Raw genomic sequence first — 72,089 nt, 5'->3', positions numbered from 1 at the left:
ACCAAGATCTAAGTTCTAGGATGTTCAATGCAACTGGGGTGTCATTACTTCTTTACCTTCCAGGGGAAAGAACTAGGAAATATATTTCTAAAGATATCTGATTTCATATTGATATTTCCAATTACTATTTAATATAACAGAGATTTTACTTAACTTTTTGATCTGTCTTTTTACACTGACAATTCTGACTCCTAATAACAACAACGTAAATACTTGCTTTATCCTATACCAAAACCAAAACCAAACCCACTGCCATCAAGTCGATTCCTACTTGTTGTGACCTTATAGGACAGAGTAGAATTGCCCCATAAGGTTTCCAAGCCTGTAAATCTTTACAGAAGCAGACTGCTACATCTTTCTCCTATGGAGCGGCTGTTAGGTTTGAACCACTGACATTCTGGTTAACAGCCGAGCGCTTTACCCACTGCACCACTAGGGCTCCTTTCTTTATCCTATAGTGCATATAAAACAGTTTCAAAATAACAGTAGTGATATTATTACAAAAATAAACCCACTAATTGGAGTTTATCATTACTTTTTAGATCTGTTTATCCTAGCATATATTCTACTTGATTTGTAGATACCGCTGTGTTCAAAAATCACTTGAAATAAATCTTTTCTCTGTGTTATGCTATCCATTTGACAGATAGTGAGTTTTATTTCTTTTTCTTTCTGTTTTTGATCTACTTGCTTTTCTCAAATTTTATTGTAAAAAATTTCAAACATACAAAAATATTGAAACACTTATACAGTGAACATAGATACCGTGATTAACATTTAACTCTGTTTGTGTAATCACCTAAACACTCATTTAGCCATCCATTTACCCATTCATCAATCCAGCATATTTTCTGATACATTTCAAAGTAACTTATAGACATTGGTATACTCCATCTGTAAACATTTAGCATGCATATCGTTAACTATAGTTCAATATTTGTTTATGGTATTTTAGTTCTTTTTAAAAGATAATTTGTGTAAAACAAAATGCACAAATCTTAAGTCTACCATTTCATGAGTTTCGACAAATACATACATCTGTGTAATCCAAACCTCTATCAAGATATATAACATCCTCACTTCAGAAAGTTCCCTCATACCTCTTTTCCAGTTAATATTCATTCCCAGTCCCATAGGCAAACTTTTTTTTAACATAGATAAGTTTTTTCTATTGTAAAACTTCATATAAATGGAATCGTACAGTATGTTCTCTTTTGTTTGACTTCTTTCACTCAGCATAATGTTTTTGAGATTCATCCAGTTGTTGCATGCAATAGCTTATTCCTTTTTCATTGTTGAGTAGTATTCCATCGTATAAATATAACAGTTTGTTTATCCATTCACCTGTTCATGGACACTCAAGCTGTTTCCAGTTTTTGGTTATTAGGACTAAAGCTGTTAGGAACATCCTTGGGGACGTATATTTTCATTCCTTTTGGGTAATTCAATAGGGGTGAAATTGCTAGATCAGACAATACACGTATATTAATTTTATAAGAAACAGCTAGATCTTTTTTTGCAATAGTTATAACATTTTAAATTCCCACCAACTATGTATGAGAGTTCCAATTGCTCTACATTCTTGTCAACATTTGGTATTGTCAGTCTTCTGATTTTAGCCATTCTGGTAAGTGTGTAGTGGATTTTTTTGTTTAGTTTTATTTTTTGAATATGTAAAACATTATACTCCTTCCCTGATAAAAATACTATTTATGAGGCCTTAGTATCAATGAATCACAGCCATTAAAGACTGTACATGATTTTGGATGTTATCTAACCCCACTTGCTTCACAGGTGAAGAAAATGATGCTCAGTGACTTGTGCAAGCATATACAGAGCAGGCTTTAGAATATGAGCCATCAGAACCCCAGCCTAGTGCTCTTTCTACTCTACAAAGCGCCCTGCCATTTGATTACGTACTTTTTTCCTCTTAATGATGGTATTTTCTTCTTGCAAAAGGTCCCTTATTTCAGACTAAAACAATAAGATGGCCGGCCGAGGACAAATGCCATCATTTTGAATAAAGTCTTAATCTTTTTTGTTCTCTTGACGCCTAACGATAATTCAGTAAGTAGGATTCATTCATCAGTTAAGAAAGACTTTGATGAAGCTGGTAAAGGCTGATAACTGCATAGGATGAAGGCTGGTAATTCTTTCTTGCTACATGTCTAAAACATCGCTTTCTGAGCGTGTTAGAACCATTTACGAATAAATTTCTAATGATAAATACTTTTCCTATCAACTTTTGAGGAAATTCTTCTAGAAAGGAAATAACTTCTCTGATAGGCATGTATACGCCCAGCATTCGATTTGAAGATTCCTTTCAAATGCACATAATTGAAAAGAGGAAACAATACAGGTGGAAGAATTTTTAACCAACTTATCTTGGAGGCCTTTACCAAAAGGTTTCTTTTTTTTAAAAAAAATACAGAGCAATAACTCATACACTCAATCAACATCTGAAAATATTTGTTTGTGGGTGGGAAATTTTCATTAGCAATAGTTCCCTACCATTTTTCAAAGTCCTTGAATATGTGTTTACAAGTTGCAGTTCTTTTGTGCTTTATAACTTCACTCCACCTCACTCCTATCAACATCCTAGTAAATGATCTCCAGGGAGACCTGAATATACATGGTCGGATCTGTCCAAAAGAAATTCCTTTCACATCTTCTATTTTTAAAAAAACCAATCCATAAAAACCTATATTGTTAGGAAATTTACTGGTAGGCATCTATTAATTTCTTGAGGCTGAGAGTTTAAGGGATGGCTCCTTGAGATAGATAGGAATGTATTATCCTGCTTGCATCCTGCCCCTAGAAGTAGCAGAATGTCACAAAATTCCCTGAGAATCTCAGATCTGTTGAATCCGGAGCTGCTTTTTGAGGTGAGGTGGAAAGCGATTCTTCTGAATCTGTCTCCTGAGCTCAGGAATGTGGAGACTCAGTGGACACTCTCAATCCTTTGTCTTAGGGTACAGGGCTCAAGGCATCAGCTGTATGATCCACTGCAGGTGGTGAACCTCATCCTGGTCTCTGCAAAGGCTTAGACACACCTTGCTCTGTATACCAGCAGTACTAGTGGAGCAAATCTTCTACAAGGTTGTTATTGTTAGGTGCCGTCGAGTCAGTTCCGACTCACAGTAACCCTATGTATAACAGAACAAAACACTGCTCTGTCCTGCGCCAGCCTCACAATCATTGTTATGCTTGAGCCCATTGCTGCAGACGCTGTGTCAATCTATCTCACTGAGGGTCTTCCTCTTTTTTGCTGACCCTCTACTTTACCAAGCATGATGGGACTGATCCTTCCTGATAACATGTCCAAAGTATGTGAGACCTAGTTTCACCATCTTTGCTTCTAAAGAGCATTCTGGTCGTATTTCTTCGAGGACAGATTTGTTCATTCTTTTGGCAGTCCATGGTATATTCAAGGTAAAGAGAAGGAAATTTTTCAGAGACGTGTCCATAGACACTTGACCACAAGTCCTCCCAAGGTGGACTGGGAAATTTTCAGACATGGCATAGGTCTGTAATGACCTATGAACATAAGGGAACTTTATGAATTACAAATGCATGGGGGCATCTTCTACCTACCAGGTGACTGACCAGGCTCGGGCACCCACTAATCCACTGCTGCTGAGTCGATTCTAACTCATGGCAACCCCATATGTTACAGGTTGTAATCTTTACAGAAGCAGATCACCAGGCCTTTCTTCTGTGGCACTGCTGGTTAGGTTAGTAGACAAGTGCAAGCCTTTTGCACCACCCAGGGACCTTAGGGAGGCAGATAAGAAGCCAGAATATGTTCTGTTCACAGGGACAAATTACCCAGCAAGCAAGATAAGCACGGGCTCACTTGTGCATCCTTACTAATCTGTGGTGACCAATTTCACATGGCTTTCACCACATCTTGAGGTGATCTGTCCCTGTCAGGAGTTGTAAATTTGAAAAGAAGCTTTGATTCTGTAGCAAGGTGCTGTGGGGTTGGGAGAGAGACAGATGCCAACCATACCTAGAAGAAGAATCTTTGATGTGGTGAAAAAATGTGAAATTGTTCACTACAGATGATCTGGTGAGCAAGGCAAGCAAGGTAAGCAGGGTGTACCCTGCTTACTTTGCCTGTTGGATAATCTGACCCTGCAGGCTGTTCGTGGTGAAGAGATTTACTGGAGGCTTTTTGTTATAAAGCAAAGACAAGGAGACCTAGAAGAGAGAAGGAGATAGAGGAAAACTTAACAAGGGAAGCTGAGGTATAGACACAAAGGAGAAGAGGCAGTAGGGAATGATTCAGGAGGGAGTCTGAGAGAAAAGATATTAAACACAGAAGAACTAAACAAATGGAAGAAAGCTATGGTGAGATAAGGGGAAAAGTAAGCAAAGAAGACCTCAAAGGCTGAGTGGCCAACATCATTTCCTTCTCAGGTGAGGGGAAGGGGGAAGATAATAAATGAAAGAAAAATAGAAAAATACGAAGAGTTGGCAGAAAAAAAGAAAGATTGAGCAGAAATGTTTAGCAGAAATATGAAATTTAAAAATTCATGGGGCAAGAATAAAATAACCCTTGTCTTTCAAAGAACACACATTTATAGGAACTCACAGGGCTCAAATTTCAAAGATTGACAAAACCAAGCAATAGAAAGAAGCTCTAGAAAAGAAGCAAGAATGTGGTAAGAGAAAAGTCTAATTTAATCATTTAAAGATGCTAAGGACATAAGCAGGGGAAAAGGTCAAAAAAAGATTTGTGTTACGATGCAGGAAAAAATATAGAAGAAAGAAGATAAAAACGATTAGATTTTCTAAGATTAAGTTCTCCTTCAAGGAGCCCGGGTGACGCAGTGGTTAAGTGCTCGGCAGCTAACCGAAAGTTTGACAATTGGAACCTACCAGCTACTCCACAGGAGAAAGAAAAATCTGCTTCCGTGAAGATTACAGCCTTGGAAACCCAATGGTTCCATTCTACTCTGAGTCGGAATCCACTAGACGGTGGTGGCTTTATTTTTAAGTTTTCCTTGCATCTTACTCTACTAAAAATAGAAGAAAAAAGGGGACAGTAAAGGTTAAAAAAACCCACAAAAACCACCCATTAATGATGGAAGAAGGAGCGCCGGTGGTGCAGCGGTTAAAGACCTCAGCTGCTAACCAAGAGTCAGCGGTTCAAACCCACCAGAGGAAGATATGGCAGTCTGCTTCCATAAAGATTTACAGCCTTGGGAACCCTATGGGGCAGTTCTACTCTGTCCTATAGGGTCACTATAAGTTGGAATTGACCTGATGGCATTGGGTTTGATATGTTTTGAATGACTGAAGTTATTAAACTGGGGAAAACCAACCATTGCAGGAAGGAATGGGGAACCTGGTAAAAACTGGGAGGCTGATGGGAAAATCCAAGTAGACAAATAGTGAAGTCATAAATTTCCCTTCCCTCACCTCCTCCGGATATATCCTCAGTTAACTGGAAAGGCGAGTTCCGCTGGTACCAGAGAGCAGTTCAAAAGTGAATACAGGAAACCTTCTGTTCAAGGGCTTTTCATGATTTAACTCAGCCTACCACATCTTGACCTAGTTGAAAATTGGGTCAAGACTATTTTTTAAAACGGATGCCTAGAAACCACCCTCCTTTCAACAAATTCATATTTTGCACTATTTTCTAGATTCAGTTTCTCTTCTATACTTTTGGAAGTGTTAACAAAAACTGAGCCCTGGTGGTGCCGTAGTTAAGAGCTCAACTGCTAACCAACAGGTCAGCAGTTCGAATCCACCAGCCGCTCCTTGGAAACCCTACAGGGCGGTTCTACTCTGTCCTATAGGGTCACTGTTGAGTCAGAATCGACTCGACAGCAATAGATTTGGTTTTGGTTTTGGTAATAAAAACTGCTTGAGCGGTTCAAGATGCTGGGCTTTGAATCCATAGAGAACAAAAAAGGAATCAGGCATTTCACAGGAAAGTAAGCAGAGTTTCTTGCAGACCTTCTCATTGCATGACCCTATGTGTTAATGTAAATGACCTTCAGCTAATTTCAGTAGCGATATTTCTCCTTCTTGGAGTAATTATTGAGGTGAGATGAACTATGTTTTGCCTAAGAGATTTGTAAGTGGGATTGAAAGAAGAAGGTGTGGCTGGAGTTGGGGAGATGAGGAGTGAGTAGTAAATGAGGCTGCAGAAATAGACTAAGGGCTATAGTACAGCAGAATACCAGAATAACAGTATAACAGTAGTATAGTAACATAGCTGTGTAGCAGTATACCAGAATAACAGTATAGCAGTATGTTGGTGTTAAGTGCTATTGAGTTGTCTCTGTTTCAGCCACCCTATGTATAACAGAACAAAACACTGCCTGGTCCTGAGCCATCCTCAAACAGTAGCTTTGTTTGAACCCATTGTTGCAGCCACTGTGCCAATCCATCTCGTTGAGGGTCTCCCTCTTTTTCGCTGACCCTCCACTTTACCAAGCATGATGTCCTGCACCAGGCATTGGTCCCTCCTGACAACATGTCCAAAGTAAGCAAGACTAAGGCTTGCCATCCTCGCTTCTAAGGAGCATTCTGGTAGTACTTTCTCCAAGACAGACGTAGTAGTATAGTAGCGTAGAGTAGTATGCTAGTATAAAAAAACAGCAACCAGTTGCCATTGAGTTGATTCTGACTTATGGTGACCCCATGTGGGTCAGAATAGAACGGTGCTGATTAAAAATGACTGATGTTTTGGAAATAGATCGCCAGACATTTCTTCTGGGTTACGTCTGGATGGACTTGGACCTTCAACCATTTGGTTAGCAGTTGAGTGTATTAACTGTTTGCACCATTCAGGGACTCCTCTTTGTTATCTGCACACTGTCTCCTCTTCCTCCTCTTCATCTTTCTCCCTCTTCCCAATTCTTTCTCTGGTCTTCCTGTTTCCACCTCTCATCTTTTTCTCCACTAGCTGTCCAATCATCATCCATCCATCCATCCATCCTTCTCTCCTTCCTTCCTTCCTTCCATCCTTCCATCCATCCATCCATCCAGCCAGCCAGCCAGCCAGCCATCCATTCATCCTTCTGTCCTTCCTTCCTTCCTTCCATCCTTCCTTCCATCTGTCCATCCATCCATCCATCCATCATCCATCCATCCATCCATCCATCCATCCATCCATCCAGCATCCTCTTGACTGCTTTCTTTTCATTACTCCAAAGGAGCACTTCTCAGATTTACTAGTTTCCACTTTCCAAAAGTACGTTCATCATGCTGTGTCGCTAGCAATGGATCCGTTTGAGAAAGGAACTTCTCTTTTAAAAATGCAACCTCTCGTTCAGTTGTCAGATCTCAGCGCACGTGAAACATCTGAGGTGCTTGTTAAAATGCCAAGATGTTGGAGATTCACATTCAGTAGGTGTTGGGTGGGGCTCAGGTTTTGAGATATTATTTAAGTCTTTTAAAAAGTTCTTTGCCGAGATCACTTGTCTCCGATTCTGGGATTTCACCAACTGGTTTTAAAAAAGGGGTGAAGGATGCATAGCGAAGGGAGGCTGACTAATATAGAATTGCTAGTTCTTTATTTTTCAAAGCAAAGACATTAAAAGCAAACAAACAAGTAAACACGACATCATTTTCTTAAGGAAAGGGCTCTTTAACACCATAAAATGTGGGAAGAGCAATTTCAGAAGAGTGGAAAGCTCAAATGAACAAGGTACAAGAAATAAAAACAAGACAAAAAACCCATTGCCGTTGAGTCCATTCCAACTCATAGTGACCCCTGTGTTACAGTGTAGAACTTCTCTGTAGCGTTTTCTTGGCTATAATCTTTATGGAAGTAGGTTGCCAGGCATTTCTTCCACCATACTGCTGGGTGGGTCTGAATCTCCAATCTTTAGGTGAGCAGTCGAGTGTAAACTGTTTGCATCACCCAGAGACCTGTGTTTACAAGAATTAATCTTGTGGTGATAAATAAAAAAATTTATTTTAAAGATGATATATTAAAGAATTCAGATAAATAAAAAGAATATAACAGTTGGTTTTACTTTTTAGAGTGTCTGTCTTTTTCTTTATACAAGCTTGCCAATTTGCACATCTATATTTGGTGCTGTGTAAAGCGAAGTGACAATATCCGACTTCTTCTTGGATTTTATTTTTATCGGTTATTGTTGAAAATCTGTTCTCACATTCATCTGTTGACAGAAATAGAAATAACTTTCTTAAGGCTATTTCACTCAATCCAAGACATTCTAGATAAAGAAGTGACTTTAGGGTTCCAGCCATTTCTCACCTTTCCTCACCCTTAGTGAAGAAAAAAGCTCTGGTTGGTCATTTGTCCCCCCCCAGGGCTGGCCCCAGGAGCTTAGCCTGTGGCATTGGGGTCCAGAGGAGAGAAGCCAGGTGGCAATCATGTTATCATCAACAGGCACTACAGCATAGACTGCTGTTTGGGAGCCAAGATTTTTTTCACCACATTTGGAAACGGGATGAAAATTTGCAGGCCAGTGGTTCTCCAGAGCACATTAAAATCACCCAAAGAGCTTTAGAAATGCAGTTACCTGGTCCACTCAGACTATGGGATCAGGGTTACTGGGAGTGAAGCGTTGGCAAGAGTACTTTTTTAACTACACAAGTGATCTGATGCCCAGCCTGGATGAAACCATCACTACACATCGGTTGTTCTCACCTCTCACTGCCCTCTAAAATACCTGCATCCCACCCCAGATTTCTTACATCAGGATATCTGGTGTTGGGGGGCTGAGCATCAGGGTATTTTAAAAGCTTCCCAGATGATGCTAGTGTGCAGACAGAAATGAGAATAACAGGAAGAAAATGCCGGTACTCACATAATTTTAGATACTGTTTCAGGAGTCCAATATTAAGGAACACTGCACGGGGAATTTTGAAGCTAATAGTCAGCCCTCCTTAATGTGAATGTGTAAATCCATGTAAATCAAGTGGACTTTCTTAGGAGGCTGAGGGAGTGTAACTTTGTAATAGAAGTTAGCTCTTCTTGAGAACTTATTGAGTACCCAGCCCTGTTCAAAGAAGAAACGTAGAGAAAGAAGGAGAGAAAAATACAGGGATAGCGAACAAAGGGAGAGAAAAAACAGAAAGAGAGAGAGACAGACACACAGACAGAGAGAGAGAGATATAGACAGACAGAAAAAGAGAGACAGAGAAAGTAACAGAGAGAGTGATAAACCCTAAGATATAGATGGGATACTCAGAATTCTAGGTTCTGGGAGTAAATGATCAAGAGTGTAGGAGTGAAGCTATTTATTTCTCTGTCTTCTCTAGGTGCCAAATGCTTTATAGGTATTAATATATTTAACTCTCACACATACACAGGTGGCTGGCACTATTATACTAATCCTCATGGTACAGGAGAAGAAACAGAGATTAAATCAGCTGCCTGGATGTGCGCAGCTAAGTCTTGCTCAGCCTAGCTTCGGCACTTGTCCTGTCACCAGAAAGCTAGGCAGGAGGAAGAAAAGTTTGGCTGGGCCAAGGGTTTGGAGGGGAATTGTTAGCGAGAGCAGTTAACTTAGAGGCTTGCCAACACACTGGCAATAACACTGAGTCTGAGGGAGCTCGACAAGGGCAGAGCATGTAGAGAATGAGCCCTTGGGACCAGACATGGTGGGAAGGAGAGGTGGTGATTGAAGGGAGTTTAGAGGCGGCCAAAGACCAACTTCTCCATCTTACCGCCACCATTTCCCAGAGCTTTGTACCTGAAAAGGGGAGGGAAACCTTTGCTGTTTTTTTTAGAGTAAGGCATGTGACCGTGCTCTGGAAACATGCTTCTCAGCGGTGAGCTGCCTGAGAAAAGTGAATCGAATTGAAGCTGTAGTATTAGACTTGCAATCTCTAGCAGGAGGGAGGTAATGGTACCTCTGCCTTTGTGTTGCTTAGACCACACCAAGGGGATGAGCCATATTTTAAAGCAGAAGAAGGAAACTCTCTTCAGAGGGAGGAGTCATTATGATGAAGAGACTGGGGACTGTGGGCTAAGGAACCGGGAAATGTTCAGAGGTGAGTGGAAGGGTGTGTACAGCAGCATCCAATGGACGGTGCTGTAGAAGAAGATGCAGACTGGCTGAGTATAGTACCAAGGGCTAAACTGTTGGTAGTGACTTGGCGAGGACTTGTCCTATTAGAAGAAAGCTGTCTCCAACTGCCTTGAAGAGTGTATTCTTTATTACTCAAAAGAACCAAGATAGGTGAACAAGCACTATGGTGAGGGGGCGCCTTTCCAGCTTTGATGGTCTGTGCTTCTCTGACGGCTCCTCAGTCTCATTCAATTATTGAACAAAGGTTTATTGGCTCAGTGCCAGGCCCGAGAATGACAGTGGTGAACACTCAGAATCGGCAAGCAGAGAAGACAGAGAAAGAAACTCTCTCACACTTAAGCTCATTTGCTCCCAGGACCTAGAATCTGGGTTCAAATTATTTAGCACCGAGTTTCCCATTTCTTTCTTAAGGCTAACCCCTTTCTCTCGCTTTCTTTCTTTCCTTCTCTTTGTTCATTCTCTCTATATTTTCTCTCCCTCTTTCTCAGCTTTTAGAGTCTCCTTTTCCCTCCAGTTAAATTGTCTCAGTTTTTTTTTTTTGTTTGTTTCTTTTGTCTCCTAGTGTCCTCTTTCCCCACTTCTTGCTATGCTTTAATATCTGGGTGGAATTAATACATTTATTAAACAATAATTAAATACTATACTTATATGGCTATATACCCAAATATCTGTTTATTTTTATTTTTTGTATTCCCTGGTCATATTAGAAAACTCAGATGAATATAGTCTTCATATATGTAATTATAACACACAGCTTTCATCGGGCCCATGATAGATTTTAATAAAACAAAAAAATAGGTCTCTTCTTTCCGCCAAACCAATTCTCAAAGGTGAACTTCCTCCATCCACTTTGGAGATGGAAAGTCCTGAGAAGTATATACCAGAAAATACAACACACATTGTATATTTTGTTATGGGACAATGACTAACTTTCTTGTTCTCTCTTGAGTTATCAGATACCAAGCCTTGCTAGAACAATAGTCTCAGCAGGATAGCCAACCCTGACACTAACTTCACTTCACTGTTTGAAAAGCGGTGGTTTCCACTGTAAAGAAACACAGTTTGAATTTTTATTATTTTCATGTCTGGAAGTTAAAGTCATGGGTGAATTCTGAGAATAAACATTTCAAATACTTCTGCTTTGCATGAAAGCGAACATGTAACAACATGTTTTAAGAACTATAACTTGGAAAGTAAACTTAAAAAAAATCACTCTAGGCAATTACTAGGTATTAGACAGCACCGCTTCCTCCAGGAGAGAAATAAATCAAGATGGTAGAAGAAGCAGGGGGTGGCACAAAACATGGTTCTACCGCCTGTAAACTATAGGCAGATACTTAAATAACGTATTTGCTTAAACGTGATGTAGCCTGTAAGGTTTAATGTGATATTGGCTCTGCATTCTAAAGAGGACTTGTGCCCAGATAACCTTCTACCTCTAAAAAGATACCAGACCCTAGCTGGGGTGAGATTTCCCCTGGCTGCATGCCTGTTAGATAATATTGCCAATGGTTTCCTTTCTTATCGTTCCTGCAATGTTGCACATTTTGCAACACAATGTTGCATCTCTGGGAAAGGTATGATCAGCTGTCTAATTGCCAAACAGATCCGCCAATTGTTAAGGGAAAGGGAACCAACATTTGAGGATTTGTGCCAGGTACTCTTCTAGGTGGTTTACACACACTATTGCATTTATTTCTTGTAATAATTCTTCCAGGTAGGAGACAATCATGTCACGCATGAGATACGGAGGTTCAGCTTTGAGAAGGTCAGTAAATTGCCCAGATTGTCGGAGGATTAGTTAGCATAGCAGGTATACAAATTCCCATCTTTCTGACTCTAATGTCCACGAACTTCCCATTACAGCTAAGAACGCAGCCTGTTCAGTCTGGGTTTAAACACTTCTGTCTCTATTCCTTTACCCAGTTTAAGGAGGGCTTCACGGCAATGCCATGTGGGAAACCTGAGCTCAAGGGAGTCTGGGGAATGTAGTCTTTAGTTTCTCAGCCTCCCCCTTGCAGTAAGGCCAGGTACAAGGGGTTGGAATGGACTTAATGGAGCCAAATATCTAGTTTCTGCCACAGACTACACGTTTGACTACTCAACACCATGCATACCCTCTTGCCACACTTAAACCTTCAAACCACAACAACGGCAACAGCAACAAAAAACGCTCTCACTTATTGTGATGAAACCATCCCTCATGCAAATGAGAATACATTCAACTTCTCCCCCAAAGGAGAGACCATAAAATGTCATCAGATGTGGCATTCATCTCTGGGTGTTGATTTTTTTTTTTTTCCTTCCTCAGTTGACTGGTCATAGAGAATGCTCCACATGGTCACGAGTGTGGGCTGTGGAAGTCAGTTAGCGGAGGGGGACACCGTGGGTATGAGCCTTGTTCAGACAGTGACTTGTACTTTTAGTTGAGTAGTATCCAAGCTACTATCCTCTCGGGAAGTCCTGGGGGTGGGGGCAGTGGTTAAGCACTGGACTGCTAACCAAAAGGTCAGCAGCTGGAATCTACCAGCCGCTCCTTGGAAACCCTATGGGGCAGTTCTACTTTGTCCTATAGGGTCACTATGAGTCAGAAACAACTCAATGGCAGTGAATCCTGCAGAGACGGTTTGGTGAAGAGTTACTACAAACTTGGGTGGGTGAAGTCGTATTAAAAACAGTTCTTTACTCAAAATGAAAGGGCTACATTCTTAAAGGGCAAGATAGAAGTAAATAGAGGTTTAGTTTTAGCTTTTTTTTTTTTTAATTAGACTAAAATGTATGCAAACAAGTTGACCAAATAAAACCAAACCCATTGAAGTCGAGTTGATTCCAGCTCATGGCGACTCCATCTGTTACAGAGTAAAACTGTGCTCCATAAGGTTTTATTGGCTGTAATATTTTTTATAATTTTTTTTGCTGTTAAGAATATACACAGCAGAACATACACCAATTCAATAATTTCTTCACGTATGGTTCAGTGAAATAGATTCTTTGAGTTGTGCATCCATTCTCACCCTCCTATTCCAAGTTGTTCCTCCCCCATTAACATAAACTTACTACCTGTTAAGTTTCTTATCTTATCTTTTGAGTTGCTGTTGACACTTTGATCCCGTATAGATAGATCTTAAAAGAGCACAATGCTCAAGGCAGACATTCTTTACGAGTTAAGCTAAACTATTGTTTAGTTTTAAGAAGACTTCGGGGGATATTTTTGGTTTAAGATTTAAAGATTATCTTAGGGCAGTAATTTCAGGGGTTCATCCAGACTCCACGGCTCTGGAAAGGCTGGATTCCATTAGACTTTGAAATTCTGTTCTGCATTTTCCCCCTTTTGATAAGAATTCTTCTCTAGAACCTTTGATCAAAATGTTCAGCAATGGCTTATTGGCCGCAATCTTTATGGAAGAAGATTGCCAGGACTTTTTTCCATGCCACCACTGGATGGGTTCAAACAACCAACCTTTAGGCTAGTAGTCAAGCACAGACTGTTTGTGCCACCCAGGCACCTTTGACTAAATAAAAGGGCTATGAAAAAAAAATCTCTAAACAGAAGGAAGAGGAGATTAAAGCTATCTTATGTATTCAGAGCCTCAGTTTCTCATCATACAGTTGGAATTTATTGTTTTTACTTCATAGAGTTTTTGAGACAATAAAATGAGGTAATTATTGATATAATATACTTATCCTAGTACCTGGCAAAAGGTAAGCATTACAATTAATGTGAATTATTATTGTTGTTACTATTACTAGCATTTGTATGTGTCATCAGCAAGACAATTCGAAGTGTAGACTTTGATTTTTTATAGCTATTATCAACTACAATCATTATATACCTAAAAGCTTATGAGGTTTTTTTTTTCCCTCCTCTCTCTCAAATATATTAGGTTATGGCTAGGAATACACCATTAACATGTCAGCAAAGTTAAATGCAATAGAAAACAACAAATGTATCTAGTGCAACAATTTTGGGTAGTCTTTCAAAGCAAAAGTGGGACACTTTCAAATTACAAAAACCTCCACAAATAAATGCAAAATTATAAAAAGAAAAAAAAATCAAAAGTCTATCTTATATGCCGTTTAGGTACATCCAAGGTATTGTCTTCAAAGATAGGTGGTAGGCAATCAGAGGACAGAGTTACTCTGTTTAGTACTTTGACTCTAGGCTGACCGAGGCTTCTGGTCTTCCAAGGGAAACAGGTATTATTGCTCATATACAATGCACGTACACTGCTGCCCCCTACTGCCAATGAAGTATTTTGCAGCTAAATAATGCAACTGCATTTTCGAAATTCATCAAAGCAATATTTTATTTTGGATAGTTAGATATATTATCCATGCCAATATGTATTCCAGAGTTAAGTAATTCAGTTATAGTAGTAGATTTTTACAATATGGTTATATTTAAAGAAAAAAACATTTTAGGTACCTCGAAATTTAAATGAGTATACAGTGGGAACTGAAACTTCTTGAGAAGTTATTCCATCTAAGCACTGTATATATTTATGTCATTGAATCTACGTAGGAACCTTATGAGGTGGTGGTGGTGGTTGTTAGGTGCCATGGAGTCGGTTCCAGCCCACAGCGACCTTATGAGGTAGGCACTATTATCATCCCTAGTTTAAGTTGAGGAAGCTAAGGTTCTAGACAGGGCAACTCTAGACAATGGCAAAACTGACATTCAAACTCCAAACTCCTCTGACTCAACTTTGTGTTCTTTCTAAACCCTGATGCCTCCTTAGGGAGGACATACCGATCAGCAGCATCGAAAGTTTGGTTCTTGCCAAGTTTAACTTGATCATGTATCACACCATCTACCCTCCTTCTTCAAGGAGCTCTGTGGTGCAACGGTTAAATGCTAGCTCGGATGCTCACCAAAAGGTTGGCGGTTTGGACCCACCCAGCAGCTCCACAGGAGAAGGACCTAGTGATCTGCTCTCCTAAAGATTACAACCAAGAAAACCCTACGGGGCAATTCTACTCTGTCACATGGGGCCTCTAGGAGTCAAAATAGACTCGCCTAGGCAACTAACAACAACGACATCCTCCTTCTTCAGCAGTGGAGAAGCAGCTTGCAAGCTGACTCCAATAGAATATGAGTCAAATAAAGAAGTTTAGAGGGGTAAAGGATTTTTTTTTTTTAAAATTGTGGTAAGTATATATGTAACAAAATATTTGCCAATTCAACATTCTCCACATGTACAATTCAGTGAGATTGTGTTTATCATGTTGTTCAACCATCACTGTTACCCATTTCCAAAATTTTCCATCACCCTTAACAGAATCTCAGTGCCCCTTAAGCAATGGGTCCCCTTTTTCCCTTCTCTCCTGTTATGTTGCTTTTAGGTGCTATTGAGTGGGTTCTGACTCATTGCGACCCTATGTATAATAAAACGAAACACTGCCGGGTCCTGTGCCATCCTCACAATCATTGCTATGTTCATGCTCATTGTTGCAGCCATTGTGTCAGTCCATCTCACTGAGGGTCTTCCTCTTCTTCACTGTCCCTCTACTTTACCAAGCGTGATGTCCTTCTCCAGGGACTGGCCCCTCCTAATACATGTCCAAAGTACGTAAGACGAAGTCTCCCATGGCAATCCTTGCTTCTAAGGAGCATTCTGGCTGTACTTCTTCCAAAACAGATTTGTTCATTCTGCTGGCAGTTCATGGAATATTCAATATTCTTCACCAACACCATAATTCAAAGACGTCAGTTCTTCTTCAGTCTTCCTTATTCATTGTCCAGCTTTCAAATGCATGTGAGGCAATTGAAAATATCAGGGCTTGGGTCAGGCGCACCTTAGTCCTCAAAGGGACATCTTTGCTTTTCAACACTTTAAAGAGGTTTTTTTGCAACAGATCTGCCCAGTGCAATACATCGTTTGATTTCTTGGGCATTGACTGAGAATCCAAATAAAATGAAATCCTTGACAACTCCAACATTTTCTTCATTTATCATGATGTTGCTTATTGGTCCAGTTGTGAAGACTTTTGTTTTCTTTATATTGAGGTGTAATCCATTCTGAAGGCTGTTGTCTTTGATCTTCATCGGTGTTTCAAGTCCTCTTCACATTCAGCAAGCAAGGTTGTGCAATCTGATTGTCACAGGTTGTTAATGAGTTTTCCTCCAATCCTAATACCCTGTTCTTCTTCATAGAGTCCAGTTTCTCAGATTATTTGCTCAGCCTACACATTGAAGAAATATGGTGAAAGGATACAACCCTGACGCACACATTTCCTGATTTTAAACCACACAGCATTCCCTTATTCTGTTCCAACAACTGCCTCTTGGTCTATGTACAGGTTCCTTGTGAACACAGTTAAGTGTTCTTGGTCTCTATACACTTGCCTATTCTAGAGATTTCATCTAAGGGGTACAGGCTTCTCTGTATGCAATCAAAGAAGGCTTGTGATGACCTTTGCACTTGGGTGGGATGTTGTAGTCGCTGTATGCGGTCTACAGTCTGAGCAGCGTGCAAACCCCTGTCAGAGAGGACGGATGGGGCCGAAGCTGGTCTGTTCTCACCTTAGGTCTCCCAGCTGTGAGAAAGCCCCCAGGAAGCTTGGAGGGCCTCGAGGTGAGAAGGGGTACTTTTGTAATTCTCCTACTAGAGGTGACACATTTTTATAATCTGTCCCAAGGCATGGCTGGCCCCATGTAAAGGTTTGCTGTGTGTGTTTACCTGCCTGTACTTAATTCACAAGTCTTACAAGGGCCTTTTTCTCAGACAAGGCAGAGGGCATCAAAGAACTGATTCCAAACCACCACAAGTACCACTACAAAAACCAGTTGCCGTCAAGTTGACTCCAACTCATGGTGACCTCATGTGTGTCAGGGTAGAACTGTGCTCCATAAGGTTTTCAATGACATGGCTGATTTTTCAAAAGTAGATCACCAGGCCTTTCTTCTGAGGCACCTCTGGTGGACTTGAACTTCCAGACTTTCACTTAGCAGCCAAGTACGTTAACTTTTGCCACCCAGGGACTCTACCAGTAGCACTACCATTGCCACATTTAGAAAATGACCCTTTTAGCTGGGGAAAGAGAGGAAAATGGAAGCAATTCATCATAGTTAGACATGAGACGGTGGGAGAGAACTCTGTGGAGTTTTGAGATACAAGAAGAGGGAAGAATGATGCCAAGCTTCTCTGGGCTGAAGCTCTCAGACATCTCAGAGATCGGTGGAAATTGAATGGAAATGGCAGCATTATGCCAACTGGGAAGACCCCTTTAGTATCCCTAGTCAGGCTGGTGAGTTTAGATATCTGAAAGTTCCCAATGGGGCATGAGAGTTAACTGAAGGAGGGAGAGGTAGAGGAGAAGTAGGGGTTTGTGATCCTTAAGGTTATGTGTTCACTTGGCTGGGCCATGATTCTCAGTGGTTTGGCAGTTGTGATGAAGTTTGGCAGTTGTACAATGATGTAATCACATTCACGATGAGAGCTAATATAAGACAGGGTTCCATGGCCTGATGAGAAGACTCGGCAGATGTGGGATGCATGACACTGCCAGGCTGGGCCGATCCAGAGCACAGCTATGTCTTGGCAAACTGCGTCAAGGTGTTGAGGGGCACCTCCACAAGCAGGGGGAGCAGTTATAATTGCAAGTAGGAGGTAAAGATGGACCAAGGATATCCAAGATTGAGAATTTAATACCTTTTTCTCCATCAATCTACAATAAGTCGCTCTTGCATAAGATCCCTCCGGAGTTTAGAATAAACCCTTTTGGTGGAAGAAAAAGCAACCAACCAACCCTGAAGGTAATGGAATTTTAAACGTGAAATGACTGAGAAATCATGAGGTTCACATGAGTTTATCTGAAAGGGGTGAGATGCAGTCTTCTGAATGGGGGCCTGAGGCAGGCATTGCAGGGGATGGAAATTTCAGTCTGTGATGTGAAATCAACAGCCCCCACCCCTGCCCTGCCCTCCCCCGCTACACAGTTGCACTAAAATGAATTGAGGGCTGCGAGAAGGTTGTTCCAGCTTGACAAGGCTTTAGAACAGATGAAGTTGGAGGCTTTCAGGTGGAAGGAATGCCAAGAATAGAGGTCCCGAGCCATGAATCAGCAAGTTGTGGTATGCTAGCACTGAATGAAATAAAAAAAAATCATTTGCTGATGAGTCACTGAGGGTCAGAGGGTGCTTTGGGAGTCTTGCAGTCTTTCTCTCCAGGAGGGAACTGTGCCTCTTTTTTATCCACTGCTTTCAGTGAGAGCCTCAAAGACTAGTGATACAGCTCCATCATTGATGCCACGATCCTTGCTAGGAGGGGCTGGGTTGAACCGGAACTCACCAAACCCAACTATAGCTGGAATCTCTACTCCTTCCCCATCTGCTTCACCTCAGTGCTGAACCTGGGTGCCCCAAGCTAACTTCTTCCCTTCCTCCCTCCCTTCTTTTCTCTTTTCCTTGTTCCTTTTCTCCCTCCATATCTCCCTCTTTCTCTTGTGGAGATCTCCTCCTCTCTTCCCCTCCAGTTATAAGTTGCTGTTAAGTAGACTGATTCATGGAGACCTCTTGTGTATCACAGGAGCACAGTGCTCCTTAGGGCTTTCAATGGCTGATTCTTCAGAAATAGATTGCCAGGCCTTTCTTCCAAGGTACTTCTGGGTGAAATTGAATCTCCAGCTTTTGGGATAGCAACTAAGTGCTTGCATCATCCAGGGTCTCCTCTCTTGCCCTCGGGGGCCTCCTTATCTCTTCCTCGTTATGAGGTTCATTTAAGCTCTCTCAATGCATTTGAGCATGTGAAACCCAATTAGGTCGAGAATTCAAGTTTCTTCTACATCTTTTATGGGTTCCATCCACATCTGAGGATGGGACTGAGCAACCAGTTGACTGTCGCTGACCCTCAGGGGAGATGGTCCAGAATACACAAAGGGTCTGCTTGTGAAGGGAGGGGGCTCAAGTTCACTCACTCAGCTATGGCTAAGCCAGTGTAACCTACCACACTGTTACTGTTAGGTGCTCTGGAGTGGATGTTGACTCACAGCAACCCCATGTGACAGAGCAGAACTGCCCCATAGGGCTTTCAATGGCTGTTTTTTGGAAGTACATTGTTAGGCCTTTCTTTCCAGGCATCTCTGGGAGGAATCAAACCTCCAACCTTTTGCTTAGCAGCATTAACCGTTTGCACCACTAAGGGACTTTGTGTAGGCTATGACATTGAGGTTTCTTTTCATTTATGGGGTCAGGGACAGGGCAGGGGGAGGGGACAGGAATGGTAACTGGAAACGGGTTTTTTCCGCCCACCTCTCTTCTGTGGAGGCACAGTGGGCTAGAGTGCAGGTGGTCCAGGCAGTGACCGCAGGGGGTCCCCTTATGAGGTCAGCCTTAGTGAGGACACAAGCGGCCCCGCCCTGCCCACCCAAGGCACCGTGGGTGGAAGCAGCCTTAGAGGAGTGAGCACTCCTCTCTCGGTGCCCTGGGGTCTCTGGCCACCCCCGCGACCCCTGCTAGCCCACGGAGCCGGCAGCTGCTGCGCCAGCACAGCGCACTCACTGCCCGCGTCCTGGAGCCCCCGCGCGTCCCCGGCCGTCCGCGCCCCCGGCTGCGCGTCCTGACCTCCAGCTCCGCACCCCGCGCCACGGGCACGCGCGGCCCCCGCGCATGCGCACCCGCACCCTGCCGCTGTTGGGCAGTTTCCATGGCTACGAAGCCGCTGGGCGAGGTGTCCGAGAGCGAGAAAATGAAGCTGAAGAGTCTCCTGCTTCGTTATTACCCGCCAGGTACGCAGTCCCCTCCGCCTCCACCTCAGGCCCTGGACGCTGCGCCTGCGGGCGTAGGGGAGCGCGGGGACCCCGTGGTGCGACGGAGACCCCAAGTGGGTTGACACACGTGGTACTTGGGCACCTCCCTTCTTCGGATGCTGGACTCTGAGCCCCAAAACTTTTAAAATGATTCTTTCAGGAGGCTTTAAACTTTTACATTGCTGAGTGGTAATGCGTTCTGGTTACTTAGGAGTGAGAGGGGTGGCGAGGGAGTGGTGGTGATTGATGATGTCCTGGAGATTAGTTTCTGGAAGGGACGACGGCGCCAAGGTCCGCCATTGCTTTTTATTTAAAACACACTAGAAAGACCAAGTCACGGTGTGTCGAGTATGAGAAGAAATATACATATGCAACAAAGCCTATGACATTAGTGATTGCGTTCCAGACTGTACTGTACAGTTTTTAAAACCCCATGGCACGAAGCACAAAATATTGTATGCAGTAGGTCCTCAATAGATGCGCCCGTGGATTGTGCTCCGTGCCAAAGTTCCGTCATCCTTGATTCCAGTAAGTTAACAACTTACGACATAAACTCAGAGTGCTATAGTTTTAGTAGGATATCTTTGCCTAGTCCTCTGTTTTATAGATGAGAACAGTTTGGAGAATAAGTGTGCTCTTCTGGTGTCTTAGTCATCTAGTGCTGCTATAAGAGAAATACCACAGGTGGATGGCTTTAACAAAGAGAAATTCATTTCTTCACAGTAAAGTAGGCTAAAATTCCAAATTGAGAGCATCAGCTCCAGGGGAAGGCTTTCTTTCTCTGTCAGCCTTCTCATCAGCCTTCTCCCAGACTAGGAGCTTCTCTGTGCTGGGACTGGGATCCAAAGGACTTCCTCTGCTCTCGGCACTGATTTCTTGGTGGCATGAGGTCCCCAATCTCTGTTTGATTCCCTTTTATCTCTTGTGGTACAGGCCACACCCTAGGGAAACTCCCTTTACATTGGATCAGGCATGTGACCTTAGTAAGGGTGTTACAATCCCATCCGAATCCTCTTTAATATAAAACTATATTCACAAGATGGAGGACAACCACACAATACTGGGAATCATGCTCTAGCCAAATTGATACAAACATTGTTTGGCGGACATAATTCAATCCCTGACAACTGGCCACCTAGCTGGCTAGTAATAGAAATAGTAATAGAACTCTTGGCTTCTAATTCAGATCTCACATTAAAAATAAGAGGAATATAAAACAAAGAGTCTACAAAACTTGCCACCTAGGAGTAGATAACCAAATACGCTTGCCCAATGAAGAGTTTGGACACAAAGTATCCTAACATTGCAAAGGAAGATGAGATCATTTTGGACGAGTTTGATTTAAGATAACTTTATGAGCGGGGTGGGACTTGAAGAATTTAATGTTGTATGTCTCACAGTTCCTAGCAATGCATCCAGCTGCTTAGCCAACATCTCCACCAAGAAGTCTGGCAGACACAGAGATCATGATTCCTTTCTCCACTCCCATCCTAATCCTGTTCTTTCTCAGATTCTGTCCTGTTAGTAGATGGCATCACTGTCCGTCCAATTTTTCTGGTGGACATCTCCGTCATCCTTGATTTCTCTCTCATGATCATTCACCACCCCTCTGCCCTCTCCTCTATCCAATCCATCAAATTCTCTGGGCTCTACTTCCAAAGTATACTGTGAATCCACCAAATTTTCTCCATTTCCAAGGCACTTGTTTCTACGTCCAACTTTCCCTTTGGATTCCACCACCCTAGTCCAAAATTCCATCACAGATATCACTGTCTCTTTCTGGGCTACTTCAGTGGCTTCTCAGCTGGATTCCCTGTTTTCCTCATCATCCTACCATCTGTGTGTCACTAACATCCAGCAGGATCTGGATTAAACACCTCCAGTAGTTTCCCATCATCTTAGAATAAAATCCACACTCTGGAGGGTTTGACACAGCCTACTCTGCTACTTCTAGAACCTCATTCGTCTACTCTCATTACACCTCAGATTTCTATTCTTTCAAGACTTAGTTGCAGTTGCTATAGAGTTGATTGCTACTCATGGCAATCCCATGTGTGTCAGAAAAGAACTGTGTTCCACAGAGTTTTCAATGGCTGACTTTTTAGAAGTAGTTCACCTGACCTTTCTTCCGAGTTGCCTCTGGGTGGACTCGAACCTCCAAGCTTTTGTTTAGCAGCGAGGGCATTAACCATTTGCACCACCCAGGGACTCCTTCACGACTTAAGAGAGGGCTTTTACTCATTGTTTTCTTTCCAGCTCTAGCTTCCCCTAGACCTTGGAAAGTTTGGCTCCTGTTCTTTGTTTGGTCTCAGTCAATGTCACCTATCAGATGTTCCTTTACCACCTATCTTAGTCATCTAGTGCTGCTATAATAGAAATACCACAAGGGGATGGCTTTAACAAACAGAAGTTTATTTTTTCATAGTCTAGGGGGCTAGAAGTCCTAATTCAGGGTGCCAGCTCCAGGGGAAGGCTTTCTTTCTCTGTCAGCTCTGGAGGAAGGTCCTTGTCATTAATCTTCCCCTGGTCCAGAAGCTTCTCAGCCTAGGTACCCTGAGTCCAGAGGATGCGCTCTGCTCCTGGCACTACTTTCTTGGTGGTATGAGGTCCCCTGTCTCTCTGCTTGCTTTCTCTTTTATAGCTCAAAAGAGATTGACACAAAATACAACCTATTCCTGTAGATTTCATCCTGCCTCATTAACATAACTGCCTCTAAATCTCTAAATCCTGCCTCATTAACATCATAGAGGTAGGATTTACAACACATAGGAATGTCACATCAGATGACAAAGTGATGGACAACCACACAATACTGGGAATCATGGCCTAGCCAAATGGACACACATTTTGGGAGGACACAATTCAATCTGTAACACCACCCATTCTAAAGTAGCCCCTGCCCCTCACTGATTTTACTGTATGCCATTTTGTTTTATTGTTTGTATTATACTTACCATCATTGGAAACTGTATTTGTTGTCTGCATTTTAAATGCCTGCCTCTTTCCCATAGGATGTAAGCAACTCGGAACTGTAACTATATCTCTCATGTTCACAGCTGCATCCTTAGCTCCTAGAAGAGATCCTGGGACATAAGAGGCTGTCAGTGTTTGTGGGGGTGAATTCATGAATAAATGAGTGTGTATGATTAAGGAAGTCAGTCCAGGCATAGAGATTATTGTGAATATACATTTAACACCTCAAGGGATGCTGCTTCTACCTCCCCCAGGAGTGGGCTTGGACAGCAGCTTTCTCCAGTGTGAAGTTCACGTTTGTAGTAAGACACTCATTTTCTCCCTAAAAGAATTCCAATTCAAGACTCTGTATATGAGAAGTGGTATATGGTAAACTTAAAATGACGATTAATAGCCTGCTCTCCGTAATTTTATTTATGCTGTAATTGGACTTAGACCAGTGCTAGTTCCTATGAGTATTCAGCTGGATAAATGAATGTCTTACCTTTATCCCTTTGTTGTGGAGTATGGGTTAAGAACGTGGGCTCTGGGGTCAGAATAACTGTACTTTCACCACGTGAACATTTTACAACATGGGCAACTTATTTTGACTTGTCAAATTGTCGGCCAGATGGTCATAGTAATATTACCCACCTCAGAGATCTAAGGAGCACTGGTGGTGCAATGGTTAAGTGCTCAGCTGCTAGCTGAAAGGTGGGCAGTTTGAACCCACAGGAGAAAAGACCTGGTAATCTGTTCCTGTAAAGATTGCAGTCCAGGATACCCTTCGGGGCAGTTCTACTCTGTCCTATAGGATTGCGACGAGTCAAAATCGACTTGACAGCACACCACTACAACAACAGAGGTCTATGGATCCCTTCCAGCTACTATCTCATTTGTCTCATTCTCTTCAAACCTGGTTGAAAGAGTGTTATCCCCAATTTCTCTCCTCCCTTTCCTCTTGAACCCATCCTGATTAGTCCACAGAAGCTGCCCTTTTCAAGATCCCAATGACCTCCATACCCCTAAATCTGTTGGCCATGTCTCGGTCCTGGTCTCTCCTGACTGACAGCAGCCTTCAACCCATTCCAACACCCCGTCTTTCTTTGGCTTCCAGGGCACACACTCTGTTTTGACTCCTGGTCACATTATCACAGTCTATCTTGTTGGTTCCTCCTCTTTCTGATCTCTTAATGTTGGAGTGCCCCAGGGCTCTGTCCTTAGATTTTTCTCTTTTCTATTTACATTCATTTGCTAGACCATCTCTCCATCCTTGAGGCTTTAAATACTGTCCAGTGAAGCAAAGATATATGTTTCTAGCTCAGACGTCCCCCCGGGAACTTTAGCCCCAAGGACCTAACTGCCTGCGCCCCATCTCCCTCTGGATGTCCAAGCACATCTCACATGGGGTCCCCCAGTCTCTCCCATCTCAGTTAACGGCAGCGCCAATTTCCATTAACTCATGCCAAAACCTTAGACTTACCTTGTCTCCTTCCTCTCTTATTTTTCACATTCTGCATCTGGTCCAATAACAATTCCTGTCAGTTCTACCTTCAAAATAAATACAGAATTCGATAACTTCTCCTCACCCCAACTGCTATCAGTCTCTCTCTTTTGCTGAGATTATTGCTAGAGCTTTCGCCCGTGCCGCATGTCATTCTGTTTTCAACCCAGCAGCGGGGGTAACTCTGTTAGAAGGTAATTCTGGTTGTGTCACCTCTCTGCTCAAGCACTCCCATGCCTTTCTGTCTCACTTAAAGTAAAAGGCCCAGAATCTCCAAGACCCTATAGGATCTCTCTGAGTTTGCCAGTTTCTACTTTCCCCTCCAGCAACACTACTCCCTGTACTATTCCTTGGACAGGCCAGGTGTACCCTCACGTGGGGTCTCTGAAGTTGCCATTCTCTTTGTCTGGAACAATCTTCCCCTGGACATACGCATGGCTAGTGCCTTCAAAAATTTTAGATTTTTTCCTCAGAAGTTAGTAAAGTGAAGCCTTATCTGACAACTCTTCCAAGAATTTCCACTCCATCCCCAAGATATTTTGTAGCCCGCTTTCCTGCTTTGTCTTTTCTTCTAGTACCATCTCAATCCAACATACCACTATTTTACTTACTTATCTTGCTTATTCTCCCCCACTAGAATAAACACTTCATGAGGGTAGAGACTTGTCGTTTTGCTTACTACTATATCTCTAGCACCCAAAACAGTGCTGGTATATAAATAGGGACAGAGTAGAACTTCCCCCTAGGGTTTCCAAGGAGAAACTGGTGTATTTAAACTACTGACCTTTTGGTTAGCAGCCAAACGCTTAACCACTGCACCACCAGGGCTCCTGGTGAGTAAATAGAAGAGTTCATTGAGATGATGTGTTTTAAGTAGAATGCCTGGAACCATTCCTGAAATGTGAATGGGTCCGATAGATGGCCTCTAGATCTGCTCCAGCTCTAGGAATTGTTATCATTAGTTGCTGTCAAGGCAATTCCAACTCATGGAGACCCCATGTGTGCAGAGCTGAACTGCCCCGTAGGGTTTTCAAGGCTGTGAACTTTTGGGAGCAGATCACCAGGTCTGTCTTCTGAGGCGCCTCTAGGTGGGTCTGAACTGCCAACCTTTAGGATAGTAGTTGAGCACTTAACCCTTTGTGCCACCCAGGGACTCCCAGGATTCTAACTGTTGTTGTTGTTAGGTGCTGGCAAGCTGGTTCCAACTTATAGCAACACTGTGTTCAATAGAACGAAACACTGCCTGGTCCTGCGCCATCTTCACAATTGTTGCTATGTTTGAGCACGTTGTTGCAGCCACTGTGTCAGTCCATCTTGTTGAGGGTCTTCCTCTTTTTCTGTGATCCACTACTTTACCAAGCATGATGTCCTTCTCCGGGGACTGATCCCTCCTGATAACCTGTCTGAAGTGCTTAAGATGAAGTCTCGCCATCCTTCCTTCTAAGAAGCCTTCTGACTGTACTACTTCCAAGAAAGATTTGTTCATTCTTTGGGCAATCCATGGTATATTCAATATTCTTCACCAACACCGTAATTCAAATACATCAATTCTTCTTTGGTCTTCCTCATTCATTGTCCAGCTTTCACATGCATATGAGGTGATTGAAAATACCATGGCTTGGGTCAGGTGCGCCTTAGTCCACAAAGTGATGTTTTTGCTTTTTAACAGTTTGAGGAGATCTTTTGCAGCATTCCAAACACCAGTAATTATCAATGCATCTTGATTGCATGTTTGATCAGTTTCAGACTGCAAAGTTGGTAAAAATCTTCAATGTCCTCATGTTTGACATTAGTGGTTGGTGTGTAAATTTGAATAATAGTCATATTAACTGGTCTTCTTTGTAGCTGTATGGATATTATATCCTATCACTGATAGTGTTATACTTCAGGATAGATCGTGAAATGTTCTTTTTGACAATGAATGCGATGCCATTCCTCTTTGATTTGCTCTTCCCAGCATAGTAGACCATATGATTGTCTAGTTCAGAATGGCCAATACCAGTCCATTTCAGCTCACTAACACCTATGATATCGATCTTCAAGTGTTCCATTTCATCTTTGACAACTTCCAATTTTCCTAGATTCAATTACTTCATACATTCTATGTTCCAATTACTAATGGATGTTTGCAGCTGTTTCTTCTCATTTTGAGTTGTGCCACATCAGCAAATGAAGGTCCTGAAAGCTTGAATCCATCCACATCTTTAAGGTTGACTCTACTTCTGAGGAGGCAGCTCTTCCTCAGTTATATTTTGAGTGCTTTCCACCCTGAGGGGCTCATCTTCTGGCACTATATCAGAAATGCTCTGCTGCTTTTCATGGTTTTCACTGGTCAATTTTTTCAGAAGTAGACCGCCAGGTCCTTCTTCCTGTTCTGTCTTAGTCTAGAAGCTTTGCTGAAACCTGTCCACCATAGGTCACCCTGCTGGTATTTGAAATAGCTGTGGTATAGCTTCCAGCATTACAGCAAGGCGCAAGCCACTGCAGAATGACAAACTGACAGACGAGTGGCGGAGGATTTTAACAGCAACCTTCAATTCAAGTAGTTAGGCTTTAGACTTACGTTGTTGTTTTGTTAAGTGTTGTTGAGTTGGTTCCAACTCATAGGGACCCTATGTATAGCAGAATGAAACATTGCTTGGTCCTGTGCCATGCTCACAATAGTAGGTATTGTTGCAGTCACTGTGTCAGTCCATCTCTTTGAGGGTGTTTCTTTTTATTGTTGACCCTCTACTTTACCAAGCATGATGTCCTTCTCCAGGGATTGGTCCTTCCTGATAACATGTCCAAAGTAAGCAAGACGAAGTCTTGCCATCCTCTCATTTAAGGAACATTCTGGCTGTACTTCTTCCAAGATAGATTTGTTTGTTCTTCTGGCAGTCCGTTGTATGTTTAATATTCATAATTATTCAACACCATAATTCAAATAAATCAATTCTTCTTCTGTCTTCCTTTTTCATACTTTTGACTCTTGCTTTCATAAATGATTCTCTTTTAATGAGGTCATATTATTTACCATGTTAGAAATGTAATTCCTGACTTCCAATCTTTGGTGTGCCATATTGTATGCAGTTTTCGAAGGTTCTACTGAATAACAGGTGAGTGTTTGCAATACCATTGTCAATTAGGGGAAAAAAAGGCCCTTACCACTGAATTGTTCCCATGTTACCTTTATCCCTTCTGCGTAGAAAGCAGTTTGCTTCTCCTCCTAATCCTGTGGTTTAAGTCTTCCTCCTTTCCTCTGAAAGTTGGCTCCCATGCTAACATATAAGGTCAGGAGCATTCTGTTGTTGGCATCCATTGAATTATCCCTCTCCCTATCTAAATTCCTGACGACTCAGTGTACATAGCAGTAATCTCACTAACCAAGCCTGGGGCATTCCCTTTTTACCTTGGTCACATTCATTAACTCACACACTTTTCACTTAGTGTATTTCATACACTCTCTTCACTTGCATAATCCACTTTAATTAATATTTATTTTGGTTCCTTCTCATGGCCAAAGAACAAGGGGACTTCACACAATAAATGAAAGCCAGGACTGTCATTACTGAGTCAGTTGAAAAGCACATATGCAACACCCACTCTGAACTCTGTGAAGATTTTACACTTCATTATCTAGATCCATTTGTACAGCAACCCAGCTAACTTTTAATAGTCAGCATACTTTCAACATTTTTCATTTTCTTAGTAACAAGATAGTAGTGAGTTAAGAAAGCAGACTTTTGTTAATTTGTTTGCTGCATTTCCTTAGCATAATATTAGATTATGCTGTGTGGGCTGTCAAATATTAATTTTTTTCAGTCTTTCTAATGATTCCTGCTTTTCAGCTGACTCGGTTATGATAGTCTTGGCTTTTATTTAACATGTGAAGTCCCTGTGTTCTTTGGCCATGAGAAGGAACTAAAATAAATATTAATTAAACTGGTTAATATTCTGAACCCTTTAAGCACTTCTGTTGATGGAATATGATATGAGTAGAGAACACTAATGTCTTTTAAAGCAAAGCATTTAATACATTGCAGAATTTTGGGGGTAGAGGCTGCTTACCTAAGTGTTTTTGGGAATTATACCTGTTGCATAAGCGTTCGTGACCAAGGAAGGATCAAGAAAATTAAGATACTAAACAAAGTAATCATTGAAAGAAAGCGTGTATTTCCGGCAGCATCTTTATCTCTTTTCTATTTGTATTCTTCACAGTACAAGTCACAGCCTCTTCCCTGTATTGGAGCTCTGTAGTCATTAGATGGACGGACAGATTGTGTTGGTGTTCCATCACCATTAAGCAATCAAATGTATATGTGTCAGATTTTGTACTTCATTTTCTAGATCCATTTGTACAGCAATCCAACTGACTTTTAATAGTCGATTTAAAGACTTTTAACATTTTTCAATTTATTAGTAACAAGATATTAGTGAGTAGAGAAAGCAGATTTTTATTAATCTGTTTGCCACATTTCCTTAGAGTAATGTAGATTATGCTGTGTGGGCTCTCAAACGCTACTTTTTCAACCTTTCTCTGATTAGTATTATATTACTCTAAATTATTATTATATTACTGATTGTTATTATTATATTACTGTTTATTATTATATTACTCTGATTATTATTACATTACTTATTCATTGTTTGGAGTTCCTGGGTGGCACAAACAGTTAAGTGTTTGGCTACTAACTGAAAAGTTGGCAGTTTGAACCCACCCAGAGGTGCCTTAGAAGAAAGGCCTGGCAATCTGCTTCTGAAACATCACAGCCTTTACAATCCTAAGGAGCTTAGTACTACTCTGCAACACATGGGGTCACCATGAGTCAGGATTAACTTGGTGGCAATTTTTATTTTTATTATATTTATTTTTTTGTATCAATATACTCAAATGTTTGCTGTCTACTTACCTCACTATTAAATAGTGTGTATTTTTGTTGTTGTTAGGTGCTGTCAAGTCGGTTCTGACTCATAGCAATTCTGTGTACAACAGAATGAAACACTGCCCAGTCCTGCACCATCTGCACAATTGCTGCTATTCTTGAGCCCATTGTTGCAGCCACTGTGTCAATCCATCTTGTTGAGGGTCTTTCTCTTTTTTGATGACCCTCTACTTTACCAAGCATGATGTCCTTCTCCAGGGACTGGCCCCTCCTAATAACATGTCCAAAGTATGTGAGACTTAAGTCCTGCCATCCTTTCTTCTAAGGAGCATTCTGGCTGTACTGCTTCCAGGACAGATTTGTTCGTTTTTCTGGCAGTCCATGGTATATTCAGTATTCTTCGCCAACACCATAATTCAGAGGTGTCAATTCTTTGGTCTTCATTATTCATTGTTCAGTTTTCAAATGCTTATGAGGTGATCAAAAATACCATAGTGTCTTAGTCATCTACTGCTGTTATAATAAAAATACCACAAGTGGATTGCTTTAACAAAGAGATGTTTATTCTCTCACAATCCAGTAGGCTACAAGTCCAAAAAATTCAGGGCATTAGCTCCAGTAGAAGGCTTCTCTCTGTTGGCTCTGGAGGAAGGTCCTTGTGATGCATCAGTCTTCCCCTGGTCTAGAAGCATCTCAGTGCAGGAACCTCAGGTCCAAAGGACATACTCTGCTCTTGGCACTGCTTTCTTGGTGGTGTGAGGTTCCCATGTGTCTCTGCTCGCTACTCCCTTTTATATCTCAAAAGAGATTGGCTTAAGACACTATCCAGTCTTGTATACCTCATCAGTATAATTGCCACTAATCCATCTTATTAGATAATAGTGATTGAGTTTACAACACATAAGGAAATCACATCAGATTACAAAATGGTACACAATTATATATTACTGGGAATCATGACCCAGCCAAGTTGATGGGTATTTTTGGGAGACACAATTCAGTCCATGACACATGACTTAGGTCAGGTACAGCTTAGTCCTCAAAGTGACATCTTTGCTTTTTAACACTTTAAAGAGGTCTTTTGCAGCAGATTTGCCCAGTGCTATACATTATTTGATTTCTTGATTGCTACTTTTATGGGCATTGCTTGTGAATCAAAGTGAAATGAAATCCTTGACAATGTCAATCTTTTCTCCTTTTATCATAATGTTGCTTATTGGTCCAGTTGTGAGGATTTTTGTTTTCTTTATGCTGAGTTGTAATCCATACTGAAAGTCTTTGATCTTCATCAGTAATATTTCAAGTCCTCTTCACTTTCAGCAAGCAAGGTTGTGTCATCTGCATATTGCAGATTGTTAATAAATCTTCCTCCAATCTTGATGCTGCATTCTTCTTCATATAGTCCAGCTTCTTGGATTAGTTGTTCAGCATATAGATTGAATACTATGGACAAAGGATACAACCCTTTCCTGACTTTAAACCACACAGTATCCCCTTGTTCTTTTCCAATGACTGCCTCTTGATCTATGTACAGGTTCCTCATGAGCACAATTAAGTGTTCTGGAATTCCCCTTTTTCACAATGTTATCTGTAATTTGTTTTATGATCCATACAGTTGAATACCTTTGCATAGTCAATAAAACACAAGTAAACATCTTTCTGGTATTCTCTGCTTTCAGCCAAGATCCATCTGACATCAGCAACGATATCCCTTGTTCCTCGTCCTCTTCTGAATCTGGCTTGAATTTCTGGAAGTTTACTGTTGATGTACTGCTGCAACCATTTTTGAATTACCTTCAGCAAAATTTTACTTGCATGTGATATTAATGATATTTTTGATAATTTCCACATTCTGTTGGATCGTCTTTCTTTGGAATGGGCACAAATATGAATCTCTTCCAGTCATATGGCCAGGCAGCCGTCTTCCAAATTTCTTGGCATAGATGAATGAACTCTTCCAACGTTGCATCCATTTGTTGAAACATCTCAATTGGTATTCTGTCAATTCCTGGAGCCTTGTTTTTCACCAGTGACTTCAGAGCAGCTTGGAGTCTTTCCTCAATTACCATCAGTTGTTGATCATATGCTACCTCCCGAAATGGTTGAATGTCTTTCAGTTCTTTTTGGTACGGTGACTGTGTATTTTTTCCATCTTTTGATGCTTCCTATGTAGTTCAATATTTTGACCATATCCTTCAATATTGGAACTCGAGGCTTGAAGTTTTTCTTCAGTTCTTTCAGTTGAGAAATGCTGAGCATGTTCTTCCCTTTTGTTTTTCTAACTCCAGGTCTTTGCACGTGTCATTATAGTACTTTACTTTGTCTTCTCGAACTGCCCTTTGAAATCTGCTGTTTTGCTCTTTTATGGTATCATTTCTTCCATTTGCTTTAGCTATTCAATGTTCAAGAGCAAGTTTCAGAGTCTTCTGACATCCGTTTTGGTCTTTTCTTTCTTTCCTGTCTTTTTAATGACCTTTTGCTTTCTTTATGTATGATGTCCTTGATGTCATTCCATAACTTGTCATTAGTGTTCAGTGCATCAAATCTATTCTTGAGATGGTCTCTAAATTCAGATGGGATATACTCAAGGTCATATTTTGGCTCTTGTGTACTTGTTTTAATTTTCTTCAGCTTCAACTTTAACTTGCATATGAGCAATTGATGGTCTGTTTCGCAGTCGGCCCTTGGCTTTGTTCTGACTGATGATATTGAGTTTCTCCATTGTCACTTTCCATAGATGTAGTTGATTTGATTCCTGTGTATTCCATCTGGTGAGGTCCACGTGTATAAAACCCGTTGCCATCGAGTCTATTCTGACTCATAGCAACCCTATAGGAAAGAGTAGAAATGTCTCATAGGGTTTCCAAGGAATGGCTGATGGATTCAAACTGCTGACCTTTTGGTTAGCAGCCAAACTCTTAACCACTGTGCCGCCAAGGCTCATGTATAGTCACCGTTTATGTTGTTGAAAAAAGGTATTTGCAATGAAGTCGTTAGTCTTGCCACATTCTATCATGCGATCTCCAATGTCGTTTCTATCATAGAGGTCATGGATAATGCACAAAATTAATGCAAAAAGTCTATAATTGCAGAAGAGTAAAAGAAACAGTCCTTGATGATGATAATGTATTGCATTGATACAGACTTTGTATGTTCCAGAGTACTGTATCTTACCTGAGTTATCAAATAAACTTGTGGGGATCTTCACCTTTGAGAGTTTATATTCTAATAATGATGATCTTTATAATATTTTTCCTTTTTCCTCTTTTCTTATTTTCTATTACTTTTCTAATTATAAAAGTAATACTTATAACCAAACTTTTGAAAAATACATCAAGGTATAAAGAATAAAATAAAAATCACTAGTAATTCCTTCACTTCTCTATCTTTTTAGTTTCTATTCTTTTTCTACTCATTTTGCACCCAGATACATTAAAATAAAATTGCCTATCACCCTGTTTAGTATCTTAGAAACTGCTGTTTTATTACTCATGTCAACTTTCACCTTAATTAAAAATTGAAATTTTGATTATAAAGGCAATACATGCTTGTTATAAGAATATGTAATATTTAATGCATAAAGTAAAAGTTTCACCTGTCCTGACTCCCCTTCCCCCTGAAAATATCTGTCCATGACAAAGCCACTTTATATTTTGGGCCAGTCTCTTTTACGCATATGTATCAACATACGTATGTAATATCATTTTTTAATTGTGTTTTTGGTGAAGTTTACACAAGAAATTAGGTTCTCATTTAACGACTTCTATACGTCTTGTTCAGTGACATTGGTTACATATTTCACAATATATCAGCATTCTCATTATTTCCTTTCTGGTTGTTCTGTTTCCATTAATCTAGCCTCCATTTCCCTCCTTACCTTCTTATCTTTGGTCTAGGGTAAATATTTACCATTTGGTTTCATTTATATGATTATTTTGAGGAGCACAGTACTCATGGGTGATATTAATTCTTTTAAGGGTCTGTCTTAGGCTGGGTTCTCTAGAGAAGCAAAACAGGTGAAGTGTATAAATACATACATACGTACATACATATATATGTATGTATATATAAGCAAACCCATTGACATCGAGTTGATTCCGACTCATAGCGACCCTATAGGACAGAGTAGAACTGCCCCATAGAATTTCCAAAGAGTGCCTGGTGGATTCAAACTGCTGACCTTTTGGTTAGCAGCCATAGCTCTATACCACCAGGGTTTCCATATATATGTGTGTGTGTATATATATATGTAGAGAAAGAGAGAGAGATTTATATCAAGGAAATGGCTCACATGATTGTAGAGGCTGGAATGTCCCAAGTTTGTGGGACAGGCTGGAGGCTTCTCCTGACTCATATAGCTGCAAGGGCTGGTGAACCCAAGATCAGCAGGTAAGATGCTAGCTCAAGTTCCAAGAACTGGAAGTCTGATGAACAGGAGCCAGCTGCAGGATCCAGAGTGAGCAAAAGCCTGTGAGCCTTGCCAGAAAGTCCACCTATGTTGGATGCAGGCCACACCCCCAAGGAAACTCCCTTTCAACTGATTGGCTACTCACAGCAGATTCCATCATGGAGGTGATCAGATTATATCAGATGTCATCACGGAGATGTTTACACCATTATACGACTGCCAAGCTACATCGTAACTGCCAAGCCACTGAGAATCATGGCCCAGCCATGATTGACACACAACCTTAACGATAATAGGGCCAGTCTGTCAGCTGGCTGAAAGGTGACCTCTGGGAATGGTTTGAGTTCCAAGCTTAAAGAGTATCTCAGGATGATAGTCTTGGAGGTTCATCTAGTCTCTACCAGTCCAGTAAGTCTGGCCTTTTTTTTAGGAATTTGAGTTTAATAACATTATTTTTTTCTTGCCTTTTTTAAACTGAAAAATAACCTTCTAGGGCATCTTTCCCTATCTAATGTGTGTACTGCATACTTTTGAATGACCAACTATTGACTAGGAAGTACCATAATTTATTGTATCAGTTCATTGTTTATAGAGATTTAGATTTTTCTAAATTTCCTATTATGACCAATGCAGGAATGAACAACCTTGAATATTACATCTTTGTGCAATTCTTTTTGTATAAATTCTTACACTTGAAATTGCTGAACCATTTAACACTTATTCATTCAAGAAATAAAGGGCATCACACCAAAAATATGACACTTAAAATTTTGTTAGACAGCATTCCATGACCCTCTTGTGAAAGGGACCACCTAACATGTCCACCAACAGTATACAAGAATGCCTGTGTCTTCAACCTTGTAATGTTGAATATTATCAGTCTTTGGAATCTTTGCCAATCCAATGGGTTAAAAAATAGATCTGTTTATTTTATTTTGCATTTCTTCATATTAATGAAGTTGTGAACCTTTTATTTTGGTGTGATTATTGATCACTGTCTCACTTTGTAAATTGACTGTTCATGCCTTTTTTCTTTTTAAAAAATATTTTTAAAGTTTTTTATACTGAGTTCTTTAAGACACACACATATATATGCACAAAGCTTTGTATTTTTTTCCTCCTGATTATTTGTCTTTAACTTTGTAGTATCTTTTATTGTGTATAAGTTTAAAATTTATATCGCACAAATCAGTCAGTTTTTTCTTTTGTAGTTTTTGTGCCTTACATCTTGCTTAAAAACCAATTGCAGACACTAAGATATAAATATATTCTACTATTTTGAATATTTAATATTTTATTTTTAATATTAAAATCTCTAATCAAACTGCAATGTATTTTTGTATGGCATGTGTGATAAAAATCTAATTTTATTATATTTTCCAAAATCTAACTGATTGTTCCATCATTATTTATTGAATGAGCCATTGTTTCTCAATTAATTTGAAATATTGCCTTCACTTTATTTTTAAATTTGTATGTATAGATGATTTTACTGTAATTTTTTTTGTCAGAACCACTCTTTATTGCTCTATAGTTTTTTTCTGATATATGGTAGAGTAAAATTGTACGTTAAAAAAATCATATTCTTATTACATTAACTCCATAGATTAATTTGATACCCTTACAACATTGCTTTTTCTCATCCAGAAATTTATCCATTTCTCTTAACTTTTTGTATATCCTATAGTACAACTAGGTCTTGCATCTTTCTTGTTGATTTTATTTTTAGGTATTCAATGGTTTCTTCTGCGTTTGTAAATGTGTGATCTTTCTTTTAACTACATCTTCACTTGACAATTTATCTATTTCTTATCTACTGCCAATCTTAGCATTTTTTCTATACTATTCATCTTTATAAGCCACCTTTAATCCTTTTTAGAACATGCCATCATGTGGCATCTAAATTTTTAAAAAGATTCTAACAACGCTGTAATATCTGTATTTTGTTGAAAAGTTTAATGTGACAAGAGCAGCCTTTTTTCACTCTTAAGGAAAAAAGAATAGTGTTTGCAGTGGTTGGTTCTTCACAGAGTCTTTTGTTGAGGTTTAATGTAGTATCAAAGAAGACTATCCATATGAGAGTGCTTTTAAAATCCTTGTCAGATAATTTCAACATCTGATTCATTACAGTTTTGGCTTCTGTTGATTGTCTTTTCCTGGTTCTTGGTATGATGGGTGATTTTTTGTTGTATCTGGGGCATTTTAGCAGACTCTTGATCCTACCTAAATCCTCTGTTTTATTAGGCCATCACTCTGTTTCCATTTAGCGCATAGGTTCTGTCTGCTTTTGTGGGCTTTAGTTCCAAATGACAGTTTCGTTTTCTGAGCCCTTGCACTATTACTCTGGTCTGTTTTGTTCTTCTTCTGCTGCTAGGGCTTCCACTGGTGGATTGGACTGCCTGCAAGGGCCCCATTTGTGGAGGGGAATTAGGGCTCCTCATCAGGTCTTTGTTGGGCTTCCCTTTTCCTGATCCTTTGGCCAGAAAAAAGCATGCTTTTTTTCTTTTAATGCCTTTTGCTGGTTCCAGGTCGCAAGTCCCTTTTGTCCCCAGTTCAAGGGTATATGGGAGATCAAAAGAAAACTCGGGAAACTCACCGTACTGTCGTTTCTTAAGTCTTGACGTCTCTAGCCAGTCCATCTTCTATCCAACTTTCAGAATCCGTTTATTGTTGTCTGTTGAACAATTTTAAAGTTATTTAGTTTTATTTAGAGAGGAGGACCAGGGAATAGTTAGTCTACATCATCTTGTTTCAAAACCAGACTTCACTGTATATTTTTCACAGTGAAAAATTTTAAAATTGAAAAATATAAATGAAAAAATATCAGAGTAGATTAACTTTTAGCATGGGCTGTCATCATAATTGTTTAATAGCATATGTTTGTTCATTTTTATAGGAATTATGTTGGAATATGAAAAAAGTGGAGAATTAAAGACCAGATCCATAGACTTACTTGATCTCAGTCCTAGGTAAGTTAGCTATATAATGTAAAGGCAACAAGTATTTCATCTCCAAAATTTTTATTGAAAAACTCTGACGTGAATGATGTGTGAATGTGCTGAATAAACTTAATAGAAAATTATTGCTAAAAAAATATTCTTTTGTTTTGTATTATTTCCTGTTTCACTTTCAGTGTGTTCTACATGAGTGTCTTGCTGAATAAGAGGAAAAAGGGATGATCAGTTTGCCCTTTTTCTCTTTATTAAACAACCTATACTGACTATAGAAGGAGCCCTGGTAGCACAGTGGGTAAATTGCTCGGCTGCTAACTGAAAGGTTGGCGATTTGAACCCACCAGCTGCTCCGTGGGAAAAAGATGTGGTAGTCTGCTTCTGTAAAGATTTAAAGACTTGGAAACCCCATAGGGTCGCTATGAGTCAGAATTGACTCAAAGGCAGTGGGTTTTGGGGGTACTGGCTACAGAATTTTTTTTTTTGAACAAACTTTCTTATAGAATAGTTTTAGATTTACAGAAAACTTGTAATTACCGAGAGTTCCCATATATCTCACACCAATTTCTCCTGTTATTAACATCTACATTAATATGGTACATTAGCCACAACTGATGAACCAGTATTGATTGATACATTATTATGAACTAAAGCCCATACTTTGTTCAAGTTCTCTTAGCTTTTCCCTAATGCCCGTTTCTGTCTCAGGATCCCACCCAGGACACCACGTTGCATTTAGTCATCATGGCCCCTTAGGCTCTTCTTGGCTGTGATGGTTTCTCAGACTTTCCTTGTTTTTGATGGCCTTGACAGTTTCCAGGATTACTGGTTACTGGGTTTTAAGAATGTTACTGAGTCTATTATTTTCCGAGTAAATAAAAATGTTATAGGGTTGACTGCATATGTACCTCCTCCTTAGGGGTCAAGGGGCAGAAGTGGGTGGAGCCTAATCTGTGTCTTTGAAGGTTGGTGCACTCTCAGGGGAAATCCCTTTGTGAGGTGGTAATGCCCAGAATTCAGTCCCTTTAGGAAATCTTGGAGCTCTGGTGGTGTAGTGGTTAAGAGTTTAGCTGCTAACCAAAACAAAAGGTTGGCAGTTTGAATCTACCAGCCACTCCTTGGAAACCCCATGGGGCAATTCTGTTCTGCCCTATAGGGTTGCTATTAGTTGGAATCAACTCGATGGCAACAAGTTTGGTTTTTTTCTTTGATTGGGAAATCTTATGTGAAAGTCCACTTCAGGAGACAGAGACAGATTCATGATCAGACCTGTAGGAGTCCAAGTCCAGATATTTATTTTCCCCCAGATTTTCAATGGGTAAAAATAAAAACAGAACAAAAATACCACAATATGTGCTTTAGAGGTGTGGCCTGGGGATACAGCTGTTTTTGCAGTATGACTGTCCTTTTAGTTTGTATGATTGTAGGGGAGAGGAGAAGAGTCTGTCAGGCAGGGACCTCTCAGATATGTCAAATAAATAGATGAGCTGCTTTCTAGGTCTAAAATTATTCCACATGGCATCATAGCTGGTGGAGAGAAGGGCTTCCTTAGGTCTGGAGCTTCTGCTGCTCAAGAGGTGGCATTTGAGGGCACTTGTCTTAGAGTGAAGACAGTGATGGCTTTAAGGATGATGGTCTAGTTAGGGTCCAAGTCTTATTCCAGGTGCCTGGCATAGAGAATGTAGTCAGTGGAGATACATATACACACACACACACACATACACACACATATATATTAAACCAAAGAATGAATAGTGGCACAAAAAATGTCATTGAATTTTGTCTACAACAATCCTGTTTAACCTATTTTTTAGGGGAAGTCAAGGCATAATATCAAATCAAGGCTTGTTATTTCTGTAGATAGGCTAGATTACTGATTCTTGTGACTATGCTAGCATGTAGAAAGTTTTGTTAGACATTCATTTATTCTATCAGCAAATAAATATTTGGCACCTACTAGATACAAAGCTGTATGTTAGATTCTATAAGAGATTACAAAGATACTGAACATCATACCTACCCTCAGGGGCTTATTGTTGAGTTGGAGAAACAGCATGTACAAAATGGAACATTGTACAAGTGGTACAGATAAAGTTCTGTGGGAGAGAATAACTTCCAGCTAGAGATCCAGTAAAAACACAGATGTTAAATTTTGAAAGTCTGGATCTTATTTCTAGTTGTGCCTGAGAATCTGGAAGTGTTCTGCATCTAAACACACTTGCATTGTAGATGACATACTGGAGATACTGGGCTGGAAAATAGCGGTTAATTAGAATACTGCAGGGTTGGGATGTACTGAGTAAGTGTCTGGTTCATTAAGATCTTGCTAGAAAATAGATTTTGATTTATGCTTGTTGTTAGAAACCTTTCCAAGAGCCTTGTTATCCTTTTCAGTCTTATGAAAGTTTAACTATTTGGACAGCTGAGTTCCTTGGAGTTTATCAAAGTCATAATTATAAACCTTCTCTCTCTCTCTCTGACTGATTTCAATTCAAATCATTCACTCCTATCTTTGAATTGTAAGTTATTTTTTGACCCTGGTTGCATAGTGGTTAAGTGCTACAGCTGCTAACCAAAGGGTCGGCAGTTCGAATCTGCCAGGCGCTCCTCAGAAACTCTGTGGGGCAGTTATACTCTGTCCTGTAGGGTCGCTATGAGTTGGAATTGACTTGACGGCAATGGGTTTGTTTTTGTTTTTTTTTGGCACCACATCTTTCACACTCCCAGGACTGAGTCTGTAGTAAAAACCAAAACTAAATCCATTACTGTCAAGTCGATTCCGACTCATACCGACCCTATAGGACAGAGTAAAACTGCTCCATAGGGTTTCCAAGGAACACCTGGTAGACTTGAACTCCCGACCTTTTGGTTAGCAGCTGTAGCTCTTAACCACTACACCACCAGGGTTTTTGAGCCTATAGTAGGAACTCAATAAATCTGAACCGAATGAATAGTCTCATTCATCCATCCTTGTGTTCCTCAGAGAACCTAGTTCAGTGCTTTGCCCAGAACCAGAGCTTAGGAGTTGTTTATGATGAGGAGATGATGTTTTTCACAGGTAAGGTTCTCTGGGAAGCAGAGACTGAGACAGAGTTAGGTGGGCAAAAGGCCTATTGGGCAGTGGCACCTCCGAAAGACCAGGGGATGAAGCAGGATCGGGCAGGGGGAGCAATCAGACCACCAAAACGAAGACTTGACAGTCTGCTGGCCCAGAGGGGAACTTTGGAGCAAGGTATGCCAGAGGAGTCCCATGTGGGGCAGAAATGGCCAGGCCTGGCACCAGCCCTGTGCTTAGTCCTTGGTTGAGGGCCACCAGAGAAGAGCAAGCCTTTGGCTCAAATGCTGAGGGCAATGCTGAAGGAGCCACAGCTGGAGGCTGTCAGCCAACTAAACTCCTCACAGCTGGGCCACGAGTCCTGTCTTTACCTGGGGGAGTGCATCTTGGAGACACGTTTGTGACGTATTTTGCAAAATGGCCCTCCTTGAGCTATATGGACATTAATTATTTTTTTTCAACTAATATTATTCTGGAATAGAAAAATTTACTAGAATTTTTATAGATTATTTGAATACCATGAAGAACACTTGAGTCTGTTTTTTTTTCAAACCAGTTCTCTTTCAGGAATGTAATATTATAGCCCATAAGAAATATTAGTAACTGTAATTCATTGGATGTTTATTTTTGTTTGGGCACTGAGTTAAGCACTTTATTTAAAAACCTAATCTTTCTGAACTTGGTTTCTTCATTTCTAAAATATTTATAATGAAAGCATTAATTTAGAGAGTTATTATAAGGATTGAGTGAGAGAACATGTATAAAGTGAAACGTATAGTACCAGCACATTTATTTAAATTGTTGTAAAAATATATATAGCACAGCATTTGCCAGTTTAAGGTTTTTCACATATACAGTTTAATGACATCAACTACATTCATCATATCTGCCAATATCTGCTGCCAAATTTCCATCACCATAAACAGTGTTGAAAAGCAAAGATGTCACCTTGAAGACTAAGGTGTGCCTGACCCAAGCCATAGCTAGACAATGAATAAGGAAGACCGAAGAAGAATTGATGCCTTTGAATTGTGGTATTGGCGAAGAATATTGAATATACCATGGACTGCCAAAAGAACAAACAAATCTGTCTTGGAAGAAGTACAACCAGAATGCTCCTTAGAAGCTAGAATGGCAAGACTACGTCTCACATACTTTGGACATGTTGTCAGGAGGGACCAGTCCCTGGAGAAGGACATCATACTTGGTAAAGTGGAAGGTTATCGAAAAAGAGAAAGACCCACAACAAGGTGGATTGACACAGTGGCAGCAACAATGGCTCAAGCATAACGATTACTGTAAGGTTGGCGCAGGACCCAGCAGTGTTTTGTTCTATTGTACATAGGGTTGCTGTGAGTCGAAACTGACTCCATGGCACCTAGCAACAACGTGAACAGAACGTCAGTGCTTTCCAAACAATGACTCCCCATTTCTCCCTCCCTCCCACCCCTGGTAGTACCAGCACATTGAAATTATTTTGTTTTAGAAGAAAAAAAGAAGCCGGAAAAAGAAAAGAGAGAAAAAGAGCGCATGTTCAGAACTAGCATGCGTTCTGCCTTCCTAGGTGAGAAAATCACAATCTCTGCACACCTTCCAGGGGAGAGGTCCCAGTTATTGAGAAAAAGCATCTAGAGAATCCGAGAGGCTTTCTGTCATCCATGCGTCAATGCCCTTTATTGGTTTGTGTGATAGATTTTTTTTTCCTAGAAATTTCTTGGGAAAGATGATGGAATCCCCAACATTTCATAAATATCGTGCTTCCTAAACCAATACAGCTTTTCATGTAATGAGTGTATGTGCAATTTTTGAAATAGAAAAAAGGTAACTTACTGTTTTTATTATTATTATTTTGGGTCAATTTCAGTACTGATGTCAGAGCCTTAGTAGATGAGATCCAGAAAGCAGAACCTCTGATCACTGCTTCACGAACAGAACAAGTGAAACTTCTAATACAGAGGTTACAAGATAAACTCCGACAGCACAAGGACCACAAATTCTACCTTTTTAAGGTAATGTGTGTTTTAAAATATTAAGTAGAAACATTTCTGTGAAACAACTAGTTTTCTATTAATCTCTAGTAAAATATGAACCACATTTTCTCTTTCCCTAAAAATATTTTTTTCCGAGAAAAATACCTGTCAGTGGTTCATTTCAGCACCTCACATATGTTTGCTAAGAGGAAGTCTCAATAAATGTTTGTTGGATGAATAATGACATGCAAAACATTTATTTCTTGAGAGGTTGAAAAAAAGATCTTTACTAATTTGAGCTCCTCTCTATAATGATGTTTTAAGGAGTACCATGTAGGTAGGTTTAAATTATTGAATAATTGAACATTTTTTTTTAGTTAGAATAATATTAAGTTGTATTTCATGGGTATGCCGACTTTTCAGATTTTCTACTTCCATATAATTTAAACTGTATTTCAGTAAATTATGTATTGATTTAGCTTATATAATTTTAATTAATTATTAACATGCTTATTTTACTCTGTATTTTTTGATGGTTTAATTAAAGAATATAAGAAATGTAGCCATTAAGGACCTTTTTTTTTTATTCAATAGTACTTAATAATTGTTTATTCTGATTGCTTCTATTATACTGTTTTTCTTTTTTCATGATTTAAATATAATTAATATAGTAAAATATGATTATTATTTATGTACTCAGCATGCTTTATCTGGTACAAAATATCCAGGCAATCTTTTGCAGTCATCGATTCAAGTTTAGACGATGAGGTTACTCCTGTAATATGTCTTTGTCCAGCAGGTGGCGCTGTTTAACTTCAAATATGAGCTCCACAGTGTGCCCTTGTAATTTATCCTCCAAATCCGAAAATTTTTGATAGCCATAGGGGAAGCTATTAATAGTTACACCCTGGCAACAGACGTAACTGGGGCTGTCCTAGCCTAGCCAATCACTCTATAAACCGATTATCCAGTGTATGTATATTCATTCAATAAATATTTATTAAGCATTTGCTATATGCTAGACAATGTGGGGATTGAAAGTGAGAGAAAATAACACGTAGCCTCGACTCTCAAGGAGCTTTAGGATTCAAAAAGTAATAATAGGTTGTAAAATCTATATTCGAAACATCTAACATATTTCCTATTTACTCTATGTATACAAATATGCAAACCCACATACAATACGTAAAAGAAAATATAAATTACTGCTATTTGGCATCTTATTTTGGAGCCCTGGTAGCACAGTGTTTAAGAGCATGGCTGTTAACCAAAAGTTCGGCAGTTGGAATCCACCAGCCACTCCTTGGAAACCTTAAGGGGCAGTTCTTCTCTGTCCTGTGGGGTCGCTATGAGTCAGAGTCGACTCGATGGCAGTGGGTATTTTTGGTTTGGGGCATCTTATTTAATATCCATAATTTATCCTAAAGGTAAATTGGTGGAAAACATACAGTCACGTTTTTGCAATTATCAGTAACTACAAACTGTATTATTGGTCTTAATAATAGAAGGTGCAATGTATTTTTTTCTCGTTTGTTCAGATATTGACAGTTGTCCATTTCTGCATGTAATTGTGACAACATTGAATTAGTTGAAGTTTAAATTAATTGAATTTAATTTGGTTTGGGTTTAAAACAATGTTTTCTTTACCAAAGGTCCTCAGAGCACATATTCTACCATTGACTAATGTTGCACTTAACAAGTCGGGCTCATGGTAAGATTCCCTTTTTATTTCTAATTTTTAACAATCCAGGGATAAAAATTGTCTAAGGCTTTAGTTGTTGAAGAGGCCAGTTAAGTATATAGTGTTCTCATATCTCTCATTTCAGTACCCTACTGAATATAGAGGAGAAATAATAAGCCTTCTCTCTCCTGACCCTAAATATGAGATTTCTATAGTATTTGTGCCATTGTGGTAACCTCTGGGTGGGAGGCCTGTTGAGTTGTCAGCAAATAGTACAGCTGCTGTGTAAATTGACTTGGGCATGGTAAGGCGATTTCTGGTGTGTATGGGGAAGCTTGTTGTTCTTGTTAGGTGCTGTTGAGTCAGTTCTGACTCAGAGATCCTATGTTCAACAGAACAAAACACTGCCTGTCCTGTACCATCCGCACAGTTGTTGCTATGTTTGAGCCATTGTTGCAGCCATTGTGTCAGTCCATCTCATTGAGGGTCTTCCTCTTTTTCTCTGAGACTCTGCTTTAGCAAGCACGATGTCCTTCTCCAGGGACTGTTCCCTCCTGATAACATGTCCCAAATACTTACGAGGAAGTCTTGCCATCCTCCTTTGTAAGGAGCATTCTGACTGTACTTCTTCCAAGACAAATTTGTTCATTCTTCTGGAAGTCCATGATATATTCAATGTTCTTCACCAACACGATAATTCAGAGGCATCAATTCTTCTCCAGTCTTGCTTATTCATTGTCCAGCTTTCGCATGCATATGAGGTGACTGAAAATACCATGGCTTGGGTCAGGCACACCTCAGTCCTCAAAGTGACATCCTTGCCTTTCAACGCGTTGAAGAGTATTTTGCAGCACATTTGTTCAGTGCAATATGTCGTCTGAGTTCTTGACTGCTGCTTCTGTGGGGGTTGAAGCAGCATGGGAAAGGGGGTGATCTCTCATATTTGGCTTGGCATTAGGAGCAGTCGGGCAGGGACAGCCTCATGATTGCTTGTGGTGAGTGGATTCAGAGGAGGTGTTTTCTACCTAGCTCAGCGTCATGGGGTATGGCCAACAGGACCTTCAAGCCTGTTTTGAGTATGCCTTTGATCATCTTGTAACCTAAGGTGCTAAGTAGGAGAGATGAGGTAGAAGGGTTGTCTTGATCTAGACAGATATAATCATGTCTATATGTGCATAAAGGAGATCTGGTGGTGCAGTGGTTAAGAGCTACAGCTGCTAACCAAAAGGTCAGCAGTTCAAATCCACCAGACGCTCCTTGGAAACCTTATGGGGCAGTTCTACTCTGTTCTATAGGGTCGCTATGAGTCGGAATTGACTCGACGGCAATGGATTTGTTTTTTTTTTTTTTTTTTGGTTTATACGTGCATAAAGGAGACCTCATGGTGCAGTGGTTAAGCGCTTGGCTGCTAACCAGAAGGTCAGCGGTTCGAACCTACTAGGTGCTCCGTGAGAGAAAGAAATGGCAGTCTGCTTCCGTAAAGATTACAGCCTTGGAAATTCTATGGGGGTAGAACTCTTTCCTATAGGGTCACTATGAGTCAGAATCAACGTGACGGCAGTGTTGGGTTTTTTTGTATGTGTGCATATGTGTATACTTGTAAATGTAAAGGAAGGTCGTGGGAGAAGACGCTAGAAAGAAAATGCCTAGAAGGGAATCAGAAATACGTGTTACCTTGTCAACGCGCCGGTTTAGTTGGGTTTAGGTTCTAGGATTTGTTTTCTCTTTTTATCATTACCACTTGAAATGTAGACTGGCTTTTCAATTTTGTGCATTTCTTTTTCTGTTTTGGAAAGAAAATGATCTTTTTGTTATCCTTTAGAAACATTTCTATTTCAGAGATATATTTTTAAAGAATGAAAATCTCTTTTCTATTGGAATATTGAAAGAATGACTAAGATATTATTATTTTACTGTAAAATATTAGACAGCAGTATACTAGCTTCTCCTGTAGTAGAGTAGCCATTTTAAAGGAGTAGTTTACTTATTAAACAAGTAGTTATTGAATGCCTAATAGTGTGCCAGTCATTGTACTAGTTCCTGCAGATGATGGTGGCAAACGCAATGGGTAGAAGGAACAGCATGATTAAAAGAAACAATTTGACTCTTCAGAGGCTAGCAGGAAAGGGAGTGTAGCAGTCAGGGTGTGCAGTGGGAGACGTTGAGGTCCCCGAGGTAGCCAGGGACCCCAGTGACTTTGTAGACCATGAGCAGAAGTTTGAATTTTCCACCAGATTGCTGGGCAGCTGTTCAAGGAAGGTTAAAATGGTAACTCCAATTTCTGTGTGGAAAACAGGTTTGTAAGGGCCATGAGCAAGCCAAGACTCATTAGAATTCTGTTTTGTTTGCTTAGACAAGAGGTGGAGACCTTGGAGTTTGCGAGGATCGGCCTGTGTTAACAGGACTAATAGACTGGCTGTGCGATATGAGGGAAGGAGAGGGCTCAAGGATGACACCGAGGTCTTAGGGTCTGACCAACAGGGAGAGTGGTGATGCCTTTATTGAGACATATTAGAGCTTCACAAACGTTAGTGATTATTGTTGTTGTTGTTAGGTGCTGTCGAGTTGGTTCCGACTCATGGCGACCCTATAGGACAGAGCAGAACTGCCCCACAGTGTTTCCAAGGAGAGGCTGGTGGATTCCAACTGCCGCCCTTTTGGTTAGCAGCCAAGCTCTTAACCACTACGCCACCAGCGCTCCAACTGATTATTATACAGAGTATATAATTATATATAACATATAATAACATATTACGAAAATGAAAATGCTTGCTGGCAGCATTATTCTTTATTTTATTTCATGACTGATTTTTGGGTTTGGGATAAAATTCGAAAGTTTCTAAGTCAACCGATTCAGAAATTGTTCCTGATTTAACTAAATTTGTTCTGCATACTCGATTCGTATTGTAAAAAGCAAAGTAAATTGGATTATTATCCCACAAGTAAAGAAATGAAGTGTTTGAGTAAGACCCTGGTATTCTTACCCTGTGATGTATTCCTATGTATTTGTCAGCTTTATCACAGGAAGCTATGACCGGACCTGCAAACTCTGGGACACTGCTTCAGGAGAGGAGCTGCACACCCTGGAGGGCCACAGGAATGTGGTCTATGCCATAGCCTTCAACAACCCTTATGGGTAAGTGGACATCCATTCACTTATTCCTTCCTGCCTTCACTTATTCGTTCGTCCATTTATTGGATGAGGAAGGAAGAAGATAGACAGCAACATTTATCGAGTGCCTGATGTGTGATTTGGAAGCCTTTAAAATAGCTCCTTCAATCTTTATGAAAGCCCTTTGGGAGCCCTGGTGGTGCAGTGGTTAAGGTCTCAGCTGCTAACCAAAATGTTGGCAGTTCAAATCCACCAGCCGCCCCTTGGAAACCCTGTGGGGCAGTTGTACTCTGTCCTGTAGGGTCGCTATGAGTCGGAACCGACTTGACAGCACCTAACAAAAACAACACCGTAAACCAGTTGGTTGAGTCAGCTCCAACTCATGGCGACCTCATGTGTGTCAGAGTAGAACTGGGCTCCAGAGGATTTTCAATGGCTGATTTTTCAGAATTATATTGCCAGGTGGAATATAATATTCAAGTGCCCTTCCGAGGATCATACAGAAGTAAAGACAACTGGAGTTCAAGATCAAGCAAGACTGACTCTAAGGCACCTGGGAGTTCTCTGAGAGGTTGTTCCTGTGATGTTTATAAACTGGGCTGATGCCTCTGGAGAATTCGACATACATGCGTAGCATGGTTTACTTTGTTTGAAGTTTCTTTACAGTCTTGCCAGTGAGAAATAAAAAAATGTACATCAATGGCATGCTAAATAACAATACCAAGTAGAATAGAAGCATTTTTTAACCAACCTCCAGTTAACGGGTCCAATAGATTAATCAACATTCTCTCTCCTTTCTTTATGATGTTCTACCTGTACCCATGGCTCCTTGGATACCTGCAGCAGCTAGGTTATGCACTGGTACGCTTAACTTCTCTTCCCACTGGTTGAGTTCTAGGCTTATCAAGAGTAGGCTGTATTTTCTCCCAAACCTGTTTTTGCTGGTTGAGTTTCAATTGTAATTTTGTAATTTAATTAATAGGGCAGTGATGGTTCAGTGGTAGAATTCTCACCTTCCATACAGGAGACCCGGGTTCAATTCTCGGCGAACGGACCTCAAGTACAGCCACCACTTATCTTGTTGGTGGAGGCTTGTGTGTTACTGTGATGCTGAACAGGTTTCAGTGGAGCTTCCAGACTATGACAGACTAGGAAGAACGGTCTGGCCATCTACTTCTGAAAATCAGCCAGTGAAAACCGTATCGATCACAATGGCCTGATCCCATTGAGCAAGGGGTCGCCATGAGTTGGGGGCTGGCTCGACAGCAGCTAACAACAACAAGAAATTTAGTTAAATATTACATAAATAAATGAAGCGGGTGTGAAAAGAAAACTGTTGTTTCCTATGAAAACTTAAATGTAAGTCTTTGAAAAAATTGTTATTAAAGTTGTGGATGAGCTCGATGTAGAATTTAGAAAAGATGTCATAAAACCTAAAAGAATTGTGCACGTGGATTGTTCTGCAAGTATGCTTAAGTCCTTTAAGTTTTAATGCCACTTTAAAGAAAATAAAATTGGAAATTGTGGAGGTTGGATGTGATTTCTGCAAGGCAGATGAGGAGCTCCCATTAGCCGCCCCACATTCAAAGAAAAGGGCTTGACCTCCCATCTGAACACTGGCAAATGAGTGCACATTCGTTTATATTTAAGTGAAAATGTTTGACACATGTATCCTTTTTTTCATGATTGCCCACTTGAAGTGACTTTTTCCATTAACCAAGCTGGTTCAGTGAAAGAGCTTTTACCAGAGTATTATGATAACTAGAACAGAACAGTCAATAGTTCAAAAGTTAAAAGAGGAGAAAGAGATCATCAAGATTTCTCCTGGGTAGAGTCCTTCAGGATGCTATGAGACTAAAGCATGAGCCAGACACATGGACAGAAGTAGACCAGACAGCCTGAGTGCAGGGACTTAGCAGCTTAGGTGAGGATTCATCAGATATGCTCAGCAGCCCGTCTCTCTAGTGAAGATTTCAGGTTGAGCAACGGAAGTGGGTGAGGCCAGCGCAGTCTGGAGTCTGAGATCTGTTCTGTAGGACTGAGTTGCTGTCAAAGGTTGGTGAACAAAGGAGTCCCACGGTGAACGTGCTGCCTTAGAAGGATTGCTTCTGCAGAGAGAGGGGTCAGAAGATTTTGAGATGGGAAGAAAAAGCAGACAAGGAGAGTAGTTAGGAGGCAGATACAAGAATACGTTCATAAGATGATGAAAACTTAGACCAAGATAGTGACAGCAGAACTGGCAGGGATTTTATCAGCATTTGATTCACTTAGAGTACAAATTTTATACCACAATTTTTCAAAACTTGGTATCTAGGTTACTCATGTCATATCTTTTAAAAATGTAATATGCTTTCAAAATACATTAATCGTGATGGTACACTCTTAATTGGTACATTCAAAATGACTAAATTATTCCAGTTAAATTATGGAAAATTTACCTTTGATCTTTGCATTGTAGATTCTAGGGAATGACAGTTTTTATACTTTATTATACCAAATTGTGAAAGAGAAAGATTTTATTGAAATTATAAATGATAACTGTTTTATGTTTAATATAATTCCTACTTTCATTGCTATTCAAAGGATTTTTAAAGTATATAATAACATATGCATCCATAGTCTACTTAACAGTCATCATCATTATTATTATTATTTTGGAAGTTTACTAGAGAAGAAAGTATTTTGGGGATGGAGAGGTAAGGAATACTTTTGACCCTTCTATTGGATTCTACCAAGAGCCCCTGATGAAAAGTCCCCCTCTCTATTTAAATAGTTATCCAGTCTGATAATTTATATATGGAGTGAAGAGGTGTTTTTCATCCCACCTTGGGGCATTAGGGTTTCAGCAGAGTTAGTTCAAGGTCACTCACTGTCTTAGTTATCTAGTGCTGCTATAACAGAAATACCATAAGTGGATAGCTTTAACAAAGATTTATTCTTTCACAGTTTAGGAGGCTAGAAGTCTGAATTCAGGGCACCAGGTCTAAGGGAAGCCTTTCTCTGTCTGTTGGCTCTGGGGGAAGGTCCTTGTCATCAGTCTTCCCCTGGTCTAGGAGCTTCTCAGCACAGGGACCCCGGGTCCAAAGGACACGCTCCCCTCCTGGTTCTTCATTCTTGGTGGTAGGAGGTCCCTCTCTTCTCTGCTTGCTTCTCTGTTTTATATCTCTGAAGAGATTGACTCAAGATACAACCTAATCGTGTAGATTGAGTCCTGCCTCATTAACATAACTGCCTCTAATCTTGCCTCATTAACATCATAGAGGCTAGGATTTATAGCACGTAGAATAATCACATAAGATCACAAAATGGAGGATAACCACTCAGTATGGGGAATCATGGCCTAGCCAAGTTGACATACATTTTTTGGGGACATAATTCAATCTGTAACACCTACCAAGGAATAAGGAAAAGTGTGTGTGTATGTGAAAACACTTCACATGTTTATCTGTTTTGTATATTAGGTCAGGAGTAAGCTTTTGATTCAATAGTAAAGTAATTCTAAAAACATTGAAATCAGAGGTTAAGAGCTACAGCTGCTAACCAAAAAGTCGACAGTTTGAATCCACCAGCTGCTCCTTGGAAACCCTAAGGGGGTGTTCTACTCTGTCCTATAGGGTCGCTATGAGTTGGAATCGATTTGATGGCAATGGATTTGTTTTGGTTTTTATAATATTGTGTCATGTGGATGTAGAGAATGGCAATATGATAGGATAGAAATTGATCAAGAAGCAACAGCAACTTGAGCCTGGTATGTTTGCAGGACAGGAAGGATGGAAAAATGGAGTAAGGGAACTGACTAAGACCTCACAGGGCTTTGAGCTCACCTTGAGCAGAAGTCAGAAGACATCAACAGCTGATGAAAGGGCCCTAGGCCGGAAGCCAAAGGAGAGAGCCAATCAGAGACTCGGGTGTGAGAACCAGCCCTGGGTGTTAGGAAACCTTGAGGGTAGGGGTGTGCCCCAGGATAAGCCATCCCTGGAGCATCAGCAGTAAGGGGCTCCCTTTCCTTTAGGATGAGACACCACAGAAATACTCTGTGGGTGGCATGGGAACAAAGATATTCAGAACCAAGAAGAGAAGCAAGGCATCAGCATTAGACTGGTCAGACATAACTCTGAAGCTGGGCTGAGGATATACCTATTGGGCTGAGCACTTAACAATTTGCTTTAGGATATAGCTATTGTGTCTTAAGACTCCTGACACTTATGCACAATGAGCTTGCACTGTAAATAATGATCCATTTTGAGGATTTGCTGTAAAAGACAGACTTGGGTCAGGGGTAAAGAAAAAGGTCTTAGTCCCAGGATCAAAGGCTAAATAGGCCCATCTCCTCTTCCTGGCTGGGTGGTGACCTGCCCCACAGTGAACATGCGAAGCCTCTTGTTTGAAAGTGACTGAAGTCTTTGTCAAATCTCCTCTCTAAACCCACTTTCCTTCATTCACAAAGACCTTACAACTGGCATAATATCGTTATCTAGCCATATGGTTAATTGGATTACTATCTTTTCACTTTTCTCCTTTGAAAATCAATATTATCCTTTTATGGATAATATTAAGTGAATTTTCCTATGTTCATACAGTCCCTACTATACATTATTGATTCTCATTTATTAGTAATTTTCCAAACTAAGTACTTTGTCACGTTTATTATGTTAATTTAAAAATTATTATAATACTAAACAAATACATCTATACCTTTAATGTAAAATCTTTAAAATAAAAATCCTTAATATAAAATAAAAATGGTAGCATTAAAAGATGGGACATTTATTATCCACTGAAACAAATAAAGAATTGTTTATTGTTCTAAAAGTGAAGTAAATTTCTAAATGTTGTTGTTAGGTGCCATCAAGTCAGTTCTGACTCATAGCGACCCTACGTACAGTAGAACAAAACACTGCGTGGTCCTGCACCATCCTCACAGTCATTGCTATGTTTGAGCCCACTGTTGCAGCCACTGTGTCAATCCATCTCGTTGAGGGTCTCCCTCTTTTTCGCTGACCCTCTACTTTACTAAGCATGATGTCCTTCTCCAGGGACTGGTCTCGCCTGATAACATGTGCAAAGTACGTGAGATGAAGTCTCACCATCCTCACTTCTTTTTTTTTTTAATTGTACTTTAGATGAAGGTTTACGGAACAAACTAGCTTCCCTTTAAACAGTTAGTACACATATTATTTTATGACACTGGTTAACAACCCCACAACATGTCAGCACTCTCCCTTCTCGACCTTGGGTTCCTATTAGCAGCTTTCCTGTTCCCTCGGTTGCCTGCTAGTCCTTGTCCCTGGGCTGGTGTGCCCCTTTAGTCTCATTTTGTTTTATCACCATCCACACTTCTAAGGAGCATTTTAGCTAGATTCATATATTAACATTTCTTGTTTTAACTCTGTATCAATACTATAAATTGTATTTAATAACCATATATATATTTTTTACTTTTAGTGACAAAATTGCCACTGGTTCCTTTGATAAGACATGTAAACTATGGAGTGTAGATACAGGAAAATGTTATCATACCTTTCGGGGCCATACAGCAGAAATAGTGAGTATATTTCACATTTTGTTATATTTTTTATGTTGCTCTTTTTTCTTTTAGAATTCTTTATAAATGTAGTGGAGCTACCCTTATAATTAATTTTCTAATTTGCCCAAGCTTTAGTCTATATATGTTTTATGCATTGGTGTGGATATAATTTAAAAACAACTTTAGTTGTCACATCTTGCAGATGCTGTCAAAGACCTGTATCCTGCATTGACTGAGTAGACATGTCATATGATAAGCATATGAGTACAATATGTAATCTTACTTTTTCTTCTTCATTGACTTCTCTTTAAAGGACAGACTCAGTGAGGGTTGATGAAGCTATTAAAATAGCTTTTACAAGAACTTTTTTATTATTATCATGTAAAATATTTAGGCTGATAGTTTTCTTGATATCGTTAGAATTCATATTTGCATAAATAGCTCTGATACTGTAAATAGCATTCACTGTTGGGAAGCCCTTGCCGTTGGCCAATTCCGTGTTACATTTTATAGCAATTAGTGAGATAATTGGCACCCTAGGAAACAAGTAATAGCCTTTAAAAATAAACAGTCTGCTTTTTTTAGGAGTAAAATTTATTTATGTGCACCCTTCAAATTCATGATCTATTCATCCAACAAGCGCTCACGGCACTTGGCTGCACACTGGCACTTTAATGGCGCTCACCGTGCATGAAGCACTGTCCTACACCCTTTGCATTTATTTGCGTTTATTTGCTTAGTTGGGCCTCCTGACAACCCTAGGAAGTAGGTGTTGTTATTTCCCCATTTTACAGATGAGGATACTGAGTCATAGAGAGCTTAAGTAACTTGCTCCAGGGCACAATAAAGATATAATCTTGGTCCTCATAGAGTGCCCATACTTACATACACTTTGGAATTTTGAAAAGATTTTCTTTCTATATAGATCTTAGGAAGACATTTGTATTTTTCATTGTCAGCACATCCATGGAATAAATATTTACTAAATATTGACTTTGCGTGCAGCCCTGGCCTACGTGGTCGGGGCACCAAATAGGATCAGACACAGTTCTTGCACTTCAAAGACTTTGCAGTCTAGTAGGAGGAGTTGGGTGTTAATGATTAAGTCTGAAGAAGTGCTGCAGGTATGTTAGAAGTGGGCGAGGAGTTTAGTGAGGGCAAAGAGGGGAGTGGTCCAGTCTTCTTGGGCAGGAGGAGGTGTTCTGGAAAGACTTCACGGAGAGGGGGAAGCATTCCGGACCGAGGGAACAGTACTGGCCAGTGCCCAGAGGGGTGGCCAGCAGTGGTGTGTGTTTGAGAACCCATGTGGCTCTGTGTGGCCAGTGCAGTGCCACCCCACCTCCCCCATGTGATGGCATGCACAGAATATGTTAATATGGACATGCATCATACTGGGGTCACCTGTCTGAGGCCCATGACCAGAGGTGATAGGTGAGGACCCCTGGGCCTACTCAACTGCCTGAGGCTCAAGGGCATACCTGTAGCCCATTCAAGGCTAGAGCATAGGGCGTGAGTGATTGAAGTTGCAGAGTCAGGCAAGGGCCATATTACAGAATTATAGAGGACCTTCCATACCATGCTAAGGAAGTTGGACTTTATTCTGTAGGCAACCTGACACTGTTGAGACTTTTCAGCTGGGAGGTAGTGTGATCAGTTTTGCTCTTTGGGAAGATCATTCTTGTGGCTGGGTGAAGGAGGAATAGGAGGTAAATAAGATCTTCTTGCAGTCTAAGTAATAAATGATGAAGGCCTGTTGTAAGGCATATAGGAGAATGTGAGAGCTATTAAGGGAGTCGAATGAGTGGGACTTGGTTACCAAGTAGATAGGAGGCATGATTCCCTGATTTTGGACCCAGGTGACTGGCAGCATCATTCACCAATTCCTAAATAAAAGAGAACAAGTTTGGTTCATCTGACTCTCTTGTCTTAGGCAGATTGATGCTATCCAAATGGAGGCAACCATTTGGCAGTTGGCTCTTTGGGGCTGGAACTGAGAAGTGAGGTCTGGGAAGGAGACATGGACTTGTGAGTTACTGGTATATGGGTGGCAGTTGAAAGCACTGTGCAACTGAATTTCCCAGAGGAAAAGTAGAGTATGGAGAGAAGACTGTCAAAATCTTGGAAAAATGGAGAGGAGAAACCTTCACAAGATACCAAAAAGAAAAGAAGTAAGAGAAGAAAAGGAGAGCACTGTCAAAGCTGTCAAGAAGGGAGAAAATATCCAGAACCAAGGAGTCAGAGGTGCCAGATGCCAGAGAAGTTGAGTGGGATGACTGACTGAGTCTCTTGGGTTGGACATTTAACCAGAGTGGTTTTAGTAGAATGAATCCCGTTGCCATCCAGTCAATTCCAACTCATAGCGACCCTACAGGACAGAGTAGAACTGCCTCGTAGGGTTTCCAAGGAGCCGCTGGTGGATTCGAACTGCCGACCTTTCGGTTAGCAGCTGAGCTCTTAACCACTGTGCCACAAGGGCTCCAGTAGAATGAATAGGAGAGTGAGTTAGAAAGAGTGAATGGTAGCAGAAAAACATTGATGGCAGACTTCTTTTTCCAAGGAATCTGGTTGTAAATGGGAAAAAAGGTAGTTAAGAGGGGCACATTCAGAGAGCCAAGGGAGGATTTGTTTTTATGTGGGAGAAACTCAAGTATGTTCATAGGCCACCAGGAAGGATCTAGTATAGAGAGCAAGAAGAGTTAGTGGGCACCTCCTTCCCAGGAGTGCATGGAAGGTAAGGTTCTAGAAGGAATGAAAGGATCACTCTTCATCTGAGACTGAAGGAAAGGAAAGTGAGGGCCAGGTGAGGAAGTCCCACCTAACAGGCCAGTTTTCTCAGGGAAGAAGTAGAAGGCCAGGTTACCTGCTGAGGAAGGGTGAGGATGGGGCTGGGGACAAGAGTGGACAATGGGGAATATACTGAGCCAGAGACCTGTTAAACAAAGTATGGAGTGGTGCCAGGGGCTTGTCTGAGGACAGAAGGCATGAATGAGCAACACCATAATCTGCTATGCAATTTGCTTTAGCTGCCTTAGCTGAGTGGTGAGGCAGGGAGAGCAGATGACTGGATAAAATCCCAGGTGGATAAAAGTTAATATCATGAGTTTGCATGAGGGGTGCTGTTGAAAGACAGGGACAAGAGTGTCAAGGATGCTGGCAAGAGTGAAGCCTCACAGGGTGCCGGCTACATGAGATGATGAACCAGGAGAGAAGGAAGGGGTCCAATGAGATGGAAGATATACTGGTGGGGGTGGTACAGAAGAGAGAAGGCTGACACATCAGAAAGTAGTAACTGGAGACTGATGTATTGCAGTTGAATCTTCTAGAGAAGATATGTCAGGGTCCCGGTTGGCCATGGGAGGGATTACTGAAGAGAGTACAGGGGTGCTGGATGAATTACCCACACAAAGGTCCTGGCCACCTAGGACTTGGAGTTGAGACTCTGAGCCAGCAGCCAAAGCCCTTGATGGATGAAGGGGTACTTGAAAGGACTGTGATGGCAGCAATAAGGAAAACGAAGCCCAGATAGCATGAACCTCAAGGAAGAAGGGTTTTGCCTTTGTTCTTGTTTCTTCTCTGGTCTGGACGTGGCAGAAGGAGCCAGCGCTCCTTCACGTCTGAGCTGGGGGATGCCGGAAAACAGGCAGCCTTTTCTCAAGAGAGGATCGCTTCAGGATTCAACCTGGAGAGGGCAGGTTACTCACACATGTTTGCTGTTTTGGTATGCATTGGTACAAGGAACTGAATGGAATCTGCTAAGGTGGTTGCATCTTGAAACTTTTCCTGTATATGATTAACAATTTGAAACTCTATCTTTTAAAAATGTCTTCTGTTTCGTGTACTTTAGGTGTGTTTATCGTTTAACCCTCAGAGCACATTGGTGGCTACGGGAAGTATGGATACAACAGCCAAACTGTGGGACATTCAGAACGGAGAGGAGGTGTCCACTCTAACAGTATGTTAACAATGTCAGCAGCTGCAAGGGCTTTATCTGTTCATTAGTTGTTATTTAGGATAAGCCTACTGTTTGTGTTGTTTTTGTTACAAAATAAATTCTAAGTTAGATGTTTTTAAGCCATTGGTTTTCAAATCGTAGTGTAAGAGTGTTCCAAAAGACTTGGCTGGAAGTGCCAGGGAAGCCACCATTTTATTTTTGACTAACTTTAGTCTGTAAAACACAAACTATAGCTTAAAGCCCCTCATCATCCCTCTGACTAAAAGCAAAATTGGTGGACGCCAGCACTTGTTGGAAGAGGAAGAACTGGAGAACCATTCCAGAAGATTCCTTTAAGGGATGACAGTTAACAGTCCTCTCCTCTCCAGGCGTAGGACCTTCCTGTATTAAGTATGAAATGCTAAGGGGCAAGTGACAGGAGATGAAAGGGTAAAAGGACACACTGCCCCACAGACTGAGTGCTGCTGGAAAAAATATCAGGACCCCTGACTCACCACCACCATGCTTCCCACACCTTCCTGTGACACTTCATCCCACCCCAGCCCAAATTACCAAAGCAATAATAGGGCTGTTCTCTAGTAATCAGTGGAAACAGCTGGATGGGCAATCCATAGTTTTCTTCTCCTTCCAAAGTTATTGATGGATTAAAAAAAAAAAAAAAAATAGAGCCCCTTTTCTAAGAAAGCACTCTTTCTGAACTTAGTTCTTATTATTTCATGGGTTGCTTTTTCACTACCTCTTTTTTCAGGCATAATATGAAGAAAAAATCCCCATTAATGCCTGCAGCTCCAACTAAAATCCTTCTTTTTACTGACTGTGTCTAAGAGCATTTGAAGGAATAATCCTGTACTGTGTACCTATCTGCCACCAGAGAATGCTTCTGTGTGTTTAGAATTCTAATGTGCAACTGCATTTAATTATTGTCATTTGGAATCAGCCAGAAAACTGATCTGTAAATGAACTTTTCTAATTCTTTGTATTACTTTAAAAATGCAATGTTGTTAATTTACTAAAATAATTAGGGAGAGCAGGGATATACCCCAAGTGGGATCCTGTTATCAGTGAATCTACTGCAGTGAATCTACTGTTTGACCTATCAGCGCTAGACTGCAACCAGGTGGAAGTCAGGCCAAAGGCTTGGCATTCATTTATCTATTTCATATAAAATGTCAACTTATATGAATTCCTCTTTAAAAAAAGATATTAACTGTACTTCTTAAACAGTTTTCTTTGCCTGTATCATCTGCTATAAGGAGCCCTGGTGGTGTGGTGGTTAAGCGCGTGGCTGCTAACCGAAAGGTCAGTGGTTCGAACCCACCAGCCAGTCTGCAGGAGAAAGATGTGGCATCTGCTTCCATAAAGATTTACAGTCTTGGAAACCCTATGGGGTAGTCTATTCTGTACTATAGGGACGCTATGAGTCGGAATCGACTTTATGGCAACTGGGCTTTTTTTGAGGGTGGTATCATCTAATATCAGCCCCTGAAGGATACAGAACTTTCTAGAGTTCCCCAACGCAATGCGAAAGAAGCCCTGTGTTGTCCCCAAGCATGTCCTCCATATCTGCTCTTCCTTAGATTTTTTTTAAACATCTTTATTGAGGTAGACTTAAGACAGTAACTTTCACTTGTATTAAATGTATGTCATTGATTTTTAGCAAATATACAGTTTCAGAATCATCACCATATCCAATTCTAAAACATTTCCATCACCCCAAAAAGAAACCTCATGCCCATTAGCAGTCACTCTCTATTCCCACCCAAGGCCTAAAAAAAAAAACAAGACAAAAAAAAAAACAAAAAACAGTTGCCATTGAGTCAATTGACTCCAACTCATGGCGACCCCATGTGTATCACAGTGAAACTGTGTTCCATAGGGTTTTCAAGGGTGGATTTTTTGGAAGTAAATCACTAGGCCTTTCTTCTGAGGCACCTCTGGGTGGACTTGAACCTCCAACCTTTCTGTTAGCAGTGGAACACATTAACCATTTGCATCACCCAAGGACTCCACTCCTAGCCCTAGGCCACTACTAATCTACTTTCAGTCTCTTTAGATTTATCTTTTCTGTCATTTCCTTTTAGGCTATGATATTATTTTATCTATGGGTGTAGAAATTGTTTTATCTACGGGTGTACATACCTGCTCTCTTTCTAGGGACATTCAGCTGAAATCATCTCCTTGTCGTTCAACACGGCCGGAAATAGAATCATCACGGGCTCTTTCGATCACACAGTCTCCGTGTGGGATGCTGCGACTGGAAGGTATGAATTTTTTAGCCTGCATCAGGCCGTTAAGAGGAAACTCTTTGTTATTTATTAGTTTAATTTAATATTAACTGTCTTTTAGTTTCTATAGGAATAGGACACTTCGAAAACATAAATTAACTCATTCTTTAAGGGATATTTCTAATCCACAAAAAGGTGTTTCCCAGGAATGCTTGGCAAATAATGCCAAAGCAACATGAAAGGAGAATATTAGAAACAGCATGGTTATATAGCTTGATTATTTGTTCCCTGTACTATATAATCAAATCTCAGTGGACTGTCGTTGGGGTAGGCATGGATATCATGAATAATACAACTCATAGCTAATTTCCCAAATTTAATTTAGTTCTAGAGCTTCAATTTCCTTCCTAATGATTTTTAGTTCTAGTTGCTAAGAAGTTAACTAAATTAGCCTATTTGTGTTATAAAACTCTTTTCTTGGACTTGTCTGCATTTTGATGGAGGGGCCAATTACCAGGGGGTAGTGACCAAAATGTATGCAATAAGAAAGGCGAGAGAAGCCAGTTTGATGGGTAGCTCCTGAGCAACCAGGGATTCACTCATCTGGTATTAAGAATCCTTCCAGAATTTCATACTACCTTTGTTAATTTTTACCCATTCCTTTTGGAAGTGTTAGGTCTTACATGTTATTACCTTTGATTATTTAAAATTTTAAATGCATTTTTCTTGAAATAACATTAGGAGCTGGGTGGACTCTTTTTGAGCTGTCATAGAACACTTTTTGCTTTGTTATCAAGGATACTGTTTTGTATAAACCAAAATTTAGATTACCTCCCATCAATGGACTTGACCTCATTTTTTGTGCGCATATCCTGAAGTCAGGTATCTTTCCCCAGTTTTAATTTTTTTTTTTTCCATTTTGTAGTAAGGTGTATACCTTAATTGGTCATTGTGCTGAGATTAGCAGTGCATTATTCAGCTGGGACTGCTCTCTAATATTAACTGGCTCCATGGACAAGACCTGTATGGTGAGCTACAGAAATACCTTCACTTGCTAATTCTTGTGTCTGTCCTTTTTACTGCATCAGAATATTCATTGTAATATTAACAAATTTCAAAGGTTCTATAAAATTAAAATATTAATTTAGGAATAATAATTGCTCTTTGTTTTTACTTCAAGTTTCTGATTTCCCAAGTTGGAAGGAATTATGATGTAGTAATTTCAATTGACTCAAATTTATTTAAAGGTCTTATTTCAAAAGGCACATTCTTTTTTTAAAATGTCTTCCTGTTCATTTATAAACTTTGATTAGTGTGAACCTCAAGGAGTCTCCACACAAGGTCTCCTTGCCTCTAAGTTTCTGTACTATTAAAAAATGGCTAATAAGAACTTATGCTCTGAAATTATTGTTTGATTATACACCAAATGTGGTATAATCTTATCATGTACTTTCCATTCCCTGGAATTGTGGTTTTAGCATGATATCATTTATATAAAAAGAGGACATCTCCACTCCAATCAGTAAAGCATGCACTTGAGATTTTTTCCTTATGTAGTGGCAGATTTGCATGGATCCATTCAAATATCTGCCTTGGCTTTCGGTATGAGTGAAATGTGTCTTGCTAGATGGCTGGCTGTGGTCTCTGACCATGAATTAAAGTCAAACCAAACATACAAGAATTATGTACGTGATTTTGGCGAAGTTAGTTAACCGGTCATAAGCATGTTGTAAAGACTACTTCTGGCCATATTTTCTCTTTAGACAGGAAATCATAGTCTTTTAATTTTTAAATTGCAGTTGTGGGATGCTACAAATGGAAAATGTGTGGCAACCTTAACAGGCCATGATGATGAAATACTAGATAGCTGTTTTGATTTCACTGGAAAGTTTATTGCAACTGCTTCAGCTGATGGTAGGTAACCAGTTCATCCGTTTAATTCATGGAGAGATGTATGCTTTGTTTGATAAACATGTATGATTCTACAGTATGGGTCATCTCCCTGATGACCAGCTATAATGGAAACTATATCTGCCTCATTTCCATGATGACCATGTATGTTATTACTTTATGTCTTTATCATATCCTTGATAACCACATGTGGTGCTATACTATGTCAGAGTCAACTCCTAATGACCACATAGAATGCTATACTATGTCTGCATCATCTCCTTGATAACTACGTATGATGCTGTATTCTAGATCATCATCTGGATACTGCATTATGTATTCATCATTTCCCTGATGACCAGGTAGACACTATACTATGTATGTCTGCGTCATCTTCTTGATGACCATGTATGATAATACATATACCCGTGTCATCGTCTTAAAAACCAGGTATGATGTTACATTATACCTGCCATCATTTCCTTGATTTGCCACATATGATGTTGTACTATACCTACATCATATCCTTGATAACTGTGTATGATGCTGTTTTATGAGTCATCTTGCTGACAGGTATGTATGATGTTACACTATGTCTGTAGCATCTCCATGAAAGATACATGTAGTGCTACACTATGTCTACATCATCTCACTGACAACCATATATATTCGCACACTATGTATGCATCGTATCCTGGATAACCATTTATGATACTGAACAATAGGTCTTCCTCATGACTATATATGAGGCTACACTATGTTCGTGCTATCTCTCTGAAACCACATATGACGATTCATTTTGTCTGTGCTGTTTCCCTGACAAGCGTTTATGATGCTTCAGTATGTCTGCATCGTATGTCTGACAAGCACGCCTGACACTACACAATTTCTGCATCATCTCCCTGACAACCCTGTATGACACTATACTACATCTACCTCATGTCATTGATAACCATGTTGGTACTATCCTATGTCTGCATCATCTCCTTGACAACAACATATGATGCTGCACTCCATCTGCATCATCTCCTTCACAAGCACATGCGATGCTATAGTGAGTCTACCGTGTGTCATGCTGTTCTCTGAGACATCACCTTGACAACTAAATATGATGCTATACTATGTCTGTGACATCTCTATGTCTGAAGAGAGATGATTTTACACTATGTCTACATCTTCCACCTGATGACCATGTATGAAGCTATACTAAGTCTACATCATGGCTCTGGTGACCATATATGATGCTACGTTGTGTCTGCATCATACACGTGACTACTATATGTTTTAAGTTATGCTATGTCTTTGTCATTCCCCTTAAAACCACTTGTGATGTTACACTATATCTAATTCTTTTATAACCTCATATGATACTATGCCATATCTGTGTCATTTCCTAGAAATCCACATACGATCCTAGAATATTTCTGTTTCATCGCCTTGATGACCATGTATGATCTACACTATGTCTGCATCACCTCCTTTATGAAAACGTATGATTCTATATTATATCTGGGTCATCTCTTTGATATATGCTTCTGACACTGTACAAAACATACATCATCTCTATGAGTACCATGTATGATGCTATATTATGCATTGTCTCCATGATTAGCATACATGATGCTACATACTCTGCATCATCTAAATCAGGTATGGGTGAGGCTGTGTATGATTCATCCTGGGGCAATATTCTTCTCCATCTGTGGACCTGTGAGACTAGAAAGCAAGTTATCTGCTGCTAATATACAGTAATGGTATAGGAATAGGACAACAGTTATAGATATTCTTTTTCCAAAAGGGAGAAAATGGAAGGAAGAAAGGAGTCACTGGCTCCAAGCAGTTTTGAAACTCAACTGGGCAAACTCCATTCAGTTTCAAGGCATGGGAACAATCCTCTGTGGCTCAAGGCTCCATCCTCTGGGCTCATGGCTGCACCCTCAGGGTCAAATTATCCACCTTCTGGTTCCAAGGCTTTGCTCACGTAGCCATCCTTCCTTTTACATGAAGGGTAGCATACGTTTGCTGCAGAGTAGTTATAACAGACTGTTTCCTGCCTGTAGACTTTTGAGAGTCCAACAGCCTTCTTTTTTCTCCTTTCTCTCTCTCTTTGAATCCAAGCTAGCAGTGTTTCTTCTGCTATAATATTCTCAAAAACCTTGTGGGTCTTCTATTTATGTCATTGGTGTTCACTTCCTTGACAACAGGGTCCTCCACAGATTTTTCCTGGAAAATATCTTTATTTCTGGTGTTTCATGAGATGGGTGAAGGTATCCATGAATTGTATGCTTAATTTTGTCAAAGAACCCTCTGTATGAAAGAGTATTCTGAACCTCCAGTTCTTCTGAATTACTACCAAAATGCTGTCTAGCCACACACCTGGTTCTCTATTTGGAGAATGCTTTCCTAACAGTGAATCTCCTAATTGTATCATCTTTAGCAGTATGCATAGGCAGATGATTTCCCAGATCACTAAGTCTTGGTTCCATTTTGTTTTTATGTTCCTTCCCTCAATTTATCTCTCTCCTCTTGCATTTTACTTAAGCAGTAAGAAGAAACTAGGCCACTCCTTCAACACTTGGCATGGAAATCTCCTCAGCTAAATATTCTACATCATTATTTACAAGTTCTGCTTTCCACATAACTGTAAGACACAATTCAGCTAAACTTACTGCCACTACAAAGCAAGGGCCTCCTTTGTTCCGGTTTCCAATAACGTGTTTCTCATTTCCTTCAGAGCCCTCACCAGCAGTCACCTTTTCCATCTGTATTTCTACCAGCATTCTGTTTTTGACAATGTAAGTATTCACTAAGATGATACAGGCTTTTACTGCCATGCTCCTCACTTCCTTGTGAGCCCTCACCAGCAGCACCTTGAATGTCTATATTTCCACCAGCAATCTGTTTAAAGTAGTCTAAGTTTTCTCTGCATTGTGTGTGATACACGGAGGATCATCTCCTTGATGACTGTGTATGGACCTACTCATTGTCTGTGCCATCTGCTTGTCATCAGGTATGATGCTGCAGTAAGTCTGCATAATTTCCTTGATAGCCATGTATGATGGTGTACTATACGTACTTCATTTCCTTGAGAACCATGATACATATACTATATGTCATCTCCTTTAGAACCATGTATTATGTTACACTATTTCTGAGACCTCACCTTGATAACCATGTGTAATATTATACTGTGTGTGCTCCATCTGGTTGAAATCCGTGTATGATGCTATACTATGTGTTATCTCCTGAATAACCGTATATGATACTATACTATTTATGTTTCATCTCCTTTATAATCATTTATGATGTTATGAGTTATCTACATAAAGCACAAGAATGATGCTATGTTGTGTTTCTGTCATCTCCTTGATGATATCCATGTATTATGCTATATTATGTCATCTTGTTTATTACTATGTATGATACTGTATTCATGTCATCTCATTGTATGATTCTACAATCAGTCTCTGTCAGATCCCAGAAAATAACATATGATGCTCCACTATCTCTTGGTCATCTTCCTCATGACAACGTAATATGTAACTCTATGTTACACTATGCCTGTGTATTTCCCTGATGACCATGTATGACACCAAGTGTGCCTGCATCTTCTGTCTGAAGACTGTGTTATACACAGTCGTATAACTGTATAACTGTGTCTGTGTCATCATCCTGAAACCACTTATGATGTTACACTACATCCTCTTCAAGCCATTATCTCCATGAAGATCATTTTAGATGCTGTATCATGTCTTCATCATTTCCTTGGTTACAACTTACGATTCTCCACTATGTTTCATCTCCTTGAAGCTGCATATGAGACTATATTATATGTAAATCATCTTCTTTGGAACCATCTTATGTATCATCTCCATGGTAACCACCCATGATGCAATGCTATGTCTGTGTCAACTTGCAAACTATATGTGATGCTATATTATGACTTATTTTCTTTTTAAAATTTTATTGTGTTTTAGGTGAAAGTTTATAGTGCAAATTAGTGTCTCATTCAAAAATTTACACCCAGATTGTTTTGTGACATTAGTTGCAATTCCCACATTGTGTCAGCACTCTCCCCCGTCCATCTTGGGTTCTCCGTGTCCATTTGTCCAGTTTTCTTGTCCCTTCCTGCCTTTTCGGCTTTGCTTTTGGGCAGGTGTTGCCCATTTGGTCTCGTATGCTTGATTAAACTAAGAAGAATATCCCTCACGTGTGTTATTGTTTGTTTTATAGGCGTGTCTAATCTATAGCTGAAAGGTGGACTTTGGGAGTGGCTTCAGTTCTGAGTTAGCAGGGTATCTGGGGGCTATGGTCTCGGGGGTTCCTCCATTCTCTGTTGGACTAGTAAGTCTGGTCTTTTTTTTTTGTGTGTGCGTGAATTTAAATTTTGTTCTACATTTTTCTTCCATTCTGTCTGGGACCCTTTATTGTGATCGCTGTCAGAGCAATTGGTGGCGGTAGCCGTGCACCATCTAGTTCTTCTGGGCTCACGCTGGTGGAGGCTGTGGTTCATGTGGTCCTTTAGTCCTTTGGACTAATATCTTCCTTGTGTCTTTGGTTTTCTACATTCTCCTTTGCACTAGATGGGATGGGACCAATAGATGTATCTTAGATGGCCACTCACAGGCTTTTAAGACCCCAGACACTACTCACGAAAGTAGAACATAGAATATTTTCTTTATGAACTATGTTATGCCAGTTGACGTAGATGTCCCTGATGAATTATTTTCTTGATCACCAGTTATGATGCTGTACTGTTTCTGTGTCATCTCCCTAACTGCCACATATCATGCTACACAATGTGTGCATCAGTTCCTTAAAGACCACTGTTAGTTTAATTTTCTCAGTCATCCGCTAGTTCACTCTAGCAGTGATTCTGTTCTCGATAGGGAAAAAACAAAATAAACAAGTATTTTTTAAAATTTTTTGGCATGTTTTCTAAACCTCTGCTCATTCTGTGATTTAGGCTTTGTAAGTAGTTTTGATGTTTAGACCATTCTTTTTCTTTTTCTTTTCTTTTGGTCTTTGCTCCTCATTTCGTTCTTAAGAATTATGATCTCGTTCAACAGCTACATCTCTTTTTATTACAGAGTTTCAGACACTTTGTTTCTCTTTTCTGAGGCTTTAAAATATGCTTTTGTAAACTTTAGAGCATTTGTCCATGCAGGAGATTCTCTTTTGTGTTATTAACAAACACAGAACTGTTGTTTTCCTTTAAGGCTTTTGAAATATCCAACTCAGTAGCATGTTTTATATTTTTTTATCAAATTAACTCCACAATAACAATTCTTGTCATTGTGTCCACTTTCTCTTAAAGTTTACATTGTAATAAAGGTAAGTAAAAATTGTATAAAGATATTTTGCGTTCCTCTAAATGAAAAGTAAGTATTTTACCTCTGTCATTTTGTAATTTACATTAAGAAAGCATCCTTCATCTGGCCAGGTGAACTGTAACTTTTTTTTCTGACACTAATTTCACTAGTGCTGTTTTTCTCTTTCTATATTTATTAAACTCCTCCATTTCTTAATTCTAAGAAAATGTACATACTACTTCTTTCATCCAAGCATCTGTCTACCCATCCTGCATTTATTTATTGTCTCCTATGTGCCTGGCATCTCCTAGGCACTGGCGCTACAGCAGAGAACAAAACATCTTATTAGCTCTTTCTGTTGGAAAGAGTTTCCTAGAGAACAGTGGTGATTCAGTGGTAAAATTCTTGTCTTCCGTGTGAGAGACCTGGGTTCCATGCCTAGCCACTGCACCTCATGCGCAGCCACTGCTCATCTGTGAGTGGAGGCTTGTGTGTTACTATGATGCTTAATAGATTTCAGCAGAGCTTCCAGACTAAGACAGATTAGGAAGAAAGGCCTGGCAATCTACTTCTGAAAATCAGCCAATGAAAATCCTATGGATCACAATGGTCTGATTCTCTTGTACGCGGGGTTGCTGTGAGTCCCCTGACTCAATGGACGCTAACAACAACAACAGCTCCTGTTTGTCCACTGAGTAGTGGTTGCTGCTCCTTCTTTGGAAGGTCTCATGTACCTTCCAGATCTGTAGACTCATACCTGGTGCATGATGCTGGCATAGCTACTCTTTTCTCTGGAAACTTATTTTGATTCCTTTCTTTCCCTTCAAAAACTTTCTCTTTTTGGAGTTCTCCCCTTTTCCACCTGGGAACACCTTGTTTCCTCTAATAAACTCTGGGCTGGAGAGGCTGTCTTGGAGACTGAGCCCTTTCACCTTCCTCTCCTATAGCTTGTAGTTAGTGGCTGGCTCTCACTTCAGGCAAGAAGACGATTACTTAGTACAAAGCTCGTGTGTCAGTGGGATGGATATTTAGATAATTCAAGGTCTGTGCTTCAAAGTTTTATATTTCAGATAAATTTATACATATCTTCACCCTTCTTAAAAAGGAACAGCAAGAGTTTTCAGTGCAGCCACAAGAAAATGCATTACCAAATTGGAAGGGCATGAAGGTGAAATTTCAAAGGTGAGTTGCTTTCTCATTTGGAGCAGTTTATTTGCTTACACACAAAAAAAAATCCAGTATGCTTAGTATAATAGACCTATTACTTAATGCAGCCCTTGCTAGAACGGTGGTACAGTGGTTAAGAGATACGGCTGCTAACCAGAAGGCCAGCAGTTCAAATCCACCAGCCACTCCTTGGAAACCCTATGGGACAGTTCTATTCTCCTTTAGGGTCACTATGAGTCGGAATCGACTCGATGGCAATGGGTTTGGGTTTTTTTGTTTTTTTGTTTTTTGTGCTGGAATGGAGGTGCTAAGGTCTCTTCAATCTTATTCTTTCTAGAAACCAGTTACCTAAAGACTTAATTTTTAAGTGTGTTCTCAAACTCTGTAATAAGATAAAAGATTTCTAAAACCTTTTAAAAAGTATAAAACGGTATTCTCTTCAGCCATCAGGAAAAGATTTAGCTAGCTGAAAATACTTAATAAAGCAATTTAAGGAGCTTACGAAGTTCTTTCCCTGTCTCTAGTAACCAGACGTTTGTATTATATAAAATCGTGCCTTGCAACAAATATCAGGTATTCTGTAAATTAGGCGAACCTGAAGTATTTTCTGGAAATACTTAGCACTTATAGTATAAAATTATCCGTTTTGAAATGCTAAACCTTATCTTAGAATCCTCTGTATGTTGTTTTTGCTGGGTGCTGTTGTGTTCATTCCGACTCATAGCGACCCCATGTGACAGAGCAGAACTGCCCCAGAGGGTTTTCTAGGCTGTAATCTTTACAGAAGCAGATCGCCAGGTCTTTCTCCCACAGAGCCACTGGGTGGGTTTAAACTGCCAACTTTTCAGTTAGCAGCCGAATGCTTAACTGTTGTGCTATAACCCACCCCCCCCACCCCCCCAAAACAAACAAACAAACTTATTCACAGAACACGGTTGTCCAGTCAGTGATCTGAGGTTTCAACGTGTTTACATTGGAAAATTATAGAGCAGGCTGGGACTTGGTGACTCTTGCCTCCCAGCGCAAGCCAGTTCCCAGGCCTCATACCTGACATCAGATTTACCCCTTCCTTCTAAAACAGCACCTCAAGGGTTCCAGGTCTCTGCAGGCCCTGTCCAGACCCCAAGCCGCCTCTGCTGTGCTCTCTTCCACAAGCCTCTGCGTCCCGTGCTGGTGGCTGTTGCGCTGGGCCTGTCAGTGCTGGCCTCTGCGGCGGAGAGAGGGCAGTGCCTGGGCTCTTCATAGACTGGGAGGCTGGAAAGCCTTCGGGACTGGCAGGAAGTGGGCGGAGAGCGTGGATGTGGGAGACAGGCTGAGGACAGAGCCCGAGCCGTGTTTCTGAGTGTCTTTGACACACCTGAAGTATCCCACTCAACAAGTATACATCTGTTTTGCGTGTGTGAATACAAAGAGTTTTTGAAACTCCATATTATTGCATTTTTATGTCAAGTGAATATACTACTTCACGAATTGCCGTTTGGTAATGGCATTTTTCTGGAGTCCTGCATGGTGCAAATGGTTAAGTAGTCAAATACTAATTGAAAGGTTGACGGTTCGAACTCACCCAGAAGTGCTTCAGAAGACGGGCCTGTTGATCTGTTCCGAAAGGTTGCAGCCTTGACAACCTTATGGAGTGCAGTTCTATTCTGCAGCACGTGGGGTTGCCATGAGTGGAAATCAACTCAGTGGCAACTGGTTTGGTTTTGGTGATGGCATTTCAATGAGGGGTAAAGCTAAGGCATTCATTTATTCATTCGTTCATCGAATACTTAGTGAAGCTCCTTGGTGCTAGGCGTTGTGCCTGGTCCTTGTGACTGATGGCCATGCCCTCAACAAATCTGCAGTCATGGGGGAAGTGACCCAAAGAGTTGTCTTTTGATGATTTAGAGAGGGACGTAAGGGTGACACCTAAAGGAATGGATGACTAGCAGGTTCCTCTGACAGTCACTCAGATACTAGTTGGCAATGCCCTGCACGTGGAGGCTCTCAGAAAATATTGATGGAAAGTGCTGCACTTTGGGTAGCGATAAACGGGAAAGTTCTCTCTCATAGGCCTAGGTGTCATTTATTCTATGGCACAGACTGCTTTTATAACAGAAAGTTGAGTGGCAGAGATGGCATCGGGTACGAAGGAACCTGACTTGTGTTCTCATCCACACCAGGGCACTGATTCTTGCTTTGTGTGAAGATGGCCATCACGGGGCATTGGAAAGAAGATAGGCTGGGGAAGGGGGTACTCAACTTACAAGAGTGGTTCAGTCTTTATCTGTAGCATTGTGAAGGGGTAGGTCATTAAACTTTTCATGTACACTTTCTCCTCACTTAGAGACTATCTTGTTATCCAACATTTCACATTTACAACTATTTTGCACATTAATGACATACATCTGGCAGTAACGAACGCCTAGGTGCTAGCTTTGATGGTTAAGGTTATATGTCATCTCGGCTGGGCCATGATTCTCAGTTTTGCGATGATGTAATTTAGCAGCTATGTAATGATGTAGTCATCCTCCATTTTCACATAAGGCCAGTTTCACATAACAACCTGGTCTTTGGAACCTAACTTATCATGTCGATAAGTGAGGAGAGGGTGTATTAATCCCTGCAATGTTTTTCCTATAATATTCTGTGTGAAAATAAATGCCAGGCTGGGAAGGTGACAGCTTCTTAGTAATGTCCCCTTTGTGCTGATTAAAAGTATACTAGGAATCACACCAATCTGGTGTTAATAAAATACTGTGTTTGAATTTTCTTATTTCACCTTTGCAGATTTCTTTCAACCCCCAGGGAAACCGTCTTTTAACTGGCAGCTCTGACAAAACAGCGAGGATCTGGGATGCTCACACTGGCCAGTGCCTCCAGGTTCTTGAGGGGCACACTGATGAGATCTTCTCATGTGCTTTCAACTATAAAGGCAATATCATCATCACAGGTATGGGAGAGGTAAACACCACAGGCTCAGCTTTCCTTTTAAATTGGCTATTAGCATTCCCAAGCTGAACACCAAAAGGAGTTTACCCCACTGCTACCCCTTCCCCCTCAGCCTCGGGCGCATTTTGGTGGGCTCTGGTGGCTCCATTGTTTGATTGTAGTTGCATCAGGAACCACACGAGTGAGCTCTGCTGCCCATGGTGGTGCAGTGGTTAAGCACTCAGATGCTAACCAAAAGGTCAGCGGTTCAAACCCATCAGCCACTCCACAAGAGAAAGATGTGGCAGCCTGCTTCCGTAAAGATTGCAGCCTTGGAAACCCAATAAGGCTCTTCTGCTTTGTCCTGAAGGGTCACTATCAGTTGGAATTGACTCAGTGGCAGTGAGTTTGGTTTTTGATTTTTGGACCCTGAAGGTTAGGGAACCCGCAGCACCCAGCACTGCTCCACGCCAGGCTTGTCATTGCCACAGATGGAAGGTGAATGGCGCCCCCTGGAGGAGGAGATCAAGGTTGCCTTGGAGTAGCGGGGAGGGTGGAGAGGAGGCAAAGTTCACTTTCTGGCTGACTCTGAGAAAAATCTAGTGACATTTTGAAACGTTCTAAGTGGAAGGTGCTGCTTCGTGGCACGTGAATCAGCCAAACCTGGAGATGTTCAAATTCACTGCTTTTCCGCTTGGCGGCATGTTGGAAGGAGGGCAGGAGGAAGAAGCAGAAGGGGATGGTTGACGCAGCTACGTTCTCGGGTCCTCTCCAATCCTAAGATGCCATGAGTCCATGAGTCTTGCTGGTGTGAGTAGGACGGGACCTGCTTATTTAACACCAGCCGTAATCACGCAAAAAAAAAAAAAAAAAAAATGAGCACACCTTCAAAACTGCTTGACGTGCTCAGGGGCTCTGCAACTAGGCACTGGGAATCTGACTCATTTCGCACGCTAATAACTCATGGTGACCCAGAAAACGTCAGCTGGTAAAAGAGAAAGTGAAGTGAATACACTATAAGAAGAAATAACTTTGTGAAATTTGCTTTATTAGGCAGCAAGGATAACACCTGCAGGATATGGCGTTGACCGACGGAAGCCTGTTGGCGAACAGACTTGCCAGCAATGGTGATCAAGAATTTGAGCTTCAGAGATAGCAAGCAAACTATTTTGATACTTCATACACTTTATTTATTTATTTTTTACATTGTCTATTTACACACTCTCTTCTTAGCTTCCCACATATGACTATTAAAATCAATGTAGTTCTGTGTTTTCTTCTATATTATTTGATGGGAAGGATAAGAAACAGCATACTGTTTTGACAGATGTCACTGGTTATGTCAATGTTGTTTTATTTTTTTAAGGCTATGAATAGCATCATGATACTGATAAACCAGAGTAATTGAACCATGTGTCTCCAAGAGTCTACTTTAAAGGTTGTTATTATTATAATTTCAGCAACATAAAATTTTTTGGAGAAAATTCTTTGTGAATTGTATGTCTATATTCATGATGTATTTTTTCAAGGGGACATGTATGTTGGGAATTTGGTGAGCAGTTTTGTTACTTATTTCCTTATTTTGCGTTTTGGAGCTAAGAATGAGAGCCACAATTTTGGAATAGAAGCTTAACTTTTCCTTCCCTCATCTTCAGAAATGTCTCTCTCTCCTACCCACTCCTCGACCAACAAAAAAAAGTTGTGTATTTACATCATATTAAAAAGTTTGAAAAATCCAATCCGGGAAGCTTATAGGGAAAATAAAATGTACCCCATTTAATAACACATATATTCTAGATGGATAAAACTAAAAAGACCAAACTCTTGCCGCCGAGTTGATTCTGACTCATGACAAGCCCACATATGTCAGAGCAGCACTGTGCTCCACAATGTTTTCAATGACTGATTTTTGCGAAGTAGATCACCAGCTCTTTCTTCTGAGGTACCTCTGGGTGGATTCGAATTGATGACTTTTCAGTTACTAGCCGAGCGCTTAACCAGTTGTACCATTTGGGTTAATAACGGACTGAAAAAAGTGTATGCAGATTTATTTCTAAGGAAAAGTTAAACAATAGACATTTTATTTAGACTATTGAACTTAAAAATCTGGGTTGAAAACAATTGACATACCAGAGCAAATCATCAAGTACCAAGCTGAGTACTGCTGAAGTATAAAAGATTGTGTGTGTGTTTCTTTTTTAAAGCAACGAAGAGCATAGTTTTTCCTTCTTTCACCAGTGAAAACTTGAAAAGATTGCTGTGTTCTAAAATGGGATACACTTGCACACTTTTATTTGTTCTCATCACACCCAGTAGGTGGCACTGTTTGCCTTTGACAGATAACACAAAACCCATTGCCCCTGAGTCAGTTCCGACTCATAGCAATCTTACTGTTCTTGCTTTTCTTACAGTTCCAGTTGAACAAGTCTGAAGAGTCAACTTTTCATTCTGTGTTCTTTATAGATGAGGGTTATGTGGGGATATATAACAATGCACAGGTTATGGCATGGTTTAATAGGACCGTCTTGGCATATCTGAGGTAAACGACATATCTCATTAATCCTGATGCAATGTAGAGATATTTTCCCGTCTATTTGTGAGGACAAAGACTGGTAGGATGAATAAGAGATAGTTCTGATTTTTCTCGGTAGGTTTTTCTGTTGGGAGCTGTGTTATGATCATTTACTTTATAATGGCATCGTCTATCAAGGAACCCAACATTCAATTCCGTCTCAATAACTGCTCAGAGTATAATGTGGAGCCTTTTTTATGTTTTAATAAAGTTTATTTTAATTTCAGTGAATTGAGAGTCTAAGAATTGTGAGTGCTTTTAATT

General features: G+C 40.4%; 1 protein-coding gene across 1 annotated transcript; it reads left to right on the top strand.

Moving 5' to 3' along the window:
* The first annotated feature begins 19,638 nt into the window (after window positions 1-19,638).
* DAW1 (dynein assembly factor with WD repeats 1) lies at window positions 19,639-70,341 on the top strand. Its single transcript, XM_004385818.1, has 13 exons — window positions 19,639-19,751; window positions 36,398-36,470; window positions 41,372-41,516; window positions 43,130-43,188; window positions 46,172-46,294; window positions 51,716-51,815; window positions 55,642-55,749; window positions 57,904-58,010; window positions 58,900-59,002; window positions 59,774-59,888; window positions 66,282-66,358; window positions 69,113-69,275; window positions 70,307-70,341. Exons 1-13 carry the CDS (start codon window positions 19,670-19,672, stop codon window positions 70,339-70,341), a joined length of 1,290 nt encoding a protein of 429 aa, XP_004385875.1. The 5' UTR covers window positions 19,639-19,669.
* Window positions 70,342-72,089: the final 1,748 nt, after the last annotated feature.

The sequence above is a fragment of the Trichechus manatus genome, unplaced genomic scaffold (genome assembly GCF_000243295.1).
Source record: "Trichechus manatus latirostris isolate Lorelei unplaced genomic scaffold, TriManLat1.0 scaffold00147, whole genome shotgun sequence".
Taxonomy (NCBI): domain Eukaryota; kingdom Metazoa; phylum Chordata; class Mammalia; order Sirenia; family Trichechidae; genus Trichechus; species Trichechus manatus.
Note: the sequence above shows the minus strand (reverse complement) of the source record. Positions and strands in the feature narration are given on the sequence as shown.

Bases quoted from the DNA above. Each gene is read 5' to 3' on its own strand.
- DAW1 (XM_004385818.1), top strand. From the start codon at position 19,670: ATGGCTACGAAGCCGCTGGGCGAGGTGTCCGAGAGCGAGAAAATGAAG. The intron at 55,750-57,903 runs GTATGTTAACAA...CTCTCTTTCTAG, and splicing joins AGGAGGTGTCCACTCTAACA to GGACATTCAGCTGAAATCAT. The intron at 59,003-59,773 runs GTGAGCTACAGA...TTTAAATTGCAG, and splicing joins CCATGGACAAGACCTGTATG to TTGTGGGATGCTACAAATGG.